Here is a 72,089-nt window from a genome sequence, read left to right as displayed (position 1 = left end):
CAATAAATTTTGCAGGCAGTATCCACAGAGGCTACTAAATGCACCTGAAGAAATATACCATGGTGCTGGAGATATGACGTCATAAAATTGCTGCACCGCCCATGACGTTTAAACTTATTATATCTTTTCTACCAATTCTATTCGCAACACATTCTGCTGACAGTGTTCACCTAAGCCACTGAATGTTACAAAATTATATTCCTGCATGACACATAGATCAGGAGATACGACGTCGTAAACAATGAGATGCTTGAATAACTGCCGCGTCATGCTTGACATTTATGTTTAATACTTCTTTGGTACTAAACCTATTCGCCATATACTTCGCAGAAGGTGTCTGTGTATTTTTCAATTCAATAAACTTTACCAACAGCCGTACACTTTGCGATATTTAGTTTTACTCTGAAAGCCACCGGTTTCAGCAATTCATTTTTCCATCTTCAGGACTCATACGCTTTTTTCAAATCAACGAATTTATCGTATGGCGCAATAAAACTGGATGTCGTGAATTCCAGTCGTTGCACCGCTGATTCGTACTAAAGCGTGACAACAGCAGTGAATCAGGTGTACAACGATTGGAATTCACTATATACAGTTTTATGGTGGCATACGATAAGTTTGTTGTTTTGAAAAAGGCGTATGAAGCCTGAAGATGGTAAAATGAATTGCAGAAACTGGTTGCTTTCTGAGTAAAATAAAATATCTTAAAGTGTACGGCTGTTGGTAAAGTTTATTGAATTGAAAATTACGTGCTAGACGATGTCCGCTGGCCATAATGGACCAACAGAGATAATATCTGTATATGTCGCAGAGTGTACCTAAACAAAAATATCTTTGTACGACATATAATTCAGAAGATATGACATCATAAAGGCAGATTTAAGTTAAAAAATCCTACATCATCCATGAAGTTCTAACACATTTATTCTTTACTACTAAAACACTCCTACAGTCGAGCCAGCTTAATGAAATCCTAGACATCTGGCAGCGCTTTCCACGGCTTTCTACTGCAAAGTGCCAACGGCTATAGATAAAAACGATAGTGGTCTATAGGGATATGAAGAGGCATTTCCTGAGAGACATTTGCAAAATCGAATTGTAGTCAAAACAACTGCGCCCAGCATACGGAAACTGTCCGGGATCATGATTCTTAATTTGGGTACTGCTCATCATGTATTTTTCTTTGTACGACTGTTTCACAATTTTAAGCCGATTCTTCGCTACAAACACTGCTTATCTTCTGTTTCCATTTCTCATAGAAAATTGTCAAAAGAATACCCAGGCAATTTCTAAAAGGATAGTTACAGGAAAATGTATTTCGTATGTAACGTATCAATGTTGTCGCACTAGTGCGACTTTAATTATATATATATATAAACTTTATACTTCATTATTTAACAGACAAAGTTCAATGGTGTATCTGTTTACCTTCGGTCAATTTGTTTCGTAAATGTACATCATATTAATCACGTAGAGTATTAAGTTTCTTTAATTATCTGAATAGTAACCCGTTCACTTTCTTACTTAATTACTTTTCTTAAGTGAAAAGTTGATCAAGTGCGAGTATCCCTCGAGCTCTGAGGGTTCCATAAATATTTAATTACACTATGTGATCAAAAGTATCCGGATACCCCCAAAAGTATACGTTTTTCACATTAGGTGCTTTGTGCTGCAACCTACTGCCGGATACTCCATATCAGCGACCTCATTATTCATTAGACATAGACTCCATATCAGCGACCTCATTATTCATTAGACGTAGTCAGGTGATTGGGTGCCACTTGTGTCATACGTCTGTACGCAATATTTCCACACTCCTAAACATCTCTAGGACCACTGTTTTCGATGTGGTAGTGAAGTGGAAACGACGAAGACACACGTACAGCACAAAAGCGTACATGCCGACCTAGTGTGTTGACTGACAGAGATCGCCGACATTTGAAGAGGGTCGTAATATGCAATAGGCAATCTATCCAGACGATCACACAGTAATTCCAAACTGCATCATGGTCCACTGCAAGTAGTATGACAGTTAGGCGGGAGGTGAGAATACTTGGAGCGGCTGCTCATAAGCCACACATCACGCCGGTATATGCCAGACGACGCCTCGCCTGGAGTAACGAGCGTAAACATTGGACGATTGAACAGTGGAAAAACGTTGTGTGGAGTGACGGATCATGGTAAACAATGTGGTGATCTGATGGCAGGGGGTGGGTATGGCGAATGCCCGGTGAACATCTGCCAGCGAATGTAGTGCCAACAGTAAAATTCGGAAGCGGCGGTCGTGTTTTTCATGGAGGGGTGTTGCACCCGTTGCTGTTTTTCGTGACACTATCCCAGCACAGGCCAACATTGATGTTTTAAACACCTTCTTGCTTCCCACTGTTGAAGATCAATTCGAGGCTAGCGATTGCACCCTTGAACACGATCGATAACCTGTTCGTAATGCATGGCCTGTGGCAGACTGGTTACACGACAATAAAATCCCTGTAATGGACTGGACTTCACAGAGTGCTGACCTGAATCCAATAGTACACCTTTGGGATCTTTTGGAACGGCGACTTCGTGCCAGGCCTCACCGACCGTCATCGATACCTCTCCTCAGTGCAGCACTCAGTGAAGAATGGGATACTATTCCCCAAGAAACCATCCAGCACCCGACTAAACGAATCCCTGCGAGAGCGGAAGCTCTCATCAAAGCTAAGGGTGGGCTAACACCATACGGAATTCTAGAATTATCGAAGGAGGGTGCCACGAACTTGTAAGTCATCTACAGCCTGGTGTCGGATACCATTGATCACAAAGTGTATGTATACAGACAGTTCGAGCATCCTGGGAGTTTAGTATCTCGACAGTAATGTAGGCAAGATATCGATCCCGGTAATTCTATTTGTTCCTTCACTTGTAGTCTTAGCTTCTTATCAAATTTCATGATTCTTTGTCAATGGGATATACCCTATACGTGCTACTGCGTCCTGTAGGGAAGCAGCCTACTCACGCCGTAATAAATTCGCATCATTCTTTCCATTGTCTGCCAGCCAGTCCGCTGTAACTAGCTCTGACGTCATAAACATTGCGCAATAATTTAAAAATCAAGTAAATAAACTAAAATGTTTCTAGCAAGTCAGGAGTAATACAAAATTAATATGTGTTAAATATAAGTTCGATAACTTTACCCATTTTCGAAATTTTGACGTTTCTCTGTAAAAATCATTGGCGCAACAGAAAAGAGCTAGAGATTTAAAAATTTGTAGTTAGATTCCTTTTTCATAATTATTTAATAGAAACAGTCTTCTGGATCTCACGAATTAAGATTTTAGTTGAAATTCAATATTTCCTGGTTTTTGTCTTAAAAAGTAAGGAAGCAAGATAGATTAAGTAGGCTAATAAATAAGGCTAGGATGTTTATATTTAAGTAGAATGGAGATCCGCTATAATCATAAAGATGTGAGAAATTTCAACTCAATAACTATAAAACTATAGCGATAGCGTATCTCCGGAGGGCAAGTTCAGAGCTCGTCTACTGCGTGTAGTGTAATTAAATTAATTCTCTCGCCCAAAATATTTTATTTAGCCACATCCAACTTTTATTATAATTACTTACCTGTGTGCTGATTGCACATTAAATTTGAGAGCTTCATCGGCGATCAGCAAAAGAAGCTATGATTTATTCAATGACTTAAAGTGGTGCGTTACTAGCCCAGCGGCTAGTTGGGAGAGCCGATTTGATCAGGCGTTCCCTTAGCCATCCGCACCGCGGCTTTATATATAAGAACGCTGCGCGAGGAAAAAAGGCCCCAGTTCTCTCCAGACGCTGAATAGCACACCATCTGGGTCGGGAGCCGCGTCGCGTCGGTAACATTGCTATAACAGCCTCGGATGCCGTATTAACTTACTCGGGATACGCGTAACCATGAAATCATTTTCGAGTGACGTGTTAATTCTGGGATGACTTTAATTATCTATCTTCAGTTTGCGTATGTCGTATGTTCACGTGTCGTCGCGGGACAGACATTCTACCGTTATTTAGCGTGGCGTTTGACGAACATTATCATCAAATTATGGCGAGCATTCACTTAAACATTTAATTTGGACAGTTATAGTTGCATCAGCGCATTAGATTCTGAACTGCTCTGTTAGTCAGGTTGTGTAGATTCTTTTCTTTTCATCTGTGACTTTCAGAATACAGAAAACATTTCTTTCACGATCGGTTTTTGATTATGAATCCCTGACAAGCTCCTAATTCCTCAGAGCTATAAGCTGTAGCTATAAGTGTATTTCTCAGATGAAGTAGGCACTAGGAATTCTAATTACAGGCTTCACGTTTTGTTAATCACTTTCTGGTTGCCAAAATTGTAGTTAGAGGGCCAGTGTTGAGAACGGCGAAAGACAGCATAAATAACATTCTAAATAACAGGAAATGTTTCAACATTCAAACATTTATACAACAGTAGATTTCACCACCTGCCGCCCCACAGTCCTATAGCGATTCTCAAAATATGTTACATAAATGAGTTTATGTTTTACTTCGCTGACTTAGAAGCTTAACTTTTATAACTCCAAGGTCCAAAGACCTTAGTATCTAACAAATTTCAACTTGATACCGCAACCCTTTCTTGAGAAAAAGGCCTCATAACAGACTGACGGACAGACAGACTGTCGGAAAACAAATGAGAAATAAATATTTTCCTCATGTGGTATAATTACAACTTAACGATTTTCGGAGTTTTTGCTTTACTTGTACTTTGGAGCCTTGCTCTTGCCAAATTACATGGTGAACGAATTCATTCTTTCCGTTCCCTCCTGAAGCCATCTAAGACTCAAATTTTTCTGAGGATTATTACTTAAATCTCAACAGTATTAACACGTTCCTGTTTTACCAGAACGTTAATACCCCCCCCCCCCCCCCCGTAACACTTCCTACACTTAACGGCCATTATTTTTTCACCATTCGCAAACTCTTACTACTAGGCCTAGCAAATACTGCTATATTTATGACTACTTGGGAAGTATCAAATCCGAAAGATTTGGCCACAGTCGGAAATATAACAGCCACATCGCTCGTTTCTTATAATCGAACTTCACGTTCTGCTTTTATGAGAGTCTGGTCACATCTGTGAAGCAGACTGATCTCGTTACAACCTTGGCTGTCTCACATATCTTCTAAAAGCATACTCACGAATCCTAATAACATTTGTACTTGAACCCTATAGTAAACTATAAACCAATCTTTGACCACTCTTGACCGTGTATTGACGTCATTAAGATTTAATTTGACTATATTTATTTTGACTATCGATCTTCTTCTGGGGAGTTTAGGAAACAAGCTGTTGGGTCGTGGTATGTAGCAACAAAGTATTCGAAGCACACTTCACTGCTCACCTTGGAATCTGTTTCCTACTAAGTGACAGCATCCATCACTCGAACAGGAACTGTGAGTAAAGTAACTCTGAGAAACTCCTCCTGAAATTTAAAGCTTCTGTTTGAAATGATAAGGATGCGGCCGTCTATGAGTGGCAAGGTACCAAGCCCACAGCAAAATATAGTTTCACAACTATTCCACACCAACATCGTTACGTAATTTTGTTGGGTTGTTTTTGGGGAAGGAGACCAGACAGCGAGGTCATCGGTCTCATCGGGTTAGGGAAGTATGGGGAAGGAAGTCGGCCGTGCCCTTTTCAAAGCAACCATCCAGGCATTTGCCTGGAGAGATTTAGGGAAATGACGGAAAACCTAAATCAGGATGGCCCGACGCGGGATTGAATCGTCGTCCTCCTGAATGCCAGTCCAGTGTCTAACCACTGTGCCACCTCGCTCGGTGTTACGTAAGGTACACGCTGAGTATATTTGATTATTAAATTAAACACTCGTAAAATAAAATGCTCGAAATTCTGAGAAAAATGGTGGTAAGCTATAGAAAGAGACAGGTAATATACAAAATGTACAAGAGTCAAGAGGGCATAACAAGAGTGAACGACAAAGAACCAAGTGTTCGGATTAAAAAGGATGTAAGGTAGGGAAGCAGTCTTTTGCCCCTACTGTCCAATCTGTTCATCGAAGAGACAATGATGGAAATAAAAGAAAGGTTTAGGAGTGGAATGAATATTCAGGGTGAAAGGATATCGCTGATATGATTCGCTGATGACATTGCTATCCTGATCGAAAGTAAAGAAGAATTACATAATCTAATGAATGGAATGAACAGCCTATATGTGTACAGAATACAGATTGACAACAAATCGAAGAGAGACGAAAGTAATGAGAAGAAGCAGAAATGAGAACAGTGAGAAACTTAACATGAGGACTGATGGTCAAGAAGTAGATAAAGGAATTCTACTACCTACGCAGCAAAATACCCAATGACGGAGGGAGCAAAGAGGACATCAAAAGCAGACCAGCACTGGCAAAAAGCGTATTTCTGACCAAGAGTAGTCTGCTAGTACTAAACATAGGCCTCAATTTGAGGAAGACATTACTTAGAATGTACGTCTAGAATACAGCATTGTATGGTAGCGAAACGTGGACCTTGGGAAAACCTGAACAGAAGAGAATCGAAGCACTTGAGATGTAGTGCTACAGATGAATGTTGAATGTTAGGTGTACTGATAAGGGAAGGAAAGAGGAGGTTCAGCGCAGAATCTGAGAGGAAAGGAATATGTGGAAATCAGTTACACGGAGAATGGATTGGATGATAGTACATCTGTTAAGACATCAGGCAAATACTCCCATGGTACTAGAAGGAGTTGGAGAGGGCATAAACTGTAGACGAAGATAGATATTGGAATACATCCAGCAAATAATGGAGGACGTAGGAATTCGTGACAGACCACATCAAACCAGACAGAAGACTGATGACTCAAAAAATGTAATTGCTGAATATTTTAACATCACCAACGACCAAACAAATAATATTATGAGAAAGGAAGTTGCCACTCACTACATAGCAAAGATCTTGAGTCGCCGATATGCACAACAAAAAGACTCTCACAATTAAAGATTTGGTCCTTGTGATATCAGTTGCCTGAGACTGCAGTCGTATGTGAGTTGCGTTTGCGTGAGTGTGTATGTGTGTGTGTGTCTGCGCGCGCGCGTTTGTGTGTGTGTGTGTGTGTGTGTGTGTGTGTGTGTCCATTGTTGACGAAGGCCTTAATGACTGAAAGCTTTAATTGGAGAGTCTTTTTGTTGTACCTATCTGCGATCCAGCATCTCCACTAAATGGTAAGTAACAACTTTCCTTCTCATAATATTGTTACATTCCATCGTGGATTTGCATTGTTCAAGGACTAAATCAGACACTTTATATATCCAAACGCTTCTCCCCATAGGGATCTCTCTGTCTGAGAGTTCATTTAACTGAAAACTAGTAACTGATAAAATTCTACTGACAAGATTTACATTACAATCCACAACTTAATTACAGTGCCAGACAAGTAGGCCCATAGCTGACTGCAACAACCAACCCTATTCCGGGAAGTTGTATGTCAGACTGGACTAGATAAATGGTGTGAGAGAGGGCAGATTTACATCGGGGCCAACGGAGAGAATAGAGATGGGCCGTGGGTGTTACGGCATTATAAACATGTGCTGACTAATATTTTGTTACAAATCGCAAAATAGCCATCAACTGAAATTCGCCTTACATGGAGGCGCTCAGTGAATGCAAAATGTCGCGCGCTATAACACGCATAAGAACTTTAATCGGAAGTTACGGAAACATGAACCTTCGAGTATCTACCAAACAATGGCACAGTGTTTCACCTATTAGAATCGTAACGAATAACCCGACACTAGCCAAATGAATCCTGTGGTAATATCAAATAAAATTAGCAGGAAGGAAGCTCACAATCCACACACATCAAAAAAGTTTTGCTTCACCTCGGTTCCGAGAGTTCCGGAACCTCTACAGAAAATTGGAATAGAGATCAACATAAACATCATTTCCGCACTTTTTATTGCTCATGATAACCACACATTGCAAGTTGTACCACCATATAGCGAGACCTTCATAGGTGGTGATCCAGACGCACCGGTACCTCTAATACCCAGTAGCACGTGCTTTAGCGTTGATACATGCCTTTATTCGTCCTGGCATACTATCCACGAGTTCATCAAGGAACTTTTGGTCCAATTTGTCCCACTGCTCAACGGCGATTCGGCGTAGATCCCTCAGAGTGGTTGGTGGGTCACGTCGTCCAGTAACGGCCGTTTTCAACATATCCCAGGAATGTTCGATAGGGTTCATGTCTGGAGAACACGCTGGCCACTCTAGTACAGCGATGGCGTTATCCTGAACGAAGTCATTCACAATATGTGAACGACGGGGACGCGAATTTTCGTCAATTACGACGAATGACTCTTCAATATGCTCGACATATTGCACTATCGGTCGGAGGATGTCACTCACGTATCGTACAGCCGTTACGGCGCCTTCCATGACCACCATCGGCGTGCGTCGGCTCCACGTGATGCCACCCCAAATAGGGAGAGACCCTCTATGTTGCTGCACTCGCTGGGCAGTGTGTCAAAGGCGTTAGGCCTGACCAGGTTGCCTCTAAACACGCTATAACACTAGCCTACCATGTAACAAACTAATGTTACCCTCTATGAGGATTTTAAATTTTAACCGCGCGTGTGTCAAATGGATAAAGGTATCGGGCTATAATTTTGAATATGGTGAAGTTAACAGAGAAACTAAACATACTTTAACCATGGAAATTGATTAGAGTGGTAAAATGCATATGTGAATGAAAAAATGAACCGTCTCCAGACCAATTGAGCACGTTAAACTGGAAACATATATTTAAGAAAATTGGATAACGGTTATTAAAGTTACTTTCATTAATGTTTCCCTTTGAATAGCACACAGGATACAAACTTACATAGGGCACTCTGAGCTGTTTGTAGCAGCAGTTAGCAATAACGCACACTCCCGTAATTATATATATATATATATATATATATATATATATATATATATATATATATATATATATATCAAATTTCCTTAACAGCAGTAATAGTTCAATTATCTTTCTAATATGTGAAGAATATGATGGGGACCCATAAACTAGTATAATGTCACTAGTCAATCTGCATGATTATTTCAGTAGAAAAGACTAATCCAAGCAGAGCTACTCCTTAAGTTTATTTGGAATAGTCTATATTTTACTTTGCAAAGCTAAATATTCAACACCAAGCTCAATTAACTTAAAAAAGAAATTATTCATGACAGGAATCCAGACACCACTAATTTTAAAACAAGCTTACCTTTTTTGCCTTTTTTTATCACCTGTGAATCAGGTATTTTAGACAATAACATTTACACAATCTGGCACTTTATTCTTGCAAAACTATACTTTGCAATAAACCGAGAGTACTTTAGTAAAATCCTATCTGACTTCACTTTTGTGGTTTTAGCTTTAACTTTCGCTACTCCTTTCGCATTTGACAAACAAAAAGAATCCACTTTAGAACACTAGAAAGTAATAGTAGTTCATTTAAAACAGGATACTCGGTTTTAGTAGCACTTAGGAGAGGACCCTCCATAGCTTCGTGATCAGGATAGAAGATACGGTTCCGAAAACAGATTTATAGCATTTGGATTATTATTAAAACCACTCAGCCAAAATAACTGGTCCATGCTCCTATACATATCTGGATGTACGACGTTTTCGAAGCAGTGGCGAAGTTTTGGTTGCAAGCGACATGGCAGATAACTGTTCTCACAGCTCTTGATATTCGAGTGATCTATAAAATCTCTTTTTGGCATCGGATTTTCAACATATTGGTGCCATTCATTTTTGTCGATAATACCAAACTATAGCCAGACGTACATCGGAGGCAAAATTCCTTGCAAAGCAGCTTCCAATTGCATCTCTTGGCAGCGTCGAAGTGTACCGTGCTACGGCTGGCCACTTACTGCACACCGTTCCCACCAAGACCAAGGAGCCGCCCAGATCCACCGCCAAAACTACCTTTTACATCACGGCATGCCATTTCCGTTGCGGAGGGACTTCACTTCATCATTTACATTTTACAACACAAGTGCCATGTGCATGAACCAGATTCCAATAAACATTAAATATACACATATTATAAAATTTCATTATTTTAACAAATGATTTTAGTTTTTTCATATATGTATTAGAGGAGTCTAAATTTTCTGTTACAAATAAATGACTTTAAATAACAAAGAATACACACTCCATAATTTCAGATAAACAGTTACATAATTCAAACTTACTTCTAATCGATATAAATGTTACATCGTCCCTGACGATTATCTGTTGATTATATGCTGCAATCATCGGTGAAGAGAACGTGATGCCAATCCTGAACGGTCCATTCGGTACGTCGTTGGGCCCATCTGTTCCGTGCTGCATGGTGTCGTAGTTGCGAAGATGGGCCTCACCATGGACGTCGGGAGTGAAGTTGCGCATCATGCAGCTTATTGTACACAGTTTGACTCGCAACACGACGTCCTGTGGCTGCACGAGAAGCATTATTCAACAAGGTGGCCTTGAAGTGAGAATTCCTCCGAGCCATAATCCGTAGGTAGCGGTCATCCACTGCAATAGTAGCCCTTGGCCGACCTGAGCGAAGAATCTCATCGACAGTTTGTGTCTCTCTGTATCTCTTCCACGTCCGAACATCATCGCTTTGGTTCACTCCGAGACGCCTGGGCTCTTCCCTTGTTGAGATCCCTTCCTGGCACAAAGTAACAATGCGGTAGCGATTGATCCGCGGTACTGACCGACAAGGCATGGCTGAACTACAGACAACACGAGCCATGTACCTCTTTCTTGGTGGAATGACTGGAACTGATCGGCTATCGGACGCCCTGAGTCTAACAGACGCTGCTCATGCATAGTTGTTTACATCTTAGGGCGGGTTTAGTGACATCTCTGAACAGTCAAATGGACTGTGTCTGTGATAAATATCCACAGTCAACGTCTATCTTCAGGAGTTCTCGGAATCGGGGCGGTGCTGAACTTTTTTTAGATGTGTCTGGTACTTCGTACAAGTATCATACGTGGTGGTAATTAAAAATGAATAGAGCACACACTCTCATCTACCCTTAATACGCGAAATTAGGCAAAGGAAACGAATAAAATGGGTTCATGAAATTTTTCACTAACGTAATGAAGTTGAAATAAAGTGGCTTAACTACTTATATAAATTAAACCATCAAATTCAGTTATCTGCATTCTGAACAAGACAATCAGCTCTAGAGAGTATGCCTGGCAACTTACCAAATCGCTGCAAGAATGGCGAAGAAGGCTCGGTGCCGGAATGGTTCTCCTTTCGAGCAGCTGGAGGGGAAATATTTCATTATGTGTGCACAAACACAACACGGTGACATCCGGACCTAGATTTTATCTTTGACATTCCCCACTGCTTTTCTATTCTCTGCTATAGTTTTCCACCAGTTTAGGTTCCTAACGGCTACTCGCTACTGGGACCAACTCTGACTGCCTACGAAGATATCTGAAATGCCCACATACATGCAGTCATTCATTCATAATCACTTACACGGTAATTGTTACTTGTAAGGACTCTGGGAAGTGAAATAAATGAACAAATGGGCTAGTCCTTTCTCCAGAGACTGGTAACAGGCTTTGTAGAACAATATACATCGAGAATTATTCAGAATGGTGAACGCACTAGCCGCGTTGTAAGTAAGGGATTCATAAAACGAATCTGATTGTCACATTTCAGTCATACGTCGGAGTGTATTCCACTTTTACCCTTTTCCATAAACCAGAGCTAATGTAGCTGTGCAAATACGCCATTATTTAAAAGTTTAAAAATACCTTGTGGTTGTTGTTGTTGTGGTCTTCAGTCCGGAGACTGGTTTGATGCAGCTCTCCACGATACCTGTGCAAGCTTCTTCATCTCACAGTACCTACTGCAACCTACATCCATCTGAATCTGCTTAGTTTATTCATCTCTTGGTCTCCCTCTACGATTTTTACTCTCCACGCTGCCCTCCAATACTAAATTTGTGATCCCTTGATGCCTCAGAACATGTCCTACCAACCGATCCCTTCTTCTAGTCAAGTTGTGCCACAAACTCCTCTTCTCCCCAATCCTATTCAGTACCTCCTCATTAGTTATGTGATCTACCCATCTAATCTTCAGCATTCTTCTGTAGCACCACATTTCGAAAGCTTTTATTCTCTTCTTGTCCAAACTAGTTATCGTCCATGTTCCACTTCCATACATGGCTACACTCCATACATATACTTTCAGAAACGACTTCCTGACACTTAAATCTATACCCGAAGTTAACAAATTTCTCTTCTTCAGAAACGCTTTCCTTGCCACTGCCAATCTACATTTTATATCCTCTCTACTTCGACCATCATCAGTTATTTTGCTCCCCAGATAGCAAAACTCGTTTACTGCTTTAAGTGTCTCATTTCTTAATCTAATACCCTCCGCATCACCCGACTTAATTCGACTACATTCCATTATCCTCGTTTTGCTTTTGTTGATGTTCATCTTATATCCTCCTTTTAAGACACTGTCCATTCCTTTCAACTCCTCTTCCAAGTCCTTTGCTGTCTAAAAAATACCTTATATATTTAAATTCATTAACTTCCATATTATTGGAGGGACAGAAATTCATTTAAAACAAAAAATCTTTAGTAATTACAAACAGGTAACAGTTTTTATTCCAACGAAATTAATGTAGGGTAATTGGAAAGTGTCCATAAAGAACGAATTTATGAGAAATGAAATTTTGTGTGTGTGTGTGTGTGAAATGAAGTGGTTCATTAGTGGAGTGAACCACATTCTATGAGCGAAAGGAAAAAAAGGTGAAACGAGTTTATAAGATGAATTAATATATAATTATCAGAAGTTCATTTGGCATTTGGAAATAATTTTTTGGCAGTCAACTAAATTCCCTTTTGGAGTTGTAATTGGTCAGTTAGTGGGTTTTCTTAGTCGAATGAGACAGTGGACAGTCAAAAAAGGACATGGATATGACCTCTGATTTCAACGAAAGTTCTGATACGGTGTTTTGATTATGTAAAACAGGCCTCTCTTATTACATGTCGTAACTCCGCAAGGCATAATAATCAGTCTCAAAGGAACGGACTGTACAGTAGTTTTGGCGAGCACACTATAACGGAGTCAGGATATCCCAAGCATTATTAATCTCATAGCAGGTCACTTTGATATTTCGGTATAGCATGATGTACGGGGCAGCAGATGTGAACAACCAGTTCCTCAGCTATGGGTAAATCATAAAGGCGCCGGCCGGAGCGGCCGAGTGGCTCTAGGCGCTTCAGTCTGGACCGCGCGACTGCTACGGTCGCAGGTTCGAATTCTGCCTAGGGCATGGATGTGTGTGATGTCCTTAGGTTAGTTAGGTTTTAGTAGTTCTACGTTCTAGGGGACTAATGACCTTAGATGTTAAGTCCTATAGTACTCAGAGCCATTTGAATTTGATCATAAAGACAGTGAAAATAAGAACATGGTTTATTTAGGAGAATTCATACGGCTGAAGTAGTCAGCATCCCATTGCGAGGTGGTGGTCTTGCTTTGCTAAGAACGCAGCAGCAGAAGACGGTCACCAATGCTAAACACCAGGCCGGATGCGTGGTCGCAGAAGGAACGAACTCATACCTCGCCGGGCGCGGAGCTGCCTCAGGCTTCTAGACACTAGTCACAGAGCAGTATCAACTCTTCGGCATACCGTCCACGCACTTAGGTGGAAATGCAGTGGCCTGTCAGCAGCTAGCAGTTGACGTGGTGCAGGTGGCACCCATGCACAAACTGCGTGCCGAGGACTCCTGGTGGGTGTCGTGGAGCCGGTTGTCGTCTTCCAGCTCGACTCTGGATGACCTGGTCGGCAAACCCTCGTTCTTCACCGCTGAATCGTAGTAGACTCTAGAATTATGTTGATTTGTTTCCTCGGCGTTTGGACGTTTGTACGAAATAAATGATCCTCGTCACATGATCTTTAATTTTGATGCCTCAGTCGCGAGACCGATCCCTTCACCACAGAATCTACGTTTCCTTTTAATCCCCAATTACGATATGTTACGGGACCCACTATCTGCTAAGTCTCACAAATCTGAATCGAATATCAGACTGTGTAGGCCTGCTTGTGCCTGACTGTTTTGCATAGTAGCTGTATTAAAGTGCTTGTCAGTGCGGCAGTACAATGCATGATTTAAACAAACACTCACCATTCACGAAGAAATAATATTTTCGCCCTTTGTGCCTAATTTTTATGGCACGCGTTCCATCCTATCACACATGTCTACCCCGTAGGTTTAACAGAGATGGAACCACTTTGTAATACATATACGATATACAATGTATGTGTAGCACACGGAAGTACGTTAACCAAAGTACACTGCTTTTTATGTGACATCCTTGTTTACTACAGCTACCCACTGTAAAAAGATAGTTCTACACCAACCATTTATGTGGTGACTCAGCAAAAGCTATGATTCTCCATCCCTCCCTTTTATGATTTAACTTCTTGCCACTCAGCAGTACGCCACTGCAAAGCGCACGAATCCTCTACCTGGTCCTCTCTCCATGCAGAACCTGTGGAGGCTGGTGTCAGGACTGAACTACGTACTGCTATGCCACAAACGCCCCAGGTCGTTCTGCACAAGACGCAGTCAAATATGCTTTTTCGTTCGGCTGTTAAGTTTTGTCTCATCCTTCCTATTCTTCTAATCAGTCACACAGTTCATACTCTTTCGTCGTATAATGAGTGGGTTACATGGCAAACATTTCCAGAGGGCGAAAAGACGATTTTCGAGACGTAACGTTCCCTGAAAATCCAAAATGCTATATTCCAACACTAAATCATACACAGTTGGCAAAAAATTGCGTTGAATGTATAACACTAGCAATACTAAAGTATTTTCTATAACGCTCATTACCAGAGGGGGTTGGGAGGGGGGGTGTACAGTATACTCAATATTAAAAAACTGAAAGGAAATAAAAAATCCGTTAATTATTGAACATACGTTTTAAAGGGATACTGAAGTGTAAGTAGTGTCCTGAACCTGAAAATACCTCTTAGCACACTCTTAGCAGTATCAACGCACTTTCAATAATGTGTGCTACCGACTAGGGGCAAATTATGCTCACTGTAAAATAAATAAAAAAATAAATATAAAAAAGGAAATAAAATAAAAAGAAAATATAAAAATGTAAAATTCATTATTTGTTATTGAGATTCAATCACTACAGACTTTTTAAAAAGATATTTATGTGTAAGTAACGTCCTGAACCTGAAAATTTTGAATTTGACATTCTGTGGAAAAAGTGATTTTTACCACTAAGACTAAAATTTTTGAGTAAGTTTCACTGAAGGACATAAAACGTTTATGGAATCTTGAAGAAGAATTCGTTGAAGATAATTAATAATTTTAAAAAATTTTAAAGTGTTAAGTAACTCAGTAGATTACAATTTTTTCAAAAGGTTGGCACGAAATAAACTCCATCCCCTTGTTATTGCGACGGTTAATATAAGTAGCGATTGAACAGTTACCGTTCCAAGCCCGTATAGTCCAGAATAGGTATTCCAATAAGGCAAAATTGCTGTGAGCATTGAGGTAATGATCCCATCGAAACACCAGGTTGATGACACCCATTTTGTAAAACAGCGTGTCCTGTTACGTGCAGAAGTCTGTAAGTGCCTGCTGCACGTCATCTGAAAGGAATTGTCGATCCTTCAAGATTTTATTCTTTAAGGGACCGAAGGTATGATAACACTAGGCAATAGCCATATTGGTGATACATGAACTAGTATGTATTTTGGTGTGTAGGATCCGAATAGACCTTTCAAAGCGTTTTTTTTTATTTTTCGTATTCAGTATTTCGCTTTTAGCTGTTCTTCTATTTTGATGTTTAATTCTTTCTTTTTGATTTGCAGAGGAGAGCTCGAAGATCTACAAATCGTCAGCAAATGGTTGGTGTGGTAATCCAGTGGTGTGAAAGAGATCCTCAGTGAGTGTTCCCTGTGAATGATAGTACAAATATTTTGTGTTTAAAACTTACACTAAGAACAATGGCAACTAGCAAATCTTGTTGCTGCCCAAACCACCCAGACAACTTTTCTTATGTCTGTGGGAAATTCACTCTAAAAGCCCACAGGAAACCAATCACTGATTTGGTTAAGAAGACATATAAATGTTGTTTTGATTGTCCTGTTGGTGATGAAGACAAAAATTTTGTACCTCATATTGCCTACATAACCTGTACTACAACCTTAGCCGAGTCGCCGAAAGGAAAACGCCGAGCCATGCCATTCCCTGTTCCGATGGTGTGTTGTGGGCCTAAAGACCATTATTCAGACTGTTACATCTGTCTTACAAGTATTTCGGGACATTCAAGCAAAACTAGACAAGTATCCAAATGTATCTTCAGTGCATTTTCTTGTGTTCCATGATGAGGGGTGCCTGTTCCTGACTGTAACTTGAAAGCCACGGAACCAGACACCATGTCAAGTGAATCAGGAAGTATTGAACATATAGAATAAAACTTCCCTCAATATCATGAAACTTCGCCTCAGCTCTTTAATCAAAAGGAATTGAACGATTATGTTCGCAATCTAGAGCTTTCAAAACAGCAAGCTGAACTCTTGGGGCCGAGACTGCAACAGCGGAACCTTCTAGCTCCAGGGACCAAAATTTCCTGTTTCCGATCAAAAGGTGCTTCCTTCGCTCAATATTTTGATAAGCTGAATTCAATGTGTGTTTGTAGAGAAGTCAATGGTCTGATGATTCAGCTAGGTGTACAACATAATCCACAGGAGTGGCGACTATTTATTGACTCCAGTAAATCCAGCTTGAAAGTAGTACTACTGCATAATGGCAATACATTTCCATCTAAACCATTGGATTACGCAGTAGACATGGAAGAAACATAAAACCATGGCTTCGCTGCTAGAGGCAATCAAATATAATGATCATGAATAGCAGCTTTGCTGTGATTTAAAAGTTGTTGAACTCCTTACAGGTTGCCAGGCTAGATTCAGAAAATTCTGCTGCTTTTTTGCCTTTGAAATAGCCGTGAAACCAAGAATCACTATACAGTCAAGGAATGGCGTATAAGTAAGTCATATGTTCCTGGTAGCGTAAATGTGAACAATACCCCATTGGTTGTGCACGATGAAATCATTTTGCCTTCCCTTCACATCAAGTTAGGCCTTATCAAGACCTTTGTAAAAGCTCTGGATAAAGCATGTGAGACCTTCAATCACTTAAGACAAAAGTTTCCCAAATTAAGTGAGACAAACCTAAAAGATGGTATATTTGTTGGACCACAAATAAGAAAATTGCTGAAAGATCCAACCTTTGGTACCAAACTAACAGATATCCAATTATCTGCTTGGTCTTCTTTTAAACCAATTGTGAAGGGCTTTTTGGGTAAGAGAAAAGACAAAAACTATGTTACCATTATGAATGATCTGTTGGACAACTATAAGAATATGGGGTGTAGAATGTCACTTAAAATTCACTTTTTACATTCTCACCTTGATTTCTTCGCGGAAAGTTTGGGAGCAGTAAGCGATGAGCATGATGAAGACTTTCTTACCGTGGAACACCGCCACCAAGGCCTTTATAAACATTCGATTATGGCTGACTTCTGCTGGGGTCTTGTTAGGGAGAGTGATGAAACGGCAAAGAAGAGAAGAGCTCCGTCATTTTTCAAAAACCAAAGACGATTAAAGGTGAAACTATCTTCTGAACAAATTTGGACCTTTTATTGGCATCATGCCTGCATATACATACAAAATGGCATTGATTTCCAACGTTCTGAATGTGTATATTTGACTTAATTTACGTCAATTTTCGCTATTACCACTTTTATTCTATTCTGTATCTAGGAAATGTGACACATAGAGTAAAACTGATTTCACCATCATATTCAGCACCCCCAAATTAGATAAATCCACCGATTTACAAACCAGATGATGAAAAAAATTTAGATTTGTAAACTAGTGCAATCGCATTGGGAGAGATGAACACTATAGGACAGGTGTTCTAATGTCTCCGACTCGAGTTGGCTAACATTTGCATTGCGCCATTTGTGATATGGGGACTTGCGTTGTCATAAAGCAGCAGCACCCCAGTCCAACAGGGGTTTTCGAGAGACATTCGGCGTTTCTCATTCTCCGGAGGATGTCTATTGGTGTTTGTCCTTCAGCAGCCAAGAAAAGACTAACAGCACGTTGATCCCGTTTGGACGCATTTGGTACCTACATCACCAACAGTTCACGTTTTCGCATATACTGCATGCACGTGGAAAGACACGAATCCCACACTAACTCCTTACGTATATGTCGGTGCTTACATACCAGAATCGGAGTTGTGCTACGTTGCACACACGCTCCAGCAATGCCGTCAAACGAAAAGTTTTTGATTCCTCCCCCGCCCCCTTCCCTACATTTTTGAGATGGAGGAAAAATATGAGCAACTTTTGCGCGAGGAGCCTTATTTTTTCGCAGTGATAAAGTTTTATACTCACCCCTCGTACTAATGTCATTGTAGCAACATTTTACTTGTCAGAACTGTCTGTCGTATACTACATTCACATAGCTTAGCGCTCTGGAGACTATAAAAATCATCAACAGTTAGTTTGCGATTCATCAACACTACTGAAAGTTACTAGTTTCATGATTCAACGCAGTAAAACCTTACCCGCGCGCTATATATGTTACGCCAGAATAAGAACAGAATGTTAGCTATCATTAGGATACGACAAGAGTTAAGAGAGTCCAGGAATCAACCCAAACCACAGACTAACTTAGGTGAACGTAATTGAAGCGGACGAGCGTTGAGCACTGTATTTCTCGAGATCAGCAGTAGGAAAGACAACTCTGATTGTGTCTTATGAACAGTGTAACTGGCAGAAAACTGTTCATGATTTGTATGAGTGATGGCTAATAACACCAGGAAAACGAATTTTAAGACAATGTTATGGTAAAGGTTAAGGAAGCAGGTGAAGATGAGATGCAAGGTAATACACTGCGAAAAAAATTTAATAGTTCACTACATGGCATAGGCTCAATACCTTCAAGCTTCAAGAAGAATGTGATAAATCCACTTCCATGAAGGCAGTTGCTGACTCGTATGAGTATTACGGAATCATCAGTCTAATAATTCATGCCTGAAAAATATTGGTACGAATTATTTACATAATAATGCAATAAATAGTAGGAGGCGACCTCATGGGAGATCACTTTCGGGTCCAGAGAAATGAAGGAACAAACGCGGCAATACCGACACCACTACTTACATATTAAGATGGATTGAAGAATGACATAGGTGCGTACATTGCATTTTTAGACTTACAGAAAGCTTTTGACAGCATTTACGGGACTCTACTATTTCGGGTTCTGAAAATTAAGTGATAATTACAAGGAGCCAAATTGTAGCTGTAAGAAACTAGGGAAATAAACTGGAAGATAAATTTAGTTGGAAGTTTCTGGGTAAAGCCTAAGCTGGATTTTATTCAGTCTGTAGATTCAGCGATCTGTGAAAGAAACGAAGGAGAAATTAGGAGTGCAGATTAAAGTTTAGAGAGAGGAAAAAAAAATTTGAGATTTTCCGGTAACAGTGTATTTCTGTCGTAGACAGCAAAAGCTGTGGAAGATCAGATGAGTGACGTGTATAGTGTCTGGAAAAGACATGAATATCGACAAAAATAAGGCTGTTGTAGAATTGGTGGTGTCTTTCGAAAAGTGAGATCCCATGTTTCAGTTCTCACTTATCAGCAGTTATTGTTGTCCTCAGCGACAGTAATAAATACATATCCTCATTCAAGTGGACATGGAATGCATCCAAATTAAGTATTCGATACTAATGTGTTTTAATAAAGATAACTAATATTTTATGTGTGTAGTAGTACCTGTTCGACTGCTTGCTGACGTAAATCTATGCTTGCTACGATACACAGCATAATTAAATCAGATGTTTCACAGCGTATTAAATTGCGAAATGAGATACTAATAGTAGCGGAAAACTTTTGTTATGTGAGCAGCAAAAATGATGAACGCCAAAGGAGGGACGATGTCAAATGCACACTGGCAACAACATTAAAACAATTTCATAATAAGAGTTCCTTATGGTTCTGGCGTAATCACAAGCGTCGGAACGAAGATTAAGAATGGAAAACCAAAAAAGGCGGTGAGGAATCGTCAGCCAATAGCCCAGTTACGAAGGAGCGAGCCGCACCAGGAGCGCCCCCTGCAAGAAGTGAATAGAAGCGCCGCTCCTGGCAGCCTCGGCCGGTCAGGTCAGCTCCGTATACGGACAATAGTCTACAGGATTCCTCGAGCAGTATTAGTGACGTGTGTCAACTTCCAGGAACATTACACGTAGCCACGGACTCTAAAATATATTGCTTGTCGCCCCTTGTTTGCTACTACTACTTGTAACTCTCAAGGTTAAGTATTTTCAATCTGCTTATAGCTCGTGGTCGTGCGGTAGCTTTCTCTCTTCCCACGCCCGGGTTACCGGGTTCTATTCCCGACGGGGTCAGGGATTTTCTCTGCCTCGTGATGACTGGGTGTTGTGTGCTGTCCTTAGGTTAGTTAGGTTTAAGTTGTTCTACGTTCTAGGGGACTGATGACCTTAGATGTTAAGTCCCGTTGTGCTCAGAGCCATTTGAACCATTTTGAACCAATCTGCTTATATGAAATAAAACTACTAACGTTATTTGTTTGGAGCGTTCAAAGGTTTGTGCCCGTTGGGTTCCTCGCCGCGTAAGGGAAGACGAAGGTCCACCTATGCGGAATTGCATGCACGCTACAAGACAGATTGTGGAGGTTTAGTTGAACATCCTCACAGGTCATGAAACATGGGTTCATCACTTCGAACCTGTAAAGAAAACGGAAATCCATGGCGTGGCGCCACATCACGTCTCCTCCGATGAAAGAATTCGAAGCCGCACCGGCAGCCAGGTAAAGCCACGACGACGGTTCTCTGGGTTTCACAACTGTGCTGTGCTACCATCAGGAAATTGAAGATATTGCTTCAGTGTTCGTCGCCACAATAATGCAAACTAACTTCTTCCCTATGACAAAACAGAGCCACACACAAGTCAGCACCTCATAGAGGCGCTCACAAAACTTTAATGGACTTTTGTTCCTCACTCGTCTTACACCCCAGTAGAGTGGTACCGTATGGGCATACAGAAACCACCCACCCCCAGAAAGGGGGCGTAAGGTAGTCGCATTCAACCGAGATTGTATTCAAAAATAGGTTTTGTAGTCAAAACAGTGGGGAATAGTATGGTGTACTCGAATCCTGAATAGAACAAACTAGCTTTCAGAAAAAAATGTTGCTTTACGTACTGAACGTTCCTCGTATTTGTAGAGGGACATAAGAATCTAACTACTGGCGTCTTTTGTACAATTTCGTTTACATATGCATTCCATTTTCGCACAACCCTTCCAACAAATCGGTCTTCCATTCAGCTTCCGTAATAATAATGTTACACGATGGCTCTGCTTCATATTGATTCTCAGTAATACGTCAACAATCAGTGTGCTGCGCGATGCTCTACATTTTCAGCACGAACCTTGTAGTCACATATTATCGTGTTCTTTTCTCTGGTGCAGGCATATATCCATATTTATAAGGAACTGTCTTTCGCTTTGAAACGACTGCTTCCCGTGCAACGACAATACTCTCAGTTGGTTATCTGCGTAATCAATAAACAACCTTATAGCACTTCTGATCCAATCTGATAAATCGCCAACATACGCTGGGAACATTAAATGTCCTGTTACCTTTGCTTCGTGCGTAGGCTATCTTATTTTTTCTTCTACTTAACATGTGTCGTCTAGTGTAATGTATTGGGTTTAACTGGTGAAACATTTCTCTAGCCAATACAGTATTTGTGAAGGCCATGTGATCTTCTCGTGGTTAAAATTCGACGTGGTATAGCGGTGTAGAATGCCTTTCGGACATATAGGCACACGAATACCTGATTTTCCTCATCTCCTCTTTGGACAAGGTCGTTTCGGAATAAAGCGACATGTACTTCACGAGTCTTTTTTTTTTTAAGTATGTAGTGGCTACTTTAGAGGATGGTAAATGAAGAAAACTTCACAGAGCAATGCAAACACATAGTAAGGAGCAGGGCCGAGATTCTTTTTCGAGCTGAGATACTTTAGTTTTCCGAGGAGTAGTTAAATTGGTTGGGAGGATACCACGGCGTTTCCTTTGAAGTGGAGGGATTCTCCTTTTGTTATCCGAACACGTACTCCGTCTCCAGTGATTTGGTCGCTCACAAGAATGTAAATTCCACTATTCGTTCCTTCTTCTTCCGCTCTCATACGAGTTGCAGATCTGATGAGGTGGGGGCAAGACCAAGGGCATCGTCTACAACCACTACTCATCCGCTTTCTGGTTCACTTACAAATGGACTCACGAAAGAACGAATGTTTTGGTACTACCGTAAAACGCCTGAATATTTTTTCTTACGCGAGATGTACGTTGGTGGCAGCACAATCGTTTTGCAGTGTATCGAAAATGCTGGTTCTGGAAATCTTCTCAGTAGTACAGGTAGTTTGTTCGCAACAGCGAATAAGAAACAACATCGGTTGTATATTGGAATGACGACTTTGAAAACTTGTGCCAGAACGTGACTTCAACTCGAATTTCCCGATTTACGCCGCGCGGTTTGAGGGGCCATCTCACGGTTTGCGCGGAACCTCCTAGGTTCGAGTCCTCCCTCGGGCACGGGTGTGTGTGTCGTTCTTAGCATAAGTTAGTTTAAGTAGTGTCTAAGTCCAGGAACAGATGACTTCAGCAGTTTGCTTCCATAGGAATTCATACACATTTGAACATTTTCCCGATTTACGCGAGCAGTCGTCTTAACCACTTCGGCCATCCGCGCACGCATGATGGTCAGACCCAAATTTCCATGTATCGTAATCACAAATGGTTCAAATGTCTCTGGGCGATATGGGACTTAACTTCTGGGGTCATCAGTCCGCTAGAACTTAGAACTACTTAAAACTAACCTAAGGATATAACGCACATCCATGCACGAGGCAAGACTGTAGCTCCTAGAACCGCTCGGCCACTCCGGCCGGCGTATCGTAATCCATGTGTCACAACCTGCATTAGTTCGTTACGCACATTCCCATCCAAGATGGACACATCCATTGAAAGTCGAGGGGCTGTTACAGGTGAATAAATACGAATCATCAGTGTCTACGTTTTTAAGAAGTACGATCAGTGTTCCTTCGGATGCATACACATGTGCGAAGGAAGAAGGACTGTAGCGTTTAAGCTGTCATGAAATGCAGCAAATATTTTTACTATTGCCGGACCGCCATTTCGTATTTATTCGCCAAAAACAGGCCCACGACTTTCAATAAATACACTCCTGGAAATGGAAAAAAGAACACATTGACACCGGTGTGTCAGACCCACCATACTTGCTCCGGACACTGCGAGAGGGCTGTACAAGCAATGATCACACGCACGGCACAGCGGACACACCAGGAACCGCGGTGTTGGCCGTCGAATGGCGCTAGCTGCGCAGCATTTGTGCACCGCCGCCGTCAGTGTCAGCCAGTTTGCCGTGGCATACGGAGCTCCATCGCAGTCTTTAACACTGGTAGCATGCCGCGACAGCGTGGACGTGAACCGTATGTGCAGTTGACGGACTTTGAGCGAGGGCGTATAGTGGGCATGCGGGAGGCCGGGTGGACGTACCGCCGAATTGCTCAACACGTGGGGCGTGAGGTCTCCACAGTAAATCTATGTTGTCGCCAGTGGTCGGCGGAAGGTGCACGTGCCCGTCGACCTGGGACCGGACCGCAGCGACGCACGGATGCACGCCAAGACCGTAGGATCCTACGCAGTGCCGTAGGGGACCGCACCGCCACTTCCCAGCAAATTAGGGACACTGTTGCTCCTGGGGTATCGGCGAGGACCATTCGCAACCGTCTCCATGAAGCTGGACTACGGTCCCGCACACCGTTAGGCCGTCCTCCGCTCACGCCCCAACATCGTGCAGCCCGCCTCCAGTGGTGTCGCGACAGGCGTGAATGGAGGGACGAATGGAGACGTGTCGTCTTCAGCGATGAGAGTCGATTCTGCCTTGGTGCCAATGATGGTCGTATGCGTGTTTGGTGCCGTGCAGGTGAGCGCCACAATCAGGACTGCATACGACCGAGGCACACAGGGCCAACACCCGGCATCATGGTGTGGGGAGCGATCTCCTACACTGGCCGTACACCACTGGTGATCGTCGAGGGGACACTGAATAGTGCACGGTACATCCAAACCGTCATCGAACCCATCGTTCTACCATTCCTAGACCGGCAAGGGAACTTGCTGTTCCAACAGGACAATGCACGTCCGCATGTATCCCGTGCCACCCAACGTGCTCCAGAAGGTGTAAGTCAACTACCCTGGCCAGCAAGATCTCCGGATCTGTCCCCCATTGAGCATGTTTGGGACTGGATGAAGCGTCGTCTCACGCGGTCTGCACGTCCAGCACGAACGCTGGTCCAACTGAGGCGCCAGGTGGAAATGGCATGGCAAGCCGTTCCACAGGACTACATCCAGCATCTCTACGATCGGCTCCATGGGAGAATAGCAGCCTGCATTGCTGCGAAAGGTGGATATACACTGTACTAGTGCCGACATTGTGCATGCTCTGTTGCCTGTGTCTATGTGCCTGTGGTTCTGTCAGTGTGATCATGTGATGTATCTGACCCCAGGAATGTGTCAATAAAGTTTCCCCTTCCTGGGACAATGAATTCACGGTGTTCTTATTTCAATTTCCAGGAGTGTATATCCTTTCTGTACGAGAAAATACGTAACGGACGAGTGGAGGTTGTGACACAAGGACGACGACATACGAAAGTTCGGGTCTGGTCAATTCATGCACGGGTATCCGAAGTGGTTAAGGCGACCGCTCTCGTATAGCAGGATATCCGGATTCGAGTCCCGGTAAGGCACAAATTTTCACTGTCATCATTCCAATAAACAGCTGATGATGGTTCTTCGCGGTAAGGCACAAATTTTTTCTGTCGTTTTCCAATATACAGCCGACGGTGGTTTGTATTCTCTATTGCGAACACATGTTCTGTGTCGAAAATGACACCGGAAGTTTCTCCAGATATACCTATACATCTTGACTAGCAAACTCTGAATCTACATCTACATAGAGACTCTGCAAGCTACCATACGGTGTGTGACGGAGTGCTCCCTGTACCTCTACTAGTCATGTACTTTCTTGTTTCACTCGCAAACAGAGCAAGGGACAAACGACTGTTTACATGCTTCCGTGTGAGCTCTAATTTCTCGTATCTTATCTTTGGGGTTCTTACGCGTGCAGAATATTGGTGGCAGTAGAATCGTTCGGCAGTCAGTCTCAAGTGCCGGTTCTCAAAATTTTCTAAATAGTTTTTCTCGAAAGGAACGTCGCCTTCCTTGCTGGGAAGCGTTTTCATAACACTTACGTGTTGTTCGAAACTGCTGGTAACTAATCTATAAGCCCACCTCTGAATTTCTTCGATGTCTTTTTCCAATCACACCTGGTACGGATACCAAACACTCGAGCGGTACACAAGAATAGGTCGCACCAGCGTCCTTATGTCGTCGCCTTTACAGGTGTACCACTCTTTCCTAAAATTCTCCCAATAAACCGGAGCCGCCAATTCACCTTCCCTATCACAGATCTCACAGACTGCCCCGAAAACTGGCGCCGACCGGAGTGGCCGTGCGGTCCTAGGCGCTACAGTCTGGAACCGAGCGACCGCTACGGTCGCAGGTTCGAATCCTGCCTCGGGCATGGATGTGTGTGATATCCTTAGGTTAGTTAGGTTTAATTAGTTCTACGTTCTAGGCGACTGATGACCTCAGAATTTAAGTCGCATAGTGCTGAGAGCCATTTGAACCAATTTTGAAAACTGGCCTTCTGAACAAACCGCAAATGCTGTGCTCACCGTCTGAGCTCAGCGGACTCTTAGCATGAACCGCACAGGGGCCGCGTTGATCCTACAGATCCACACTACCTCTTTCGGCAGCGGAACTATAACCGCTCCAGGGTCTCCCAAGGGATCAATGTGGGACGCTGACGCCACCTCTCCACGCCCCCATCTTCCCTCTCAGCGTTCGCATCGACTGTTGTCTCCGGCATGCCGGAAGTAGGCGGTTGTAGGACTTCCCGGAGATAGCTCGTCGCTTGCTTCCGCCAAGTTATGGCGCCACACTGTGCTAACACAACAAAACAGAGAACGGTATACTACAGTGCAATTCTGAAGAGAAAAAGAAGAAAGAAAACAACGCAGAGGGTACATTACCTCCTTACTCTCAATAATACCAGGCAAGATCAACACTACACAATGTAAAGAAGGAGGAGTGAAAATGTAGACTTAACACCCAGCATATGACTAGCAGTGGTTCGGAATGGACAACGCTCTACCGTATCCACATCAGAAATAAATATACTGGGTTGATGTATAGGTTTGTAGCATTTCTCCGTAAGTTTAATAAAGCTAACTGATTCACATAACAGTAAGTTTCTTCGTAGATGATATGTTCACGTTAACTATTCACGACAGTCTGCCAACGCTGGGGTAACTTTTCGATTCCGAGACTGTAGGAATTAAGTCGGTTCGAGGAGAAGAATTCATCGAGCGCATTTTCATCAGTAAAGGAAATTGCTTTAAGGTTGTACGATAGAGAGTGAAAATGGTGAAAATCTATGGACGCAAGATAGGATGAATATGGTGAGTGTGGAATAACTTCTTAAACCAATTCCTGTACAGTCCTCTTTCTCAGTCTAACCGAATTCGGGCGGGCGTTATCGTGGAGTAGCACCAGTTCACGCTGTCTTCCTGATCGTTGTTCTTGGACTGAGTCTACAAAACGTCTCTATTGTTTAGAATAATTGTCAGCAGTGATGGTCGCACCTCGAGGAAGAAATTCATGGTGCACTCCACCCTGTCGCTGTTCCACTAGATGATTAACATTATCTGTTGTAGATGCTTTGCTTGGGCTCAACCGCTCCTATCTTTTCCTCATTTTAGTATAAAGCCACGATTTCTCGTCACCAGTAACGACGTAGGATAAGTATGGCCGAGCGGTTCAAGGCTCTTCAGTCCGGAACTGTGCGACTGCTAAGGTCGCAGATTCGAATCCTGCCTCGGGCATGGATGAGTGTGATGTTGTTAGGTTAGTTAGGTTTAATTAGTTCGAAGTCTAGGGGACTGATGACCTCAGATGTAAAGTCCCATAGTGCTCGGAGTCATTTGAACCAATAGATGCTACTAGAGGCGGGCCTACAAGTGTAAAACGAGGTGGGGAGCATTGTGTTCTCGATACACAAGCACTAGCAGCTTAATAGGTCGCTCAGGAGAGTTCATCGACCTCAATCGTAGACCGGTGACTGGTTGTCACTGAGTAACAAAATTTAGCAGAGATGTTTCATCCCGTCTAAAGACGCCTAGGTCGACTGTTTGTGAATTGACTGTGAAGTGGAACCGCAGAGGAATAACCACAGCTTAACCAGAACCGGGAAAACCTTCGTACTGTCGGACAATGGTCGTCGACCATTGCGAAGAGTGGGTATATGAAATCGCGGGATATCGCCAGAAAGAATCACTCTTTTGTTCCAAAGTGTTACCAACAGAGCAGTTAGTACAATGCCTCAGCGCAAGGAGCCAAAAGTAATGGTACAGCTGCTCCTAATAAACCGTATGGATCTGCAGTCAGTGCTAACCCTTGAGGTGGCCTAAGGAGTGATACTCCTGGACAATGAAGAGTGGAAATTAGTGATTTGGACTTATAAATCACATTGTAAGTTGAGGAAATGAAATAGTTTGGGTTTGGCAAATGCTTAGAGGATGTTTCCTGCCACCATGTGTGGTAGCAACAGTGAAATAACCAGGAGACAGTGTACGGTTTCTTGGTAATTCCAGTGGTTGGAGTGTAGACTACTACGCTTCGCTTAAGGAAACGTAGCATGACGAGGCATATGGACACATTTCAGAGGCATTGCGTACTGTTGCAGTAGAGTAACAATTGGGAGACTGTTCCAGCATGACACTGCGATACGGTAGCATCAGTGAGGCAATGGTTTGTGGACAATGATGTTTATTAAATTCACGGGCCCGTCCAGTAGAACACATTTGGGATGAGATGGACCGCCGACGTTGCTGCAGACCCCAGTGTTCAACGTCACAACTTTTTCTTGTTTCGCCCACACGGGGTAGCTGTGCGATCTGAGGCGTTCTGTCAGTGCGCACAGCTCCCCCCGGCGGAGGTTCGAGTCCTCCCTCGGGCATGGGTGTGTGTGTGTTTGTCCTTAGGATAATTTAGGTTAAGTAGTGTGTAAGCTTAGGGACTGATGACCTTAGCAGTTAAGTCCCATAAGATTTCACACACATTTGAACATTTGATTCCTCCACTGGCATTCAGACACCTGATGGAATGTGTCCCCAGCAGATATTAAGTCGTCGTGAAGGTGAAGTGTGGACACAAATATTAAAGTCCACTAACAGGTGCCCGCATGCTCTTGATCAGATAGTGTTAATTACACAGCAACAGATACGCAAGATCTCAGCGGCATGACAGCAAACGCAATGCGCTTGAATGTCATGCAGTTGTACGTACACAGTAACAGTACATTAACTTTGTTGGACTCGGGGCACATGTGCATTGATTGTCGTCGTTCTTCCTGACGTCGTCAGGATTTCACTGGCTTACCATTACCTCTGAGTTAATATTCCAGAGTTGCTGTACTTCTGCTCCCCTATCAGCTACTTTAACTTGTGCGCAAATTTTGAATCAGCCTGCACGAAACGCACACATCTTCTAGAGGACAGCAGAGAATTTCACTGTTATAATCTTGTCTATCTGTGAAACGTCGCAAATTACTTTATTCTTCGACTTAAATTTTAATCTTTATCCATTATTTTTCTGCATTAAAGTTGTCAGAAATCAATTATCATAGAACATAATTGATGACAACTACCATTTAACACCGCCCGCCCGGTAAACCGTGCGGTCTAACGCACGGCTTTCCGGATTGGGAAAGAGCGCCTGGTCCCAGGCACGAATCCACCCGGCAGTCTTGTGTTGAGGTCCAGTGAGCCGGCCAGTCTGTGGATGGCTTTTAGGTGGTTTTCCATCTGTCTCGGCGAATGCGAGCTGGTTCCTCTTACACCGCGTCAGCTACACTATGTCGGCGATTGCTGCGCAAACAAGTTCTCCACGTACGTGAACACCACCATTACTCTACCACGCAAACATAGGGGTTACACTCGTCTGGTGTGAAACGTTCCCTGGGGGGTCCACCGGGGGCCGAACCACACAATAACCCTGAAAGAATGGTTCTGTGTGGAGTGGCGGAGCGGTGAAGTGGACTGCGTTAGTCGTCGTGGGGTTGTGGACCACTGCGGATGCGGCGGGGACGGAGCCTCTCCGTCGTTTCTATGTCCCCGGTTAACATACAATACATACAATACAATACCATTTAACACCTCTGTTTTTAAGGAGCAATTCCTAACAAATAAGCCGAAAATACACGAGCGACCAAAAAGAAAAACAAGGACGTAGAACAGTCATTGTCTAAAGAGGTACACCTCGTAGTGCTATATCGAACGTGCTCCTATTTTTTTGTCTTGATTTAAAAAGATTTCCTGATCCTCGTTGTTTCCATAGTTGTTAGGCGTGCGCTCTTGCCTACGTTTGGTGCAATATACAACGGGTTTTCGGTGTACCGTAACACATTACAGTCGATTGCAATTAGGCCTACTACTTTTGTTTAATGTCTGTACTTATCCCTCAGTAGAAAGAAAGATAAAATTTTGGCTTTCATTGTAACAACTTTCTCTTTTTCAATTAGTTACGTTTCACTAATGCATTGTAGCGTGAATTTGTTGTGCATTCCTGGAATTTATATATCAATCCTTTGAAAATTTTTGAGACGAGCAGATTTCTTCCTTCGAAATATACTTTCCTTCTCTTTGTCACACTGCTTGGCTAATTTATCACATCTATCAATTGTGTATATTCATTCACTGAAGGCTGCAGTCCCTGTGTCTTCTTCACTTTTAGGTAAATCTATTTGTCGTCCTTCTCTTCGTGAGCAAAGATAGAATAGTGTAAAGAAGTAATGTAACTGAAATTACCAGCCACTCTAGGATCCACGTGGAGCGTGAATAACGCAGTTCTGTTTACGAATGAGGTCAACTGTAAACCCAATGTATTAGGTATACAGTACATTAATCTGAGTCGTTCATGCCCATTAAATGTTGTATCTCATGTTGTGGGCCCTGGTCAGAAGTACCTTGTGTCTGCTGGATGCTATTGCTTCGGAACTAGTTTCAACGAATTGATTGCGTAATGTTTCTTCAGTGCTAGCAACATTGTAACTTAAGGCAGTGAAAAACGTACAGTTAATCTGTTAGTAACTGTTTCCATACTCAAGTAATATGGTGTCTTGGAATGTGGATATCTTACTTATCTGGTTTCGTAATACTTCAAAATGTGTTGCCAAGTATACTCCCTACTAACGACAACCGGATTGTCATTTACTAAACCTGTTTACCACTCTTGAATGACACTAATACCTATTTCTGGAATTCATTAACATTGACTTCTTTTAGTCGACCCTTGTCATCCTATACAACGATATCTTCTACACAGGTCATTACCAAGAGCGCCGGAAAACATCGTAAGTCCGACTTTGAAGAAGCACGTTCAAAGACGTCATTCAATCGAGCTATCACCTTCCTTTCAGTTTTCAGCAAAATCCTTGAAACTACCATTACCCAACAAATCCACCAACATGTTGCCACATACATCCATATCCCCAATATCCCACGTGGCTTTCATCCCTACTATTTCATCGACGAATACTCTCTTTACCTTACCGACATCACCTCCCGTCAACTAAACAAACGAAAGTTCGCTATATTATGTAAAAAGCCTTTGACTAGGTGTAGCGTAGTGGACTGCCTTTCACACTACAAAGATATGCACGACGGTTAACTAACTCTCCCTTATAGCCTCCTTCCATCATCATCATCCTACATATGTCACAACTAGCAACACCTGTTCCCACACGTTTCACCGTAGTGTGGGGGTGCTTTTAACCACTCTCCTGTCACCCTTCCTTTATATCCTGTAAACGGCAAACATTTCCAAACCAAACCGTTCCTCCTACCTCATCCTGTAATATACTGATGACACTGTCTACCTAGCTGCCCACCACAACCTCCAATTCTACCATGTCTCCAATGCTACTTCAATGTCCAGTGGTGTAGTACGCATAAACATAAGAAAAGTACACAAGAATGTCATACATCAATGAAGAGTGGTGAAATACGCGAAAATCTATAAAAATCGCAAGTCGTCTTTCTGATTACACCACTCTGTATTTTCGCCGTCCAAGTTTCCAAGTCTCGAACTACCACCAACCTAACCACTTGACTAAAAATGTAAAATACTTAGGATTAATTCTCACAGAGAACTACTATAAAATGCACACGTCCTTACCATCCAGCACAAAACCTGCAACCGACTAAAATTACTATCTGGGTCAATAACCTTCAAGCAGTTATCCTCAAATACCTCATCCACGGCAATATTGCCTGGAACTCGGCCTCGCCTAAGTTGTACAAATCGTATAATATCCTGGAAAGGCATGCACACCACCTAGGTCGGCCGGTGTGTCCGAGCGGTTCTAGTCGCTTCAGTCTGAGGCCACGCGACCGCTACGGTCGCAGGTTCGAATCCTGCCTCGCGCATGGATGTGTGTGATGTCCTTAGGTTGGTTGGGTTTAAGTAGTTCTAAGTTCTAGGGGACTGATGACCTCAGATGTTAAGTCCCATAGTGCTCAGAGCAATTTGAACCTTTTTGAACACCACCTAGCCTTCCGCATCCGACTTCTTTCGCAAAATCGCAACCTACACCAGCTCATCCACTTCTCGTATCCACTTCTTGGAGAACCTTCGGTTGCAACACATTGACTGCAAAATCCAGCCCCGGCACTCATTAATGTGTCCATTAATCCCCAATCAAGGTTCCCTGCTACACAACTGGAAGCGTACTCCCATCCTCCCCCTTACTACTTCCTGCCTTATCGACCCTCTCCCGACAGCGCTTCAACCAACTGACATGGGCCAACAGAGAAAGCCGCGCCGAGATATACTACGGTTCCTAATTGCAGTCGCAAAAACCCCACTCACAACATCCTTCCACTTTCCTCCCTTCATCACATTTGGTTGTTACCTGCGATTCCACAAGGCCCTAGGCATATTCATCATTTCTCCTCTCTCCTGAAATGATCATCCTTTTGTACCAACTACATCACCATTTTACCATAGCTGCATTATTACAGTGACATATAATAAATGTGATATAAATCTTCCAGAATGTTTTACATATTTTAAAATATTTCGATCAAAGTGCATTATAAAAAATTCTTTTATAAACGGCAAATATTTGTTCTTGGCTCCCGGGAACGAGCATGTCGGAAACTGCGAAGCAGGTTGTAGGCCAGCAGCGCAGACGGCAGTCTTTGGCAGGTGGATGACAGAATGCAATGCCGGTGCAGGCACAACCGTTTCGGACCACACCATTTTGTGCACATTGTTGAATGTACAACTTTGAAGCGGACAATGAGGTACGTTTCCATGTGTGGACCCAACGACAACGTCGTTGATCAGTACAGTGGACACGGTTTCATCGAGGTAGGGCAGTATTTCAATGTGTAACCTCGTCGGATGAATCACATTTCTTGTCACACTAGATGGTGTTTTTGTTGTCATATTTCGTCCTGAAGGCGAGCGGCTACTCTAAACATGCACCTCACGGCTGACGCAGGCCGGCGGGGACAGTATTATGTTACTGGAGGTTATTCGCCAGGCTTCCTTGTGTCCTGTAGCAGTGTCCGAAGGCGCCATGATGGCTGTATACTATGTGAGATTATTGCTGAGCCCCTGCATCAATTCGTACGTGAGGTCCAATTCGTCGATGCGGCACCATCCAACAGATACCTGCCCGTGCCAAAGGCTATAATAGCACTACTGTATTTCAGTATCATCGTAGTGCACTCACCTTAATGCATTCCTCTTTATGCTAAACTAATTACAATGAATGTGTTGATTCATTACAGTTATCAACACAGATTTTGTAGCAACTGAGGTACACTATGTGATAAAACTTATCCGGACACCTGGATAAAAATGACTTACATATTCGTGGTGCCTCCAAGGGGAATGCGGGATTCAGTGTGATGTTGGCCCTCTCTTACCGTTGACGACAGCTTCCACTCCCGCAGGCATACGTTCAATCAGGTGCTGGAAGGTTTGTTGGGAGATGGCAGCCCATTCTTCACGGAGTTCTGCACTGAGGAGAGGTTTCGATGTCGGTCGGTGAGGCCTGGAACGAATTCGGCGTTCCAAACCATCCCAACCGTGTTCTATAGAATTCAGGTCAGGACTTTGTGCAGACCAGTCCATTACAGGATTGTTACTGTGGTGTAACACTCCGCCACAGGCCGTGCGTTATGAACAGGTGCTCGATCGTGTTGAAATGCAGTCGCCATCCCCGAATTGATTTTCAACAGTGGTAAGCAAGAAGATGCTTAAAACATCAGTGTAGGCCTGTGCTGTGATAGTGCCACGAAAAACAACAGAGAGTGCAAGCCCCCTCCATGAAAAACACGACCACATCATAACACCACCGCCTCCGAATTTTACTGTTGGCACTACACATGCTGGCTAATGATGTTCACCAGGCATTCGCCATACCAACACCCTGCCATCGCATCGCCACATTGTGTACCGTGATTCGTCATTCCACACAAAGTTTTTCCACTGTTCAATCGTCCAATGTTTACGCTCTTTACACCAAGCGAGGCGTAGTTTGGCATTTACCGGCGTGATATGTGGCTTATGATCAGTGGTCGACCATGAAATCCAAGATTTATCACCTCCCGCCTAACTGTCATAGTACTTGCAATGCATCCTGACGCTGTTGGGAATTCCTGTGTGATGGTCTGTATAGATGTCTGCCTATTAGACACTACGACCCTCTTCAACTGTGGTCGGTCTCTGTTAATCAACAGACGAAGTCGCCCTATACGCTTTTGTGCTGTATGTGTCCCTCCACGCTTCCACTTTACTATCACATCGGAAACAGCGGACCTAGGGATGCTTAAGAGTGTGGAAATTTCGCGTACAGACGTATGACCCAAGTGACACCCAGCCACCTGCCCATGTTCGAAGTCCGTGAGATCCGCGGAGCGCCCCATTCTGCTCTCTCACGATGTCTAATGACTACTGAGGTCTCTGGAGTACCTGGGAGTAGGTGGCAGCACGATGTACACTCTTTGACATAAAACTTGACCGGCGGCCGGCCGCTTCAGAGGCTAAGTCCGCGACGATCGCGACATGGGACAAAAAAACTGGCCAACTCGCTAAGTCCGGTTATCTGCACAATCGGGCAACACTGTAGACAGCGGCACTTCCTGGAGGTAAACTTGTCCCAAGATAGAGAGACTCTAGGATTATTACGCCTGTGGTCTAGCGGTAGCGCGCGATGTTTCTGTTCATAATGTCAGTGGATCGAGAGCAGCTGGCATAAAATATTTTTATAGCCTCTTCTGTCTGAATGCTGAAGACGTGAATGTAATGGTAGCGCAGATTCAATCTATTTCGCTTTGTGACACACCGATATCAAAATTTTATCTAGTAACGATTTTGCGGCAGATTTCCTGCAGACTGTCCTCCTCTGGACGCCGTATGCGGCAAAGCTCCGGGATCCATTTGGTGGCTACTGGCAGCGGCCGTGGCGACAGCACCGGCGCAGTACTCCCCCGTTCTTTATCGAAAGCGCCTGCTACCGCTCATCGCTTTTGATGATTTAAAACGCTTTATTATTAAATGTTGCTCCACAGAAAATTTCTACAATTTCCATTCACGCTCAAAAGCAACGGAGACAGACGCCCTGATTAGTAGGCGGGTAATCGGCAAGAGCTGAGTATGGCCCGAAATTAATTTTATAGACTGGGACGAAATTAAACCACCTCACTACATTCGATGAATTTATAAATGCTTCATACCTCGTTTCTTTTCCTTTCAAACTTAAATATTTGTGCAACTTTTGGTCAATGTTTGGATGTTTTCGTCAAGCCAGAGTGAGCGTCTGTGGTGTAAAGTGTATTACAGTTCTTGTTTCATTCCTTATGGTAAGTCTATGCGATAAACTGTGTGAATACCTTGCAATGCATGCTCTGTAGCAGTGCAGGCACACTGCACATTTGGAGTTCCATGTATGGGTTCATGAAGTATTTATTGTTGATCGGAAGTGATAGTTAAGGTCATCAGATTTAAACCAGAAAAATTTGTCGTTTGAAGGTTTCAGAGAACGGAAAGGAATTGCTAACGCCGGTGTTAGAAAACGTCTACAGTTAAATGCTATTGCAATAATTTAGAAGATGGGAACTATATTAATGAACATGTGCACTTCATAAACAACCTTCCGACATGTTAGACCTATATGACGAACAAAGCTCAAATTTATATCGTTGACAGTCGGTTTGAATCTTTTCAGGACCTATTTTACAGTGAAGCACCTTGGAATTTGCAAAGCAGAAATTCATGATATTAACTTAATTTACTAAGTCGAAATCGGACGAATATTGATGTTTAAAGGCATTCTTCAGATTTCGCATAAGAAATTTTTACTAGCAGTTTGCAACTCCATTAATTAAAATGGTAAATAAAAGGTTGTAGTCAGCGGCTTCTACCGTGATTCGAACTTATATTACAAGCACTGCAACGCACAAGGGAACCTCTGAGCTAACGACACACTGGCGGCCAGAGGCGGACTATAGTCACTGCGATGTTGCCTGAGCCCCAAAACGCAACCTTAAACACACAAACAGAGGAGGTGAAGATTACTGTTTTAACGTCCCCTCGACAACGATGTCATTAGAGACGGAGCACAAGCTCGGATTAGGGACCATCCCGGCATTTTCCTGAAGCGATTTAGGGAAATCATTGAAAACCTAAATCAGGATGGCCGGGCGCGGGATTGCACCGTCGTCCTCCCGAATGCACACACAAACAGGTGTTACTTATGTGAAGAACGCCGTTCTTGGAGTCCAGAAATTTAATATACTTTCTAATTGTGTCATGTTGCAGTGGATTATATCGTACGAGTCTTCGATGTCGAAAACGAATGTCAAGTGAATTTAGCGAGATAACGCCGACCTACACCCGGAAGTAAATGCACTATCAGAGTGTTGACAAATACTTGCTACGACGCTGCCATTTCTCGGCTCTCTGACGAGCGAAATGCTTGCCGTGATTCTCCGATACGGTTCTTCAGAGTGGAGACGCGCGCGCACGTTTGGTTTTTATGCGGCGTTCTCCCCTGATGGTTTCTGACGTCGCCTTGTGGGCTATGCATACATATGAGACATTCAATTATCATTAATCCAGAATGATACAACTTTCAGCTTCCGGCGTGGAAGAAGGCTGTTGACGCCGACATTATATCATTTCAACGTAGGGAAAGCAAAACGGATCATTCAATATTTCTAATTCAACATAAAGCATGTGAGATAAATTTCCGTAACGTTCATAATCATCTAAAAATACAAACGAAGTAAAAATACACCGGAAGCTTATTCGAATTGAATATAATGTAAGATACCAAACGCTTTGCACCTCGATGTCGAATTTGTCCACTTGCAATCGTTTGCAGCATGCACATAGAATGTCATGATTACCACGAGAATGAAGAAATATGTTGGTAAGGATGGAAGCAAGAAGAGACGCAGTCAACAAATATTCTATTCCTCATAGCATTCATTTCATTTGACACGTAAGAAGAGGTAAAGCGGGAATTTACTTTCGTTAACACGAAAGATATGCCGCACATATTGATAACGAGGAAGTCTGCGTCTTCATACGTTTCCTCCTTGAAATCTGTATGCTCTATTATATACTAAGTAGCCCGATCATTGTTTCAGTAATGTTACTCTCTTGTTTGACCCCGTAACGATGAACAGATTCCAAATGCATGTCTCTGCGTGAAAGTAGCTTTTCGAACCCTTCCTGGGTTGTTTTTTGTGTTTTATTGCTTGGAATTCCTGAAGCAGACCACTGTGCCTTCCCCCCTCGTGAGTTAGGTCTCAAAACTAAACCGCTTTGTATCCAATGGCACAATTTATTCATACAGCATCAGCATAAGACTCTTGCGAGTGAGAGAATGACAATAACAATCGTAACAAGAACAAGCAAATAATGAATGATGTTTATTCCAACGCAGAACGAGAATGGCTTTAAATATAAAAATCTATATCTATATCCATATCTATTGATCTTTGAGTTGGCACAATGCAAATATATTCTTAGCATTTAGTTACTGAATTTAGTTCTGGATATTTGCAGAGAAAAGGAAAAGTCGGTACTTCTCGCTAGTGTAATATAATGTGAACCAGCAACTACCCTTTCCTCAGAACACGACTCAAGCAGGTTCTCAAGTAGGCACTGCTGCATTCTGTTCCCTGACATTGCTCTGATGACGGTTAATGCAGATAGTTCCGATTATGAAATACAAAACGTATTGCAGGTTAGTTCCTAGGATAGTAACATTAAATTTGCGTTGTAGACGGCACATGAACGTGACGACTATCCATATTACTCATCAATATAAAAAGACAATATTTTGGGAATTTAGCAGGATTACTCAAAATGAATTCTGAAATTGGGTGACTGACCGCACAGGTGCGAAACGTCGTCAAGAGTATACGATGTCCTAATCGCATTAGGAATATGAAGATCGTCTTCGACAGCTCGCAACTTTCACATTGCTATCTCCACCCTACTCAAGACAGCTCTCGGTGGAGTTGCACTACGTTGCCGATGTTATGGAAGGCCTTCAAACCGACAACAGACCACATATTGAAAAATATAAGCGAATTCTTTTGCAGCGTAAGCTTATTGTAACTAATCTAAAAATTATTGGAGAGGAACATTGTCCTATTCAAAAAAAGTAAAATGCTACACACTGTTGACGTCAAACGGACATTATCTATGTCCTGTCTTGTGTCCTACTCATCTATAATATCAAGTGTACTATGAAAATGATTACATATAATGGATTATAAGGTAATGCATTGATACCAGATGGTGGGGGCCGGCCGATGTGGCCGTGCGGTTCTAGGCGCTTCAGTCTGGAACCGCGTGACCGCTACGGTCGCAGGTTCGAATCCTGCCTCGGGCATGGATGCGTGTGATGTCCTTAGGTTAGTTAGGTTTAAGTAGTTCTAAGTTCTAGGGGACTGATGACCTTAGAAGTTAAGTCCCATAGTGCTCAGAGCCATTTGAACCATTTGAACTATTTAACACAAAATGACATTAAAAATTTAAGTTATTCACGAGCAGCTAGTTGAGAATATGTATGAACATTAAATGACACGACGAACCGTCTTGTTCTGCATATGGATTCAAACTCAGCTCATGCAGACTAAGCAAAGATTTCGTGACTGACGGAAACTAACAGTCATTCCTGATTAGGCATACGGAGAGTGATGTACCTCGATTTTAGACAGTATCAGTTAGCAAATATCAACTTTAAATTGCATAACACAAACATTTTTAACAGACGCGAATTCGTACCCAGCATCTATTGTCCCTGTTAACGAACTACGAGAGATGTTAAATATTGCTTCTTCACAAGTAACTTACTTGAAATGCCGTGAGGTAAAGCTGTGTGTTGGACACAGATTCGAACCCGGAACCTAATCGGATTGCTATCGAAGCACAGTCACATGTGACATATCGGAATTTCGCGGCAGTAACTAGATGTTTTAACTGAAATGACGAGACGAAACATTAAATTTTTCCTTCCCAGGACTCCAACCCGGCACCTATCGCTGTTATATTCTAGAGAAAACTAACGTTAAATATGGGTTTGTTGCACCAGCAGTGACATGTGAGCATGTTTGAACTGAAATAATATGACGAAGAGTTCAGCGCTCACTGGGAATAGAACCCCACACATATCGTTGTTGACTACACACAAAGAGACGTCAGCTACCGAATTTTTCTCCACCAGCTGCTCAGAATAGCATCTTGAACTTACAGTCATCTCGCAAATAGTTCTGTGTCTCACTGGGAGTAAAAAACGTCGGATATCGTTATTGTTGACAGCGAATGAAAATACATTAAAAATCAAAATTATTATCCACCAGCAGATAGGTGTTCTCATGCTAGAGCTTGATAATACATAATTAAATCTTTAGTGCCGGGCCAGGATTCGAACCCATTCACGCTTAATATGTGAAGGTGTTGAGGAATCTGCAGTTTTGAACAAACAACAAATTGTAGCCGAGCTGTATTGCCACGAAGGGATCAAATTCCGCGTTAAGGGCGGTCTGAGTTGCATTCCCAGTTCAGAAGCAATTTTAGCGACATACAGAAGCTCAAATAAAAGATGGAATAAGTGTCCTGTGACCATACACAGCGTTTGTGTCGTCACTTGAAATAAATAACTAGTATAAGAAAGGTTACTGGTGATAGAGTTTCTACATGTCGCCACTCCAGACTTTATTGTGGTTCAACCTACCGTCTACTTGGTAAAGAAGGAATATCATCTTTAATGTGAATTTTCAGACCACGCAGCCATTATATCTCCTTCACTTGGTGTAGCCAGGAGAGAATGGAATCTGTCTCTCCCTATCTAAAATCATTGACAAAAGTGGGAATCGAACCCAGACCATAGGTATAACAACCTACTATCCGTCCAACAGACCACGAAATCCACTTCTCTGCGAGTCATTTTTCTATCGTAACGCAGTTGCGCCACACTGGATGAGAATTCTGACACACAGGCTCCCTGTAGTAATTTGCAGCATGTTCAGTAAATTCATTTACTTGGTTGACCGAATCACCATGAACTAGCTGCCTCGGCTACCCAGTGCATACATTCGACTATTTTGTAATCACAGAAATAAAATCACGTTACTGCCACCTACACACAACTGCCAACATTGTAGGATGCAGAAGTTTAAATAGGAATTGTTCCTTTCCACTTGAGCTATTCTATTGCGCTATCTGTTACCAGAAAACGTCGCTCAGTCCAAAAGAAAAGCTGTAACTGTTTGTCTCTCAGAAGTCAAGACCTGGCCATATGCATAATCTCACAGTGCTGTGGAATCCAAAAGTTCTGGAGGAATAGTTGCCGAGCTCTGGAGCTGTTGTAGCTTGTAGTATAGATAAGATGTCGCGAGTTCGAATACATTTAGTGCTACATTTTTTAAAACGCAATTCTGCTCTCTGCTGAAGTTATCAATCTAATGGAACTTTGAACATAATTCCCTTCACTTCTCAACCCAAAGAAGTCGCATGTGGAAAAAGGACTAACTACTGTGACATTTTGTTCTATTCAGGTTTAATAGACAGCAGGCAGCAGATGCATCTCGAAGATGTGCAGGGAGAGCGCATCGTGCCATAATATGTCAGAAAAGTATTTTCTACATTAGCCGTCGAGTGGTAGTGATATTTTATTCTTCTTCAAACTTTGATTGACAGCTTTAACTCAGAACAAATTTTCTACATGCATGTAATCAATAAACTGCATGTGCATTGTCAGACTGTCATAGGTAAAATCAGAGGATTCGCATATATCGTTGATGATTAATTTCTCTCTCATGTTTACTATTGTTTTAACAACACTAAAGGAAACTTTACGAAAATTGTGCACTGTATTATAAGAAATGAAATAAAACTAACCACGATAACCTTACGACGAAAGTATCTGTACACAAGCATGCCTCTATCGACACGAATTAGTAAAATCCTACTCACTTAGATTTTGATTGGGTCTGCGTTTAATTGGTATGCTGTGTCATACTCAAGAGGTATGCAAATGTGGCATTTCATAAATATAGTTACGTATTCCTAGAAACCCAAAATTCGCTTGTCAGCAGCGGAAAGAGGCGTTACCTGTTGTGCAGCATTGTAAGTTTTTCAACATTGCACTATGAGCTGAAAGCATTATCTTGCGATTTCCTTATTGATGTTTGATCTGACTGCTTGTAGCTCTTTCACAGAAAGGATAAAAACGATTCAGTCAGTGAGACTGGAACTGCGAACCTTAACAGACGCTGTTTCAGAGATCAGCACGTTACCACAGAGCTGGCGAGGAGGTATGGGTCTCAATTTCCTATTACGAAGGCAATAGTAACTAGAACTCGTAAACCGCTATTTAAAGGTCGAGATTAGTTGCGATTTCCACCTGCAACGACTTTCTTGGGCTGAAGACCGTAAATTTTCAATGTTTTGTTACCCTTCAAGCTATAATAACTCAGATTATTCAATGGAAATGACAGGTAAAATCAAGTGAACTTTCAGGCTTAATTCCGTGCACACCAGGAAGTAACTCGTCGATCACAGAGTTGCCAAACATACGTTGCCTTGTTGCCAAATCTCAGTTACAGTACCAGCAGGAAGAAGACGAACCGATGTGATCCTACAGCGGTCTGGGAAGTGACCATAGCTGGTGTCTCCAAGTCGCGGCTGCTACGGCCTGGAATACGTAATGCGTCTGATTCGCTTTCTGTAACTAGGTTTAGGGACTGGAGCGTAGTTACTAATAATACTCAGAACTGACTGCAAACTGAGCATCATAAATCAGTAACTCTCATTGTTGTTTTTATATTTCTTTCGTAAGTGCACTCAAAACTAAGAAAGTCATTCACAGGCGTTTTCGTGCCTCGCCGATAGTCGAGCACAACATACAAATAAAAATAAAAAAGAATGTGTGTGTGTGTGTGTGTGTGTGTGTGAGAGAGAGAGAGAGAGAGAGAGAGCGAGAGAGAGAGAAATAAAAAGCAATGAGAGAGTGTGTAAAAAATTGTTGTAAAGAAATTGAATCATGGTATTTAAAGAAATCTTTCATTAAAATGACACGTTCCACATCATTACGAAATGTCGTATTCATGATCTATGGAACAAGAGTTAATCTAATCTAATCTAATCTAATCTAATCACATCATATTGATGATCAGCCATGAAGAGTCATGAATTACCGAAAGTTTTGCCAATACCAGTAACCAAATCTAAACTTGAAAATAAAAGACGACAATTTTTGTAATAAACCGTGACTCCTATCAAGATCCTTTCATCCCTGTTATCTAAGCACGAAAGATGTCTGATATACCTCCATTCTGAAGTAACAAAGTGTGCATGCATTTAAAGATGAAGTGCATGATGTGAAGTTCTGTGACGGAGATACGAACCCAACACGTAATCCGATTGTTAACTAAGAAAAATCAAATGTTACGTATCGGTTTGTCTGAATCTAAAATAAGGATACAAACTTTTGTGCCTAAGCGACAATCGAACTGCACACCTACCGTGCATCCACGAATATAGCTTAAGTATCAGTTGCTTACTCATGAACAGTAAGATGTGTGCGTGTTTGACCAGAAATAACGACACCTGTTGCGATTGTTGGCAACACATGAACAGACATTGAAATTGCGCGTTAATTTTCACTAGCAGGTGGGTGTGCACTTGATAAAGCTAGAAATGAAATTATGAATATTTTTGTACTGGATCAGGTTTCAGACCCACATACTTACCTTTGGAGGAGACCTAGAGAAGATTGCAGTCTTGGGAAAAGGAACGAAATGACTGAACTATACTGTTCCGAGAGATTCAGATCCTCGAAAGAGGAGATACGAATTCGAATCACAGTCCAGCACCAAATTTTTAAACGTCTCTAGTTCAATCAAGTACAAGTAAAATATGAGCCCTGTCCCTTTAAATGGCTATCGGTTCATCAAATAAAATAAAATTTTCTAATGTAAGTAAGCTTACTGGCGACTGTATTTCTTTTTACCATGACTTCCGCTGTGTCATTTCCCAACGTAAACCGCCTCTGCCCAGTTGGTAATGAAGGAACGTGATGTTTAATGCGGATTCTGGATTATAACGTCTTTCTCTTGAGGTTACCAGAGGTAAAATAAATCTGCTTATGCCTCTTAAAAGTAAATGCCTGAACCCACGCATTGTACCTGTGATAGCTCGTTCCACCTGACCATTGTGGCCACATTACCCAGCCCCAGGAGTGTGCTGTAACGGATGATGTGCTTAGCTTACAAAATTAGTCACAGTGGAAAAAATGCGAGTCTATTAAAAGGTCAAGTAGAAGCAAGGTTCTGACGCAGAGATTATGCTATTCTCATGTCAGAAGGATGTAAAGACTCTTCTAGGCATTATAGGCTGGGTGTGAAGCCATTTTTATTTTTCACAAATTCAGCAAATTTCTTAGTTCGAGAAAATCCAGTGTGAAGTGGAAATGTATTTTCATTCGCTGTCAACACTAATGATATCCGACGTTTTTAACTCCCAGTGAGACACAGAACTATTTGCGAGATGACTGTAAGTTCAAGATGCTATTCTGAGCAGCTGGTGGAGAAAAATTCGGTAGCTGACGTCTCTTTGTGTGTAGTCAACAACGATATGTGTGGGGTTCTATTCCCAGTGAGCGCTGAACTCTTCGTCATATTATTTCAGTTCAAACATGCTCACATGTCACTGCTGGTGCAACAAACCCATATTTAACGTTAGTTTTCTCTAGAATATAACAGCGATAGGTGCCGGGTTGGAGTCCTGGGAAGGAAAAAATTAATGTTTCGTCTCGTCATTTCAGTTAAAACATCTAGTTACTGCCGCGAAATTCCGATATGTCACATGTGACTGTGCTTCGATAGCAATCCGATTAGGTTCCGGGTTCGAATCCGTGTCCAACACACAGCATTACCTCACGGCATTTCAAGTAAGTTACTTGTGAAGAAACAATATTTAACATCTCTCGTAGTTCGTTAACAGGGACAATAGATGCTGGGTAGGAATTCGCGTCTGTTAAAAATGTTTGTGTTATGCAATTTAAAGTTGATATTTGCTAACTGATACTGTCTAAAATCGAGGTACATCACTCTCTGTATGCCTAATCAGGAATGACTGTTAGTTTCCGTCAGTCACGAAATCTTTGCTTAGTCTGCATGAGCTGGGTTTGAATCCATATGCAGAACAAGACGGTTCGTCGTGTCATTTAATGTTCATACATATTCTCAACTAGCTGCTCGTGAATAACTTAAATTTTTAATGTCATTTTGTGTTAAATAGTTCAAATGGTTCAAATGGCTCTGAGCACTATGGGACTTAACTTCTAAGGTCATCAGTCCCCTAGAACTTAGAACTACTTAAACCTAACTAACCTAAGGACATCACACGCATCCATGCCCGAGGCAGGATTCGAACCTGCGACCGTAGCGGTCACGCGGTTCCAGACTGAAGCGCCTAGAACCGCACGGCCACATCGGCCGGCCCCCACCATCTGGTATCAATGCATTACCTTATAATCCATTATATATAATCATTTTCATAGTACACTTGATATTATAGATGAGTAGGACACAAGACAGGACATAGATAATGTCCGTTTGACGTCAACAGTGTGTAGCATTTTACTTTTTTTGAATAGGACAATGTTCCTCTCCAATAATTTTTAGATTAGTTACAATAAGCTTACGCTGCAAGAGAATTCGCTTATATTTTTCAATATGTGGTCTGTTGTCGGTTTGAAGGCCTTCCATAACATCGGCAACGTAGTGTAACTCCACCGAGAGCTGTCTTGAGTAGGGTGGAGATAGCAATGTGAAAGTTGCGAGCTGTCGAAGACGATCTTCATATTCCTAATGCGATTAGGACATCGTATACTCTTGACGACGTTTCGCACCTGTGCGGTCAGTCACCCAATTTCAGAATTCATTTTGAGTAATCCTGCTAAATTCCCAAAATATTGTCTTTTTATATTGATGAGTAATATGGATAGTCGTCACGTTCATGTGCCGTCTACAACGCAAATTTAATGTTACTATCCTAGGAACTAACCTGCAATACGTTTTGTATTTCATAATCGGAACTATCTGCATTAACCGTCATCAGAGCAATGTCAGGGAACAGAATGCAGCAGTGCCTACTTGAGAACCTGCTTGAGTCGTGTTCTGAGGAAAGGGTAGTTGCTGGTTCACATTATATTACACTAGCGAGTAGTACCGACTTTTCCTTTTCTCTGCAAATATCCAGAACTAGATTCAGTAACTAAATGCTAAGAATATATTTGCATTGTGCCAACTCAAAGATAAATAGATATGGATATAGATATAGATTTTTATATTTAAAGCCATTCTCGTTCTGCGTTGGAATAAACATCATTCATTATTTGCTTGTTCTTGTTACGATTGTTATTGTCATTCTCTCACTCGCAAGAGTCTTATGCTGATGCTGTATGAATAAATTGTGCCATTGGATACAAAGCGGTTTAGTTTTGAGACCTAACCCACGAGGGGGGAAGGCACAGTGGTCTGCTTTAGGAATTCCAAGCAATAAAACACAAAAAACTACCAAGGAAGGGTTCGAACAGCTACTTTCACGCAGAGACATGCATTTGGAATCTGTTCATCGTTACGGGGTCAAACAAGAGAGTAACATTACTGAAACAATGATCGGGCTACTTAGTATATAATAGAGCATACAGATTTCAAGGAGGAAACGTATGAAGACGCAGACTTCCTCGTTATCAATATGTGCGGCATATCTTTCGTGTTAACGAAAGTAAATTCCCGCTTTACCTCTTCTTACGTGTCAAATGAAATGAATGCCATGAGGAATAGAATATTTGTTGACTGCGTCTCTTCTTGCTTCCATCCTTACCAACATATTTCTTCATTCTCGTGGTAATCATGACATTCTATGTGCATGCTGCAAACGATTGCAAGTGGACAAATTCGACATCGAGGTGCAAAGCGTTTGGTATCTTACATTATATTCAATTCGAATAAGCTTCCGGTGTATTTTTACTTCGTTTGTATTTTTAGATGATTATGAACGTTACGGAAATTTATCTCACATGCTTTGTGTTGAATGAGAAACCTTGAATGATCCGTTTTGCTTTCCCTACGTTGAAATGATATAATGTCGGCGTCAACAGCCTTCTTCCACGCCGGAAGCTGAAAGTTGTATCATTCTGGTTTAATGATAATTGAGTGTCTCATATGTATGCATAGCCCACAAGGCGACGTCAGAAACCATCAGGGGAGAACGCCGCATAAAAACCAAACGTGCGCGCGCGTCTCCACTCTGAAGAACCGTATCGGAGAATCACGGCAAGCATTTCGCTCGTCAGAGAGCCGAGAAATGGCAGCGTCGTAGCAAGTATTTGTCAACACTCTGATAGTGCATTTACTTCCGGGTGTAGGTCGGCGTTATCTCGCTAAATTCACTTGACATTCGTTTTCGACATCGAAGACTCGTACGATATAATCCACTGCAACATGACACAATTAGAAAGTATATTAAATTTCTGGACTCCAAGAACGGCGTTCTTCACATAAGTAACACCTGTTTGTGTGTGCATTCGGGAGGACGACGGTGCAATCCCGCGCCCGGCCATCCTGATTTAGGTTTTCAATGATTTCCCTAAATCGCTTCAGGAAAATGCCGGGATGGTCCCTAATCCGAGCTTGTGCTCCGTCTCTAATGACATCGTTGTCGAGGGGACGTTAAAACAGTAATCTTCACCTCCTCTGTTTGTGTGTTTAAGGTTGCGTTTTGGGGCTCAGGCAACATCGCAGTGACTATAGTCCGCCTCTGGCCGCCAGTGTGTCGTTAGCTCAGAGGTTCCCTTGTGCGTTGCAGTGCTTGTAATATAAGTTCGAATCACGGTAGAAGCCGCTGACTACAACCTTTTATTTTCCATTTTAATTAATGGAGTTGCAAACTGCTAGTAAAAATTTCTTATGCGAAATCTGAAGAATGCCTTTAAACATCAATATTCGTCCGATTTCGACTTAGTAAATTAAGTTAATATCATGGATTTCTGCTTTGCAAATTCCAAGGTGCTTCACTGTAAACTAGGTCCTGAAAAGATTCAAACCGACTGTCAACGATATAAATTTGAGCTTTGTTCGTCATATAGGTCTAACATGTCGGAAGGTTGTTTATGAAGTGCACATGTTCATTAATATAGTTCCCATCTTCTAAATTTTTGCAATAGCATTTAACTGTAGACGTTTTCTAACACCGGCGTTAGCAATTCCTTTCCGTTCTCTGAAACCTTCAAATGACAAATTTTTCTGGTTTAAATCTGATGACCTTAACTATCACTTCCGATCAACAATAAATACTTCATGAACCCATACATGGAACTCCAAATGTGCAGTGTGCCTGCACTGCTACAGAGCATGCATTGCAAGGTATTCACACAGTTTATCGCATAGACTTACCATAAGGAATGAAACAAGAACTGTAATACACTTTACACCACAGACGCTCACTCTGGCTTGACGAAAACATCCAAACATTGACCAAAAGTTGCACAAATATTTAAGTTTGAAAGGAAAAGAAACGAGGTATGAAGCATTTATAAATTCATCGAATGTAGTGAGGTGGTTTAATTTCGTCCCAGTCTATAAAATTAATTTCGGGCCATACTCAGCTCTTGCCGATTACCCGCCTACTAATCAGGGCGTCTGTCTCCGTTGCTTTTGAGCGTGAATGGAAATTGTAGAAATTTTCTGTGGAGCAACATTTAATAATAAAGCGTTTTAAATCATCAAAAGCGATGAGCGGTAGCAGGCGCTTTCGATAAAGAACGGGGGAGTACTGCGCCGGTGCTGTCGCCACGGCCGCTGCCAGTAGCCACCAAATGGATCCCGGAGCTTTGCCGCATACGGCGTCCAGAGGAGGACAGTCTGCAGGAAATCTGCCGCAAAATCGTTACTAGATAAAATTTTGATATCGGTGTGTCACAAAGCGAAATAGATTGAATCTGCGCTACCATTACATTCACGTCTGCAGCATTCAGACAGAAGAGGCTATAAAAATATTTTATGCCAGCTGCTCTCGATCCACTGATATTATGAACAGAAACAACGCACGCTACCGCTAGACCACAGGCGTAATCAGCCTAGAGTCCTTCTATCTTGGAACAAGTTTTCCTCCAGGAAGTGCCGCAGTCTACAGTGTTGCCAGATTGTGCAGATAACCGGACTTAGAGAATTAGCGAGTTGGCCAGTTTTTTTGTCCCATGTCGCGATTGGCGCGGATTTAGCCTCTGAAGCGGCCGGCCGCCGGTCGAGTTTTATGTCACAGAGTGTACGTAATATGAAAAACGTATACTTTTGGGGGTGTTTGGATACTTTCGATCACATAGTGTACATGGTCTCTCAAAATTTATTAATCCAAGACACGTTGGTAAGTGAAAGTCCTTTCCCCATTCTGTCAGTTCGTCGCGAGTATAAAAATTGCCTACTGTGGTACTTTTACCTGAAAAACCAGTTGTTTCTTTTGTCTGATTAAAACCTGTTACTTTTGTATCATGTTAGCTACAATGCTAATGAACATGATGTGTATGACACAGAATACGCTGTAACATTACCGACTACCACGTGCTTAGCAGCACACAGATTATGTTACTCCTGTGAAAGGATGTTAATATGACCATGAATGTGAATATAATGGTTAAGGTATCGAACTGTTTTAGATTTTCTAAGGATTTCTATTCGAAGGTAGCAGTAGCAGAACAAACTAGAATCGATCCAAGGTTCTATTAGTAATAAAATCAGCTGTAATCACGTAAAGGGTACGGTTGTCAGCCTAATTAGGCACAGCTGTACCAAATAACAGCACGATTCATGAAGAAACTTAACTGTCGGGACTGACTTTACTTGATACTGAAATTATGTCTTGCAAAAAAGATATTAAGCAACAGCGCAACGCAACAACGTAACGGTAGTTTGCCGTGAAGAACATAGAAAGAGTATTAATCTTATACACAACAAATGGCTCTCGATAACAGTTACTATTTATATATTAAAGCAGAAAGTATTGATTAATATAGGTAAGTAATTACAAATTGTGGTGCAATTTTAATTTGGACAAGAAGTTGTTTTATTAGCTTAATTTATCTAAAATACCGTCAGTGAAATGGTTTTCAGGTAATTCAGTTCTCTATTCAGGTTATTATTTGTATTCACGCGGAGTATTCACCATCTTATACGAATTAGCTCAAATAGTAAAAGTGGTACCTGGATCTAGTCTATGTCGGGTAGTTGTAGCTAGATGCTTATTATACTGCACCCAAATGTTTGAGAACTGGCAAAGTGTATTTCATTAACGCTGTAATTGTGATATGAACCTTAAATCTGGTTCAACAATTAGAATGGGGACCTACAAACGAATCTATCAGCAGACTCAGATCAAGGCTGAACATTTTAGTCACAGTTCAGTATGAGAAAATATCAGCTGTATAGACACGAAATTTTAATTCAAAGTCGGCTAGTCGGTAGCTATCAGGAATTATCATCGTTTTTTGCGGGTGACTGTAGCACTGTATAGAATTTTCCATAAGGGCAATCTTTAGTCTGAATATTTTAAAATTTGTCTTAGCGGTTTTACTTTTATGACAAATACGTGGAATATTTATAACTTAGACTCACTGAATAATTACGATATTTACTACTCCACAAAGTTATAAAATTTTGCTAAGAAAGGTAGTCATCTTTTACTTCAATAAATTTACGGACTCGTAAATATCATAGAAGTTGGAATAGGACCCTGTCTAGGTAAATGCCTAGGAATTAGAGATGGGTCGTTCGCGAACTAACGGGTCCAAAGGAACGTTTCACCAAGATGAAGACAAGGAGCGAGGAACGAATTCTAAGGAACGGTCTTTTATAGTTCACCTCCGTCGCGGCGGTCTACCAATAGTTCCTGGGAACGTGAAACGGTCGGTCTCGTTCCCGCAACGGCACTTCTGCCCGTCTCATTCCAGCCTCGGTCTCGTTCCCGTCTGTCCCGGTCTCGGCCTCCCTCGGCCGGACTCGTCCTGCTTCGCGTGGCCACTCGTCGCAGTTCCGCTGCCGACTGCTCCTAGTCAGATTAGTATCGAGTTGTTGTTCGTTTCGTTCTGTGCGCACGCACATTCGAGATCTATTTCAAACCTTCCTTGAGCTCTGGACTTCTAGTTCTTTTCTTATTCTACTCAGCGCCCACGACCGGTAATTAAAATGTGCTTTATAATTGCGTAAATTACATAAAAATTATGTTCTGTGTAATATATACATATTTTCAGGTAACAAAAGTACACATCATCTTACTTCATTATTTCGACAACCATAAGATGATATAGTTATAAAAAGTCAGGTTCTTTTGTTATTGCACATGCAAAGGAAGTCGGCACGGCACACACGAGTGGCCATTTTCCGTTTATTTTTATCCAAGGTAAAACAGCATCTTCATTGTTATGGAAGGCAAACCGACTTACAACTGAATGAAGCAAGCGGTCCATAATCGAGTGTCTGGTCTCATATTTTGTAAAGAGGTACAGTGGTACAGGGTGGCGCACGAAAAATCGGCACCGAGTTCTAGACTGCTGACTGCCGCACACCTATCGTCATCTGTTGTTTCTAAGTTGTTTGCATTACCTTATTTATTATTTCTTTACTGCCTAGTTATTACATGTTTATCTGTTCTGCTCATAGTGGTCAACAAATCCTACGTAATTGGCGAGCAGTCTGTACTTGGAGCCGGTTTTCCGTGGGCCACCTTGTATTATTTCACTGCGATCAGCCACATAACCCTACAGTTGGCTAAACGAGAGGTTTTGCGGAATCACAGATGTTACTTCTACAAGTGTGTGAGAATTCTGTTATGAATAAAAACTCTGTAGGCAAGTGCCCCCTCTTGGTGCCTTCCATCCTCCAGTCACCTATGCTACTAATTTTCGTAAGAACCATACACCATGCACAAATGAACGGTGAGCGATTAAAAATGAACGATTCCCAAGAAAGCACCATCACCAGTGAACTAGTTCCCAAGGATGAAAGAGTTTGCCCATATCTACTAGGGGTGGAACTCAGGTGCTAAATACGAAGATTAAGAAACCAAACTAATTATTGAAAAGGGAACCGCATAACTGCTCCATGCAGTTGTACAGTACTCGACTGATAATTTGAGGTGAAGGTGGGACAGTGATGGTCTCCCGTGGTTATCCAAAAAAGGCGGCAGAGGTATCCATGGGGCTTGTCATGTAATAAGCTCTGAGAATTCTCTTCTTAGCGTAGGATTTTCGTAATAGAGAGCTAACCGAATTGTACCATGAATAATAAACCAACTTATATTATATACCATATACAGTATCATATTTTATATAATCATTTTGTTCTTCTTGCCTCATTCATTTCTTGGGATACGAACGCCTTGCCCTAGTCACCAACTAACTCTTGCCGCAAAGGAACCTTGCAGTTCGATGGCCAAGTCTACTTTTTCTATTCCTGCCAAGTGAGTTTCCTTGCAGAGGTACTTCTCTCCTTGTTTTACATGCTTAGCAACTTGCATGCCCTATGCATGTACCAGTACTACAAGTAAAGTTTTAAAAATCTCATTACCGGATAATTACTTTTAAAATTACAGCCACAGATTAATTACTGTTACATAAATGGTCATAAATAATGGATAAAACATTTACGTAGATTTTACATCAAAGATCATGATTATACAGATGCCACATTAATTGAAGCAGACTAAGAAGTAATATGATAGAATTACAGAGAATATCGATATTGGTGTTACAAGGCCTCCCCCCAGCTTTGTAGGCACCCCAGCCTTAACTATCTTGTCAAGTCCGGTAATTAACGTGTTATCCTAATTATATGGAGAGCAATGTACATAAACATTTTGGACATAATTCTACTAGTTTCTTTCGTATAGCTATTCTTAAATCTTTAATAATTTCTCTTGCAACACCATCATCTCACGGCACCTTCCCTTCCTCCAAACGTCGAATTGCATTTCATCCACTTTCTCGGATCAGCATGTTTAGACATTAACTCATACCATGGAGTCTTAAAGACTTACAATTCAGGTCAGTTAGCAAGGACTGACTATTGCGCTGCCTCGTGTCCACTAGCGGGAACAACGGCCTATCCGTTTTCCTCCGGTTCACAGTGGGTTATGAAATTTCGACAATTATTGTACCTTGACGTATGTGCCTCCATATAATCTAAGCCTTGGCTTCTATGGACGTATTACAATATACATAAAATAAAACCAGAGCAAAATTATTTTTAGTAGCACGGCACCATAAATTAATAGCATGCTGCCATTCAATGTATCTCACGCACTACCTCCTTTGGCTAGTTTTGCCCCTCATTTGTATCAGAAGCGATTCAGTAAGTCTAAAGTTGTACATCAACAATCTTCTGATGTCTGCCTCTACACGGGTCTCCGTTTGGATTACTCTGCTAGGAACTCCATCAAGGTACCATGTATGTCCCTAGATGACTCAACAATCTACAGATAGTGTCGCATTCACTTATAAACTCCAATTTTCCAGTTCTTTTCGGAGAAGTGCAGCTACTAAGGTGCGATTGTTGGGCCGTCGCCCTTGAGTAAATACTGGAAGCAGATACTGAAAGGAAGGAAGAATCCAAAATGTTGTCGTTGTGTCACCTCGGTTTTTTCCTGGTAGTTTTTTATGTTCCTTGCGTTTTGCAGCTTACTTTCTTGTTAGTGGGTGGTGAGTAAGACAGAAAACTGATGCCACATCCCTATCGAAGTCGTGCTTATTCTTTGAATTTCAGTTGCTTCGCAGACTTTCCTTCTATAAATATTTTCTCTGGCTAGCACTGAGATGTCCTTAAAATCCATGGCCTGGTTAAATTCTTCGTGGTGCTCTGGTACCACTGATTCAAAATTTTGTTTGAAACATGTTGTGTTGCTGATTAACATGTCGTTTTAATGTCCTTCCATTTCGTCGATATGTACTCTGGCACTGGTGGAGGAGGGAAGGTGGGAGTCCAAGAGACTCCAGAGGAAGACAGCTGCAAATGAAACCATTTCCTTTATTGGCGCTACTGCGCAGTTTCACGCTCCGGGTCACAGGCTGTCTGGCCAATGAATTCCCCCGGGCTGGCTGCGTGCATGCCCTTTGATGCTGATGCGGTACTTTATCGCGTTGGCGGCCTCTTTACCTAAGCTGACCGTGCGGTTTCCGCGCCAGCAGCGTGTTGCCAGTGATGTCGCATATGCCCTTGACGAAGCCCGGCTGCGTCACGTCGTGCGTGCCCACCATGTGGGGATGCACATCCTCCGATGGCGGACGACGGCTTGTGTGCACACCTGCTGCCTCCTTGGCAGGAGTCGGCCACGCTGCTAGAGACGACTTGTGTGGCCAGCTGCACGGTCGTTGTACGTACAAGGGTGGATTTAGTGTGAAGAGCCGTCGCTCTGCTACGGCTTCGAACCAGTGCCTTCTACCGTCATGTCCCTGAAGCGTCCTCGTCCAGTACAGTCCCATCTACTGGTTGGGCTGCTAGACTAAGAATAAGTCTGTTGCAAAAATGATCAGTACTCGTTTTGCGTATGCACCAGTACGTGTCACGCAACGTAAAACACGACTGCTATTGTCAGCGTCGAAATCTGCCTTCTCCCTTGTTGCACTAGTCTGTTCAGTACCAGTGGCTTCGCTTGTTCAGAAAGTTAACCTCCCTCGCAACACTGTACTGTCCATGTAGAATTATTGCAGTGACAACGTCCTCCAATCCCCTCTTGTCAGTGCTGCTCCAATATTCCGCTCAGGCCCACAATAATATGGCCATATATCGTCATTCCATCTAACCACTAACCAAACGTAAGCTTACAGAATGTGCAGAGGGATCCTCGTTTTCCTAGTTTGCGTGGTTATTATTACCGCTTCACTTGAAGGCTCTACAAGGAAAGATCATCACAGGCACTGGAAATCAATTTTTCCCTATGGATATCTTCCACTGATTGCAGTCTCTTAATTTCGACCATATAAGTCTGAAGTATAATGTGACACGAGTGAAGAAACCACACGATTTTGCTATCATTATTTGCATTATTTGAAGGTAACCATGGTTAACGAATTATTCTCCTGCTTCAAGCCGCCTCAAGTGGTTAGCTGCACACGAGCTTTCGGCAGATATCTCCTCTGCCACTGTCAAGTGGTTGACTGACGTCTGAATAACGTTGCCGTGCTTATACAGACGTGCCGCCGCGAGTGACTTCACTGGGTCCTAGGTCAGAGAAATATATGGCAATGTTTTGTTGGTACAACCGCCGTTCCTGCTTCAACTCCCCAATCACGGATTCCAGACCGTACTCAGCTGCAGTCCACCGTCTTTATTAAAGGTGTTATCCGATATTTTGATCTCTGTTCCCTCTTGCATCAAGCTTTTCCGGAAGCCGTTAGTCCATTTAATACTGACGATCAGACTGTCCGCACTATCGAACAGCGTAGATAGAGCATGAAATGTGTTTCCACGTACGCTACCCCGAAAAATCAACTGTAGTGGAGGAAGCACCGGAAAACGGATACCGAATTACATTCGACAATACATATATTATTAAACGGAACAACGACTTCTGGGATAGTGTAATACATGAAGCAACAGAGATCGAAGAATCGGGCAACAACCTCAATAAACATGGTGTATTGCAGCTGCGTATAAGCTGTGATCCTGTGACTGGGAAGTTGAAGCTGGCGCGACGATCGCGCCAGCAAAACATTGCCATACGTGGCACGGGTGTAGGCAACAATGACGCCACTGGCGACGGCGTGACTGCCTAATCACGGCAGCGGCATTCAGACGACAGTCAACCACTTGGCAATGGCAGAGGAGATCTCTGCAGAAAGCTCGTGAGCAGTTAACGAAGATAACTACCTGACTTGGCTTGAAACCAGATAATATTTTATGACTGGATATTCCGCGAGAACATGCATCCGTACGTAACCATGATTACTTAGTTATTAAACGCACTGGCCTGTGTCATTCCATCTGTATTATTCAGTGGAACTGCTCAACGTAACTCCAACTGCTCTCCCCTTTACCATGTGGACATTTCAGACCCGTTGCCCGATAAACATCTTAAAAGACATCTTTTACAAATTTGTTATTGAACATAATAAAATCTCTATATAAGACAATAGCCTGATCTTTTTATCAAGTTTGCCACTTACTTTGCTGTCTCGAATAGATTAGACCAGCTGCTGTGACTGGCATAAGAACATTTTTTCATATTTACTGAATTTACAACAGTCGCAATAGTTGTTTAACATATTCACACCAAATCTTTTGACAAATTCCTTCCTTACTTTGGTATTAGGATAGTTTCTTAATAAGGTAGCATCATTTCTGAAAGTCAGATTTGTGATTGTTCTTCTTGTTTCAGTATTGTCGTTGGTACGACCTGCATTCCGAAGGCTGGTGTGATGCAGTTCTCCATGTTAGCCTGGAGTGTAAAAATTCTTCATCTTTCCACATTCAAGGCTTGGTATGTCTCAACACAGACACCACATATCTGTCCATTACCCAGATCTTTCTTTTACTTTTGGTTTTTTTGAATCATTTGAGTGGTTTGATGCAGTACACAAAGAATTTCTCTACTGCGCCAGTCTCTTCATCTCACAGTAGCATTTGGAATCTACGTCTACAATTATTTACTGGCTGCGTTCCTGTCTCTCTCTTTCTTTACAGTTTTTACCCACTACACTTCCATCTGGAACCATAGATGATATTCTGTGATCTCTTAACAGAAGTCCTACCATACTGTCCCTTCTTCTAGTCACTCATTTCCATTCTTCCTCTTCGATTCTCAGGAAAACCTCCATATTTTCGAAGCTCTTCTGTAGCACCAAATCACAGATCCTTCGATTCCCTTCTGTTCCGGTTTTCCCACCGTCCATTTTTCATTACCATACAACTTCCTCGTCAAAATAAAGCCTATCTTTGATAGTGGTGGACTTCCTTTGGTTGGGAATTCCCTTTTTGCCAGTGCTAGTGTGCTTTAAATGTCCATCTTGGTCTTTCCACCGTGGGTTATTTCGCTGCCCAGGTAGTAGAAATCCTTCACTTCGTCTATTTCGTGATCCCCACTTCTGATGTTAAATTTCTCACTGTTCTCACTTTTACTACTGCCCGTTACTTTCGTTTTTCTTCGCTTTACTCTCAGTCTATATTATGTACTAATCAGTCTGCTAATTCAATTCAGTAGCTCCAGTAATTCTTCTTCACTTTCAATTAGGATACCAATGGCATCAACGAATGTTATTATTGACATCCTTCACCTTGAATTTTAATTCCGCTCTTGAACCTTCCTATTGTTTTCATAATTGCTTCTTGTATGTGCAGATTGAACATTCCTGTCTTACACCCTTTCTAATGCGAGCGCTTCAATCTGGGTCTTCCAATCTTTTTCTTACCTCTTGATTCTTGTACATATTGTACATTATCCGTCCTTCCCTACAGTTTACACTCCTTTTTCTCAGAATTTTAAACATCTTGCTGTATTTTACGTTTTCGAACGCTTTCTCCAAGTCAACAAATCGTATGAACGTGCCTTGATTTTTGTTCAGTCTTCCTTCCGTATGAATTACAACGTCAGAACCGCCTCTTCAGTGCTTTTACCTTCCCTGAAGATAAACTGATCGTCATGTAACAGAAACTCAATTTTTTTCCATTCTTCTGTATATTATTCTTATCTGCAACTTGGATGCGTGATCTGTTAAGCTGAAAAAAATCTCGCACTTGTCGGCTCATGCTATTTTGGAATGATGTGGATGACATTTTTATGAACGTCTGATGGTATATAGCAAGTCTGATACATTCTGTACACCAATGTGAAAAGGCATTTTGATGCGATTCCCCCAAATATTTTAGATTTTCTCATGGAATTTCACCTATAACTTCTGCCTTATTTGACCTTGAGTCGTTCAAAGTTCCTTTAAATTCTAATATCCATCTCGTATCTCTTCCCAGTCGAATGATATTTCTTATTCTATGTTGTCATCAGACAAATTCTCCACCTCTTAGAGGCCTTCAGTGTTCTCTTTCAGCCTATCCGCTCTCTCCTCTGCGTTTAACTGTAGAATTCCTATCGTTCTCTTAATATTCCCGTCCTCTTATTTTTACTGAAGGTTGTTACGACTTTTGCACACGCTAAGTCAGTCTTTCTGGCAACCATTTCACTTTCGATTTCTTGACATTGTTCCTGTAGTCTTTTCGCCTTAGTTTCCCTGGATTTCATATTTGTTCCACTCCTAAGTGGCTTGTGTTACTGTATTCCGGAATTCCACTGAATATTTTTGTCTTCCTTCCTTCGTCTATCAGTTGAAGCATTTCTTCTGTTACTCATAGTTTCCTCGAATTTACCTTCCTTCTACCTATATTTTTCTTTCCATATTTTGTGATTGCCTTTTGTAGATATATCCATTCCTTTGCAAATGAGCTACCTAATTAGCTATTCATTACCACAGTATCTATAGCCTCACTTAACTTCAAGCGTACCTCTTTATTATTTAGTACCTCCATATCCGACTTATTTGAACATTGATTCTTTCAGACTCTTAAATTTCAGCCCTTTCTTTATCATTACTAAATTGTGTAACATAGCTGAAACATTCTCTTGTCTCCCGGCCATTTCAAGTATACCTCCTCCTCCTGTGATTCTTGAACAGAGTATTCGATATTACTAGCTGAAATTTATTGCACAACTCCATTACTCTTTCTCCTCTCTCATTCCGACTACCAAGCCCTAATTCCCCCGTATCCCGTTCTTCTACTTCTTCCCATAGAACCGCATACCGATCCCCTTTGCTATATCTCCATTACCCGTTCAATATCGTCATATACTTGCTCTGTCACTTCATCTTCTACTTGAGCCGGCCGCGGTGGTCTAGCGGTTCTAGGCGCTCAGTCCGGAACCGCGCGACTGCTACGGTCGCAGGTTCGAATCCTGCCTCGGGCGTGGATGTGTGTGATGTCCTTAGGTTAGTTAGGTTTAAGTAGTTCTAAGTTCTAGGGGACTGATGACCACAGATGTTATGTCCCATAGTACTCAGAGCCATTTGAACCATTTTTTTTCTACTTGAGACGTCAGCTTGTATATCTGAACTATTGTTGTCGGTGGTCGTTTACTGTCGATTTGACGAGCAAGACTTTGCACGGTAATACACACTCCTCTCTGCCTTCCCATTCATAACTAACACTGCTCACGCTATATCATTTTCTACTACTGCTGATATTACACCGTACTTGTCGACCAGAAATACTCGTCTTCTTTCCATTTCACTTCACTAACTCTCTGTATCTAGACTGAGCCTTAACAATTCCCTTTTCAAACTTTCTAGCTTGCCTACCACGTTCAAACTTCTGACATCCCATGCTCCGACTCGTAGAACGTTAACCTTTCGTTGATTATTCAGATTTTTCCTCATTGTCAACTCCCCCTATGCTGTCCTCTTGTGACATCCGAATGGAGGACTAGTGCGGAATCTTTTGCCAATTGAGAAATAATCACGACACTTTTTTTCCAATTATGTCCTGTGCACACACATTATGTTCTTTAATGTAGAGGTTTCCATTGTCTCTTGGGCCCCCATGCCGTTAATGATTTCTGATTTTTTCCCATTTTTGGGGCAGTTTCCAGAAGAGATACCTTGACTCTGCGACACCCCCATCTGCCGCCTTTCACAAGCCCATTGGTAGAACGAGAGTGACGTCTTGTACCGGAACACTTCCGCCGCTACTGCTGATGTTTTTTATTTAAAATTTAGGCTGTGGTGAGGCTCAATGGTAGGGTCCAGGACGTTTTGATTAGTAATCAAAGACGCTACCCCTAGACTACTTTTAATACCCACTATATTTCTTTCTTCGGCGATCATTATACTCAGAAAATACCAAATCTGGTTTCATTACTTAAGACCAATAATTTCTGTCTCATTGTTTGATCTCACGTTCCTGTGAAACTAACCTATCACTAACCATTCTAGGTTTATCCTTGACCTGCTTTTGTCTAGGACATTGGTCAAAATATTTCATGTCTAATTCTTGTTCTTTATTTTCTGGATTTGCTACAGAAATTCTCAAGTCTGCTGCAAATAGCATACAACATAATTGATAATTAACCTTTTATTTTGTCATATTAAAATTAGTTTAAAACAAAATTACCCGAATTCTGTTAATGCTGCATCATTCATTTCTAGCAAAGAGAATTCTCCGTGAGACTAAATTGAGCCATTATAAATTATTAAACACACTGTCATCACAAGATCCTCTTTGAGTGACGTATGCCCCGGAGCTTGTCTCTGTAGCCGACAGCGGTGCACGAGTGCCCTCAAACCCCCCCACCCCCCCTCCTCTTTTCCTCCCTCTACCATACACTTCCGCGCGCATCCTCTTCCTCTTTGGAAGACCGAATTGTTCGCAGAAAGTTTGGAACTTGCCCGAGGGTAACAACGGAGCGCTTGGTTTCATGTGAAACTTTGCAGCACGGTAGACGGACTGTGAACTCGTAATATTTGCTCTAAAAGCGTGCGTTGAGACCGGACCTCTATGCAATACTCACCTAGATTTCACCTGCGGTTTTTTTCTAGTCCACCTCTGACTAAAAACGACGAAGCCCTTCAGTATGAAAGATGTACCGACCGTTCGAGTTTTTGCAATCCTCCACAGTAGGGAAACTAAATTCCAGAGCTATTTGGGCACGTGTTCTCTTTACATATGAAGCAATGCAAAAATATTAGCACTCCTTTAACAGCACGCAATGTACACGTGTTTAGAGAAGGCCCAACCCACATCTTGCAGAGAATCGTTGCTGGCTATCTGACACGAGACGGGGTCGTAGTGTCAGTTGCAGCAGCTAACAACTATATCTTCCAATCCTACCGTTTATTTCGCCTTATCGGGTCTACTGTTTCCTTGGTTTGGAAAATTCATTTTATTTATTAACAATAAATCCTCATATGCACCTTTGTACACATCTAATCGACATGTAAATTTCAAAGTTCACATAGTTTGTCAACCGAAACAGCGTTAAACAACACATTACGTCCTAACACCATGTAACGATCACGTTTTATTTAATTTGGTTGCATGGTCTCCTCATGTCACACATTTGAGAGATAACCTATGGGAGTTAATCGTTTACGAAATCTGCGAAGTCAAACACACTTTATTCGTCGTTTTGAGGCTAATTCAGGTTGATCGGTTTAGTATACCAGCGGTCGTTTATCCGCCGGGTGGATTCCATTCAGGTGAGGCCCACTACCCTGTCTCACAAGCTGGTTCCCTGTGCACTGAGTAATGCAAGTGTGTCAGCTGAAAATACAATTTCTCTTTTTTTTTGACTCATCAGTCTTATGACTAGTTTGATGTTGTTAGCTTGAATCCCCCTCCTGGGCCAACCTTTTCGCCTGAGAGTATCAGCCTACATCCTCAATTTCTTGCTGGTTGTATTCCAATCTCTACGTTTCTCCACAGTTTTGCACTCTCCCCCAACCCCCCCCCCCCTCACCAGTCCGTGTAGAGGACTTCAATATACCCTTTCCACCTATCCTCTCTCTACTCTGAATTTAACAGTGGAATTCATATAGCACGCTTAATGATACCGCATTTGCTTTTAATTTCAGTCAAGGCTATGTTGGTGAGTCTGTCATTCAGACGATCATTTATTTTTAATTTCCTCACTTTTTTCCTGCAGCCATTGCGATTTAGCGCCACTTCACTTACCACACTCATGTTTAGAAAAAACGCAACACCTTGAAATACTAGTCATAGGAAGTTCATCTTCACAGGAAATGTACATCAGTATGTTCTGCAGAAATGATTAGCATTTGAACCATATCGGAACACGGATTCGGGTAAAAGGTGCCTGCGGCTCCTGTTGTCGCTATAAACCGAAGGTAATGGACTGCATTTGAGCAGACGTGCAGGATGCCTCGCAGACCTGTGCATAAACCGTGTCGTCAAATCACTGAGTTCGAAAGAGGGCACATTATTGGCATTACATATTGTGAGGCACCTATTTGGAACATTGCTGCTCGTGAGGACGATGAGTTTCGGCAGGGCGATGCTTCACGGAAGGCCGTAGAACACGATGAGTTGGATCAGGTTGCAACACCCAGACCACTAGCCGAGAAGATGGACACCTCATTAGAATGGCATGGTCGGGCAGATCTGGGTCCTCCTCGTCTCTGGCGCAACAGTGGATCATTGTAACACATCGTACGCTATCAGTGGTGACAGTCCGTTGTTATTTACTAAGGAATGGAATATGTGCGCGTCGTCCACTTCTCCACCTATCTTCGAGGGATGTGCAGAAACATGATTGAGCCGTGCACGGCTCGCGTTTATCTCATTTATTGTTTGTCATCTTCTATTAAAGTACTGACGCCTCGTTTTCTTATTGCATTTCTGGCATCACTAACTTCCTGCCTTACTTGCCCGTGAGCGGTAGCAGCAGCGCGTATCGATAAGTGCACTGTCCTACCATATCTGGAGTGACAGATCGTATTTCTGGGTCGTCGTGTGTCTGGCAGTCAGCTGGAGAGGTCCCAGCAGTGCAGTCGGGACGCAGCAGCAGTGAAGTTAGGGGCGGAGTGCTGGTGAGGGGCCGCCAGTCACTGGTCGCTGACCGCTGGCGACAGACATGAACTGGAGAGGGAGATTGGAGTGGGACGACCGTCTGTTGGTCGTTCGTTTGGTCGTCTCATCAGCCGACTTATATTTGGTCCTTTCACCGTTTCCTGGCCTGGGAGTTGGTCGGTTGTCATGGAGCAGCGAGGAAATCTCCGCGGCGCATAATTTGGACGGGCCCGCTGGTGGCCTCTATGTGGTGTCGGAGTGTGTGGCGCTGTTCCCATTGCTACGAGGTTCGTGGCTCACCGATCCTGGACATGAAACTTGAGTTTTGACTTAATCTACCAGCCAGTCAGGACTGTTCACATTGTGTCATTTAGAGTTCGTTGCAGGCTGTTGGGATATTCGCGCAATCAATAACGTGTGTTTTCAAGTTGGCAAATCTTAGCCACCCTCCAGTGGAGTTTAACTGTACTTGCTTATTTGAATTGAAGTGCACCAGCGGTATCTTCTGCCTTATGGCCGTTAACGTTCCGGTTACCTGCCCTGGCCGTTGATATAAATTCAGGCAGTGTATTTTCCTCATCATGTTGTTGCTGTCCAGCACGGTGTGTAGGTTGACAGCTCAATGTATAATTAGTTGTGGGTGCCAATACCTTCTACGTTGTTCCATTGAACTCCCTGTTGTGTGCTGGTGGGGTGAAGCGGAGGTTATCTTGTCAGTGGGTTTGTTGACTGTCTGTCGGTTCGGTTGTCGTCGGATCGAGAATGGTTGGGCCGACTGCCTTTCTCACTTAAGCGAGCGTAGTGTTTGAATTCCAGGCCAACCCTCGGAACTTATGAGCACCCTTGGGTGCACTGCCTTTTCAAATTTCTTCTTGTTGTTTGTACATGTATGGCTTCTAACCGATTTTTAGATTAAGGCGTCAGATGGTTTGGGCCTTCATCCTAATTTAAGAACTGTTTTACGTAAAGCTTTTGGCATTTTTAAAATTAATGTTATTGAGTCTTAAGTATTAGACCTTCAGCTGATTTTAAATTTTAGTTTTTTTGCTCTTAAAGTGTCAGATTCTTGTGGCCTTCAGCCGATTTTGAATTAAAGTTGTTCTGCTCTTAAGGTGTTAAATGGTTTGGGCCTTCAGTCTAATTTAAGAATTGTTTTACGTAAGGCCTTTGGCATTTTTAAAATTAATGTTATTGAGTCTTAAGTGTTGGTCCTTCAGCCGATTTAGAATTTAAGTTGTTAGCTCTTAAAGCGTCAGACTCTTTGGGCCTTCAGCCTAATTAAGGAACTATTTTAAGGTAAGGCTTTACATTTTAAATTTCTGATTGGGGTTGAGCTTTTAAGCTACTGGCTTTCAGCCGTTTTTTCAAATTAAAGTGGTCTTGCACTTAAGGCATGAGATTGTACGGCGAATTTCAGCCGGTAAGTTCCAAAACTAAAGCTGCTTTTTTATCTTTTTTTTTTAATTCTTAGCCCTCGAAACGCTTGATCAAATAAAAAGTTGTATGTTCGTGTGTAACTGACAGCCGCTTACTTTGGCCCCTTTCCACAACTTAAACTACCTGTCCTGTCCTGCGAGTTTAGCAGGGCGTCTCAATGCTAGACACCAATATTGTATGGAACGACGCACTGTGTATAGGTGTGACATCAGACAGTGTTTTCACTCTAATCAAGGATTTTTTTTTTTTTTTTTTTTTTTTTTTTGGAAATGATGGCTGTATTTCGGTTCGCCGGAGGCACGGGGAGAGGCATCACAGTGACTGCATTCACACGACACATACAGCGCGAATTCAAGGCCTTATGGTGTGGGAGGGCATTGGGTACATCACAAATAACAGTGTAACAGTTGTTGCGTGTCCAGGGCACTGCGACCAGCGTGACCTACGTGAATGACATCCTGCGACCCGTAGCCATAAGCCTTCTGTACGGCACCACAGACGACACTTTTCACCAAGACAATGTGCGACCACATGTTGCTGCACGAACAAGCGCCTTCTTGGTATCACAGTATGTCAGCCTTTTGCGCTAGCCCGACAGATCGCCATACTTGTCCCCAATCGAAAACGTGTGGGATGCGGTGAAACGAAGTGTGCTGTGCTGTGACCCAGTGCCAACCGCAGATGAGCCTAGAAACCATGTGACAGCAGCATTGATGGTTCTACCACGAAACGCCGTTCACGCTTTATACTCGTCGGTGCCATCACGTATGGAACGAGTTATGAAGGCCCATGGTGGACCGTGTGCCTACTGATCGACAGGACACACGCTGAAGAACTGATTGAAATTCTAAGCACCTCTGCAGGACATACTGACATACATTTCCTGCGAATATGAACGACCTATCTCTGGTCGTTGAGGGTGTTCCGTTTTTTTTTTTTTCATGAACATGTGTGTATTTATTTTATTCCTAAGTGACTGTATTTCTGTACTGATGAATTTCCTTGAAAATATTTGTATTTCTTACTTTATACGATCAACTGAAGTATCTCTTCTCTTGCCCACGGTTTCTCAGCAGTTACTTTTCTTTTACTTGCGTTTTGCTCTCCAATTTCTGTAAGGGTCCTTTTTTGTACGTCTCAATTCCTCTTCAATTGAACAGCGTACTGAGATATTCATTATCGCAGTATCTATATCCTCAGAGAACTATGATGACAACACTATCCTTGTAAAATAAATTCTTTTCCATGAATAATAAAAATCATGGAAAGTTCGACGTTGCAGTGCTGCGCTGGATGATTTATTAACAGAACTGAAGTTCGGCTTCAAAACTATTGGACCACACTGACTGTATACGTTGGGCAACGTATGAGAGTGGCATTTCTACTTCACCAGTTTTTCTGACACTCCTGAAATCGGATATTTTGAGGCCAAAATGAAGACTGCATTTTAATGAATATTCTTTCGTACGTTGAAACTCTACGTTGCTGTGTGAAAACTTCTTTGTCGAGAATGATGGCCCACTCTGCGTACCGCAAATTTTTAATCATAACGATAAATTTATTCCAATCAAGGTGATGTCTGATACAGATTTTAAGACACTGTAACATTATGTGGTCTATATTAACAAATTGACATCGTATTGAAATGAATAAAAACGGAGCTATTATCAGTGTTTCTCTTTTCTTTTTCAATCCTGTTCATTTTGCTTAGTGTACTTTTGAATGGGCTGATGCACATACAGCATTGTCACATTCAGCATCGTCACATGTCACTATTTCCGAACTAGATTCCCTTTGAACTACTGCTTGCGATTCTTCAGCCTGTAAATCGCTGAAAGACCAATCACTAACTTCATTATCACTGTTGAAAACAATAAAAAATTCTTCTGTAAACACTCCTTATTATCACAACGAACTACTTTATTTGTCATATTGGTTGATCAGCTGTCATGTGACGCAGATGAAAAAGGTGTCATTCTGGAATACATTTAAGAGCCATCCATTAGCTAAAATTAAACTCAGTCCATAAATACAGTGAAGCGCGCATTTGCGAACTGGTTTCGTTGTAGTGTTTAAATACCAGAGTACCTTCATCCGATTTAAGTTTGTCGACTGATGTGACAGGGTTAAATACATGCCTGCAAGTTCCTGAGATGAATAATGCACCATCTTCGTCAATCAGGTATGAACAGGAAAAATCGAAGACACATCACTGACGATTATTTTTCTGTACAAAATATTTGATTAGGTGACCATCCGCTTGAGTTGCCACTAATTTTCTTAATTTATTCCACGACCGGTTTCGAAGCTTAAAGTATCATCTTCTGGTGCAACCAACTGCGGAAAAGAGGAGGAGCTACTAACGTGCAATTGCTATGGGCTTGGCATACTAACATGGAAGCTACTAAGATATTTTTGCTCTATAAAACGAATTTAAAGAAGCGGAAAGATATATACGTTCAGTAAACTAGATAAAAAATATCAGTAATGTCATACCTCAATGTGGAACTTGAAACTTTCAGCACAGGTCAGGAGCATGTAGATGAATTCTGGCTAAAGTTTAAAAGAATAGTTGACCACGCACTGAGTAGATATCTATTCAGTAGACCAGTTCATAATCGGAGGGAACCTCTATGGTATGCAGTTACTGCAAAGGAACTTCGAAAGAAGCATAGATTATTGCATACTAGGTATAAAACAAAACGTAGGGTTATAGATAGAGATGCTGAATGAAACTCTTTTGTCTGTCAAGAGAGCACTGCGTGATGTCTTCAATTACTACCGTAGCAGAATATAGTCAAACGACATTCTACAAAATCCAAAGAACTAGTGGTTACATGTAAAGGCTGTTAGTGGTGAAACGTCCCCTTAGAAAAATTATACAAGACTATGCTTAAACTGACACACAATATTTTTAGCGCAACGCAATCTGGCTTTCAGATATCCCTACAAAAGAATGGCCCTGACTAACATTAACCTATACCTTTCCCAAATCACTTACCTCACCAAAAATCTTCGTTACTCGAACTACTGCAATACAACGAGCGCCACTACTGCCAGCTAAATAAAAGATTCAAACTACTGAAGGCACTAACTACTGACAGGCATAGTTAGCAAATGAAAGATTTTAATAGAGAACAAACAATGTATTTACCTTAATAATCATAATATATATAGTAGTTCATGCCATCCAGTCTTACAAATTTCAAGTCTGCGCCATTTCTCTCCCCACATCCACCACTGCTGGCGGCTCACCTCCAACTGCGCAACGCTACGCGCTGTTCACATCCAGCTGCCGCTGCCCGACACTACAATGGCAGACAAAAATGCAAACTGGCCACAGACTGCACACAGCACAGCCAGTGATTTTCATACAGAGAGCTACGTAACGTTGCCAATAAGAAAACATAAACAGCCTACTTACATAGCCCCCATGCTCCCCTCAAAAAATTTTACAAATTGTTTTGGGCACTGGCCAATAATGATTTGATAAAATTTTTCATAATTACAATAACAAATATATCAAATGCACACACTTATTGATACAATGTTGGTCAAAAGCTAAATTTTTTTCACACTCCGTAAAGACAGTCTTGATCATTCAACACATCAAAATTGCAGTGTTTTTCTCAAAGTATGAGCAGTAAAAGAAAATGCACACGGAAGTAGTGGATTTCCGTGCAGTCTTGAAGAAGTAGTGTTGTCCTTCCAACGGAAAGACAGTGCTGACTCTCGACATGCAGACAGGTAATGGGCCACAACAGAGTAAACCCACAGCAGAGTCATTCGAAGTTTTGAAGAATATTGGTAGGTAGGTCATCACAGAGCAGACCACTGTAGTCCTGGTAGAGGGTATGGTATTGGTGGGCCACCTGAGGTGCAGACCCACTGCAGTCCTTGTAGAAATAATGGTATTGGTGGGTCATCAAAGATGCAGACCCACTGTAGTCCTTGTAGAGATGGCCAGCAGTTATCTGTTATGACTGTGCAGGTGCACAATCACCATTGAAGAGTCTTGCAGATAATATAGCAAGTCCATAACCACCACTGGTGCACTCACAAAGTTTTTGGAATTGTCCATAGGACCAGAAATGCTGTTATCCAGTCCCTTGCTGAATTATTAACACACATGCAAACACTAACAGTCCCTACTTCTCATATATTGTCCATATAGTATGACCAACAGAAACATGTGCAGTGAAATGGAACTTACAAGTTACTTAATTTGATGAAGTGCTGTCAATTACAATTTTATAACATAAGAATACAACAGCAAAGATACAAAATACATCATTAAAACATAATAATACAGATAACATTTGTAGTAATACAGGCTTTACAAAATAATAGAACTAACATATACATCACTGTTACAGGAATTATGACGTAAGTAAATACATAAAAGATCAGAATAACTTTTGAAACATCACCTTTACACATAAACAATACAACAAAACAGAATAAATAATGTCTCAGCATATTTACAAGGTAAATAAGATATTATTAATGCCAATTATATTTGACGATAGCAGTATTCCCCATCAGAGTGAATGTAGCTTAGTATTAGAAGAAGAAAAAATTCTATGAAACTACACAGAGACAGGAAGAAAACAAATACACAAGGGTACACAAACACATAGTGGGATAACACAAAAGGAAAGGACAGGGTTTGTTTTCAGTGTAATATGTGGTACTGCAGTCCACCCAAAAACTTCATTCCATAGATCTTTCGTCTCATTTCAACATTTGTTTCCACCAAAAAAATCCTATTCAAGCATACTTTCTGTATTTTTATGTTCACATATTTCTTACCTCATTATTTATGTTCCATTATCTTACTTCATCATTTATTTCCAAGAAAATCCCACCTAAACCTGTTGTCCCTAAACCCTACTTTTTTGGTTCATATCCTCTTTCAAAATACTGTTTTGGCCAAACCATTTTCTTATACTTCTCAATGTATTTCTTCCAATTCATCACAACTTGTTCTCTTATATGGCCTACCCCAGCTTAAGCTGACTTAAATCTACTGAGCTCAGATGCTAAACTAACCGACGAGGCAGTGAAGCAGCACAAAACAATTAACACAAACAGCAATGACAAAAAAGTTCAAATTGGCAAAGCAAGCAGAAATATCACAACTAATATAAGGCAATGAGCAGCAAACAAGAAAAATAAATCAGTAGTAAAACTGGCTTAACAGAGTAATGTAAAGTGAAATATAGTAGCACTATGCCTGGCAAACAGCAGCAGCAAATGCAATAACTTATATCTAAACATGGCAAAGCTCAAGCAGAAAAATTATTACAGTAAAAATGGCCATGTTTAATACCTATGTCACATCTTAACACTAGGGTGATGCATCACCATAACTTACACTACTAAATAAGTTACCCAGTCATTGACAAAAATTATGTATGCAATTCCTGTGAAGGGAAATGTCTTTTTGTACTCCCTCATTTTTTTTAAGTAGATTTTAAAATGGATATTTACTGGATCTGTAGGCATAAAATATTTATATTAGTACATCTATAAAATTTTATTTTAACCAATGGTGCAGTGCAGTTAGGAACTAGATATTAAACAAAATAGGCAAAGCAAGGCGTAAAATGTCATTCACTAGCCATATGGCATTTCATAATGCAGTAAACAATCTTTCAACTAGCAAGGCAATAGACATGAAATGTTTCTCATCATTTCATTTCAGTAAATATCATAAATTAAGAACTCTACAGTGTAATCATGTTTTCAAGTTTGAGGGTGTCGTATTTATGATGCTTTCTACAAAGGAATGTCAATAGCGAAGATAATGGCCTCTTTTTCTTTCTCCACCTGTGCCTCTGAAAGGTACACACTAATGGTTTTTTTTCTGGGTGTCTGTCACACAGCTGGGTACCCACAATGCATTACGTGAAGGTGGTCACTTAACTTTCTTACCGAAATATTTACGACAGCAGTTTCCGCTACAGTGACAGTCTCATATAAAAATATTTCACAGGTCAAGAATTTGCGTTACAAATCTGTAGAAACAAAATGCTATTGATATAACAATGTCCAAAAAATTTTCGTCGGCATTGTAATACATTCATGCATTTACATACACTTCATAACTCTTAAAGTACGATTCTTGGTTTCCAACAACCTTTTTCACAAACCAGAGTCTCTAAACACTACTCATTATTCCTTACCTTATTCGTCGACACTTCTTCAATATTTCATCATAACAGATAGCATAATCAAATAACTCATATAGCATCAGCTTATTGATCATAAACATACCGCAACAGCATAATACACATAGTCATCGTAATAATAACATCATAACATCTCAGTCAACTCTCAAAATCGTCGTAGCTTCCTCCAATAATTTCAAAACCTAAAAAAATTCTCTGCTCATTTCAATAGTGTGATCTACCTCAAACGTACTTTAAAAATCATGATCTCATACCAAATACATCATTCAAAGCTCTCATAATATCACAATGGGTCCGAAAAAATATGAACAGTTCACAAAGTAGAGACAAAATACAATTTCGTAAGTGTGAAGTTATACAACGGTGTAATTACGTAAACATCTGTCACTGATGTAGTAAAAAAAATGTTTGTCTCTCAGTTAAATGATCAGATAGCTGTGTAATTTATGTATTAGAGAAATATGGTACCAATGTGTAAAGGTGTATAAGCAAATACCATATTAGCTAGGGCTCCTTGTGCTTGCCAAACACATGGTACACAAAGTAGGCGTGTACCCCCTGAGGATTAATGTAATTATACCCTCAGGTAATACAGATTACAGTAATGGAATGAAATGTATCACGGAAAACCTTTGTATCATTGTACTTCATATATATTTAAAAATATATGTTTTATGTACAAAATTAATCACTCAAATACGAGTACTGTAACGCTAAAATGTGTGTCTTGTTGTAAGATAATTTCTGTGGAAAAGTCGTAGTTATTGTCCTCCGAAAGCTAAGTTCTGCAGAAGTCAATGTACTTATCTCATGATAAACAAAAGTGAAATGCTTTGCGTATAGATATCTTAGTTATTACGCTTATTGCCGTGATGAGGAAAGTACTGTGTTGTAACGTATTGTTGTCCTACAGAAAAGGCTGTCTCCTTGTAGCCATAGCACAAAAGTCACCACTAAAACATGTCTCACTTTACAGAAGAATTCAGAAAAAACTGTGCAGATATAAAACAGATACACCACAAAAGCAACATTGTAAATTGTCACTCATTAGCAGTGTTGTGATAAAATCGTGTAGCTGTCACACAAACCAACCACTGTGTCATCTGGCATTTCACAGAAAGCACCTCAAATCCAGAATCCACTCTCAAGCAAACCAAAATGTTGCATTAAAATCTCATTAGCAGTACTGGTAAATGTTCTAAGTATGTGAGCCTTATAGTCGTTACGTAATCATGCAACTAACAAGCAAGAATGTACAAATAACAACACTGTGTCGTCTGTTCACTATAACAATGCATTCTTAATTTCTGTTGAAATAAGTTCTCTTGGTTCTTGACTGAATATTTAACTTCAAACATTGTTGCATGTTACCAGTTTCTAAATCTGACAAAGCATACTAGAAATGTGAAGTGAAAAGTTTTATGGAAAAGACAAAGTTAAAAAGCAGATTCTCTCTCAATAAACGGTTTTACATGTGAAATGTAGTGCAATCCTTTACTCTTCCTAATACGCAGAGGTTCAACTTGAACGAAATTATCATGCAGTATACGTCGGTGAGGAATACTAAAATTTTTCTCAAGGTTAGCGTCTATGTTATTTGTGTCTGGGCCAGCCGGCGCACGCAGCTGCCTACTGTGCGAGTCATTGAGCGTTCCTTTGTTGGCGCGCGTCGTTATTGGGATTAGGAGACCTAACTTCTACAATTTCAACTTGACGAGAAGGCCCTGCCCTGTTTGAAGCTCGCCAGTTCTGATGGAATTAAGATCTGTCGTTTTGTCGGTAGTTTACATAGTTTCTTGTTTGTCGGTCATGTGGTGGGGAATTTCTCCTGGAATCGGAACTGCGTGGTGGACCATTGCGTCTGAAGTTATTCTGTCTCCCTTGATAATAATTATTTTGGTTCCCATATTGTCTGTTTCTTGGTTGTCTCTGTCACGTTCATTACTACAGAAAAGCGATCTTTCTCTGTAACTATTATTCTGCCAACGGTTGTCATACGGATGGTGTCTGTTTTGGTCACGATTTGTGTTGTGAGAATAGCCTTGTCGTGTCCAGTTATTATTTCTTTCTTCGCGGAATTGCGACGGATGTCACCGGTAATTGTTGTGTTCCTGTTTTCGCGTTCCGCGATTGTCAGTGTCAATTTCTAATTCTTGTAAGAGTCCCTGAAAAGCTTCAATGTCGTCTTTGCAACGTCCTGCTAAAATAATATGTCGTTAATGTTCAGGCAGTTTGATTAAGCAAATGCGGATGAGTTCTGAGGGGCTGTATGGGTTTGACAGGTACTGATTCTTGTGCAACATGTCTTCAAAATATTTAACAAGACTGGAAAATTCAGATTGTTTGAAATGTTTCATCATTATGATGCTATGTTTTACTCGGTCTTGTGTAGATTGACACCAATATGCTGAGAGGAAGGCATGATAAAAATCTCCTTCACTGTGACAATCGTGAATGACCGATCGCATTCTTACAGCTGGTTCATTCTCCAAGAAGCCACACATAAATTCTAACCTGTGCTGCAATGACCAGTTGGGAGGAAAACACTGAGAGAATTGATGGAGCCAGGCTTGTGGATGAATGTCGTTGGCTGAATTCTTAAACGTTTTGAATTTACGTGTAGTAATGAACAGCTTATAGTCAAAATCATCGTGTCGGCGAGTAGCATATCGGTCATTGTTACGTCGTGTCGGCGGTTCCATCTCAAAATTCGGTGCACCTTGCCAATTTCTTTCATAATTTCCGAAATGCCCTGTGTTATTTTTTTGTGGCTTTTCCGTATTTCTAAGTTCCTCTTCCCGTGTTGGAGCGCGAGTGTCCTCTAAAATAAGAAATTTTTGTATTACTTGTGCCAACTGATCTTGTACTTCCCGGATTTCTCTTTTGTATTGCGTATTAATTTGATTCTGATTTTGTTTGAATTTCTTAATTTGTTCATACTGTTCTGTGTCAGTGATGGCTAC

The sequence above is a fragment of the Schistocerca cancellata genome, chromosome 8 (assembly GCF_023864275.1).
Source record: "Schistocerca cancellata isolate TAMUIC-IGC-003103 chromosome 8, iqSchCanc2.1, whole genome shotgun sequence".
NCBI classification, from domain to species: domain Eukaryota; kingdom Metazoa; phylum Arthropoda; class Insecta; order Orthoptera; family Acrididae; genus Schistocerca; species Schistocerca cancellata.
The sequence above is the reverse complement of the archived record's forward strand: the minus strand, read 5'-3'. Positions refer to the sequence as shown.